This window comes from Pinus tabuliformis, chromosome 3_1 (genome assembly GCF_031772625.1).
Source record: "Pinus tabuliformis cultivar Carrire ecotype Pingquan chromosome 3_1, CPIR1, whole genome shotgun sequence".
Taxonomy (NCBI): Eukaryota; Viridiplantae; Streptophyta; class Pinopsida; order Pinales; family Pinaceae; genus Pinus; species Pinus tabuliformis.
In genome coordinates, this window is record NC_142301.1 from 138504760 (window position 1) to 138576848 (window position 72089).

Genomic DNA, 72089 nt, shown 5'->3' on the forward strand with positions numbered 1-72089 from the left:
AAAATAACAAAAGAAGAAATAGGAGGGTGAGATAGCATATCGACCACTTTATTGCTAGTGGCCTTCTTATACTTTATTACCAGATGAAACTTTTGAAGAAAGCCCATCCACCTGAAATGACGAGATTGATGCAACTTGATTTATGACTGAAGGTACTGCAAGGGTTGATGATCTGTATGGATGATGGTCTCCTTGCTGATCAGGTAGTGTTTCCACTTTTTCACACTCTGCACCAAGGCATAAAGCTCCTTGTCATAGGTGGGATAGTTTATCATAGCTTGAGAAAACTTCTCAGAATGGTAACAAATTGGATTCTTTTGCTGCATCAGTACAGCTCCCATGGCATAACCGCTGGCATTGGTTTCGATCTCAAATGGCTGTTGGAGATCGGGTAAGGCTAAGACTGGTGCAGTGTTGATATTTTCCTTCAATGTCTCGAAGGACTTCTACTGTCTTCCTCCCCATTGGAAGACCTGTTTCACACTTGTCAATGTGTGCAAAGGTGATGTAGTAATAGAGAAATTAGCAATAAATCTCCTCCAATACTGGACTGCACCTAAAAAGCTATGGACCTTTGTTACACTAGCAGGCTTAGGCCAATTTACAATTGATTCAACTTTAGAGGGATCAATTTTTAACTGACCATGACCAACAATATGACCTAGGTAACCCAAAGAGTTTTTCCCAAACTCACACTTTGACAATTTTACAAAGAGTTTTTCCTTTTTCGGCACATCAAGCACTTTCTTTACATGACTCACATGTTCAAACCAACTTTTGCTAAAAACTAATATATCATCTAAATACATGAGAACAAACTCATCAATGAAAGGCTAAAATATATCATTCATAACCTGCATAAAGGTGGTTGGAGCGTTACAAAGCCCGAGTGGCATCACCATCCATTCAAACAACCCCTGCTTGGTTTTGAAAGCAGTTGTCCACACATCCTGCTCCGCAATTTTGACCTGCTGATAGCCACTGCGCAAATCGAAATTTGTGAAATAGACAACACTTTTTAATTGGTCTAATAAGTCATCTATGCGTGGGAGGGGATAGTGATTTTTCACAGTTATCTTGTTGAGCACGCTGTAGTGCACTCACATCCTCCAACTGTTGTCTTTCTTTGGCACTAGAACAATCGGCGAACCACATGGAGAGGAGCTTGGCTTGATTACGCCTTGGTCCAACAATTCTTGCACTTGCCGCTTGATCTCCTCCATTTCAATCACCGACATCCTATACATGTCAATATTTGGCAAAGGGGCATCGTGAAATAGATGGATTTCGTGTTGGATTTCAATCTTTGGAGGTAGTCCCTTCGGCTCCTGAAATAGTTCAGTATAGTTAGAAATTAATTCAATTAATTCCTGCTTATGCTTCCCATCGCAACCCTGGAACGCATCGGTGAATTCAGCCTCTTTCTCCCTTACAACCATAAGCATGCATGTTTTACTCGAATTCACGAGTCGCTTCATCTACCCAGTGCTTACGAGGCTGACATTAATCTTATTTTGATGAGCCCGCACAATGTATTCTACCCCATACTTGGTGATGTGATATTTATTCTCATGGTGGAAAAATATTGCTTTTCTATCATACAGGTATGGGCTCCCTAATACCATGCCACAGATATCCAGTGGTATTACATCCATCTCTACTTCATCTACTAGCTTAGACGCAATCACAAATTTGACGTTGCACTGCAGGGTTACATTCAATTTTTCTTTATCATGTATCCATCCCAGCGGGTAAGGTTTTGGGTGTGGTTTTGTCTCCAAGCCAAGCTTCTTTACCAAGGATTCTGCAATTAAGTTTGCTTGGGACCCAGTATCAAACAGAGTTTCTACTTTGGTGTGATTTACTACAACCCTGATATGAAATAATTCAATTCTTTTTCTATCATTTGAAAGGGACTCATCTACAGAACTGGTGCTTTGATGTGATTTAGAATCAACAAGAGGTGTAAGGGTACCTTTTGTTCCCGCTTCTGTGATCATCGCTTCATCTCTCGAATCTGATCCAAGGTCTTGTTGTGCCGCTGCCACTGCTTTCTACTTCCCTTTCCCTCCATACTTCTTTGGCCGCTTTTTTGGATGCTGCTTCCAACAATGATCGTCATCGTGGCCTTCCTTCTTGCAGTGATTGCAATAAGGCCGCTCTCCCTCTTTGGTTGCTGATTTTTTCTTCTCCTTCCCTTTCCATTTCAACTTGGATTTTCCATTGGGATGTTTGAATGGTGGCTTTCTAGACTGATCCTCTCTTTAATTCTTTCCCCTGTTCTCAATATGAATTTCTTTCACGCTGGTTGAATCAATAGTGGTTGGTTCAAACAATAACAATGAATGCCTAATATAACTATGCAGTGAGCCAATATACTTAGTTACAACTTCAGGTGCATCAAGTGCAATACCCAAATTCAGTGCTTGCTTCCTAAACTCTTCTGTAAAACTCTGAACATCCTACCCTTTGCCTTGCCTTAAATATTGTCAATTCATCAAAGCTTTCTGTTTGTATCCTAAGGGATAAAACTATTCCTTTAACATAGAAGTAAAATCAAACCATGAGGAAAAGAGCTTACCCACATTTTTACTGCTCTGCAATTTGCTCTCCCACCAAATGAGAGCTGTGCTACCCAGCCATAGAGAGGCCAACTAGATTTTCGCCTCATCCTCTATGATTTGCTGAATCCTGCAGTAAACCTCAATCTGCCTGATCCAATTATTAAGCTTCTCTATGTTACTTTCACCATTAAACACAGGAAGATCAAATTTAACATCTAATTTAAAAAAAAGGTTTCTTAGATGCATCCTTTGGATTTCTTTGATTATGGTGGTGAGAGGAAGGGGAGCCTTCACTACCAGAAGGAGAAGGAGGGGGTTCTTCTCCACTATTCCCATGTGCTGAACCTTGTCCTTCTAGATTTATCTCCTCTGCTTTCTCCAGTCTTAAAACCAGTTGACTGATGTTCTCTGCGATTGAATAGAAAGTCTTTATGAAATTACGCTCCTCTTCAATATGAGTTTCATATTCTGCCATGTTTCTCCTTCGAGGTGCATGCCCTGCTTCTGGATTGAAAGGTTCTAGATTCCCTCCGCCTCTTTGAAGCCTGCCTCTTGTTAGCATGCAAACATGTAATTCACATCTAAAAAGCCCTGCTCTGATACCACTTGATCCAAGGATGTTTTTTCTTATAGATGTATAGAAAAGAATCACATGCAAAATTGCAGCGTAACACAAAAATGTGCGCATAAGGAAAGAAGAAGTAAACACATAAAAAAGGCACAAAAGAAGACACCAAGGCTTGATAATGGAGTTCATCCAATTCGGACTATGTCTTCAGGCCCAGCTCAACAATGGGGAGGCCTTTCTTATTAAAATGGCATGAAAGAAAAGGGAATTTACAATCATCAATTGTCCACAGGAGGCATATACCTCCAATCTGCAAGATGTCTGTGAAATGGATGCCTGTTGTGGAGAGGTACGCAGCACCAATGCGTCCACAGGAATGAAAGGTGCTGGAGCTATGTAAAAACCATCTAGACACAGACAAATAGTGCTCCTCCTGCCAACAAAACAACGTGCTGCTCCAAAAATTCCCTTCCCAACTCTTTCCATCGATTTGGTTTTATGAATGGGTTTCGGACAAAATTCCCTTTGAATTGGGGCTTGTCTGGTTCATAATAGAGGCCGGTGTCATGGAATGATAGGCGGGCACAACTGCCTCTTTAAATGACCTTTTTATCGTTGAGGCGATAAGGCCTTAGAAAATCCGAAAAACACTAGAAATCCGCCCCAAAATCAATTACCCGGATTTCAAAAATCATTAAATCAGGCTTATATGACTATCGGGTCCGACCTATGGTCGCAATCGGCGCATCGTTGTTGCCAAGGTCCTGTTCCACGGGGATGACCGACTACCGATTGCCGATATTGGCGTCGGTCGATCGTGTCGGCATCCCACTTTCATATCGCCCCAGTGTCCCGATAATGGTCTCACCGATTGGTGTATCGTCGATCGCTCTGCTTGCTTGCCGATATGTATATACGTAAGGCCCCCAATCCGGTTTCCTCCGATCAGCCAATCCGACTTGATCGAAGATTGGTGATCGGGGGTTCCACTGCTCCTCGCTTAAGTCTACCTCTATGCAACCTCTGATTGTGATTTGGCCTTAAAGGCTTAAGACCCATTTTCATTGGAAAATCCTCATTTTCTAAGGATCAATGAATCCTTCTTTTAGCAATAACTTCATCATCCGAACTCGGATTGAAGGGTCGTTTGCACTGTTGGAATCAGGATGATGAGACCTATGCTCTGATCCTGAGTTGACTTCATTATGATCACCTTGATTTTCTAATTTTTTCAATGCCATTGTACCTAAAGATCCACCTAGATCAGTGTAGGAGGGATTGCATCCTGAATTCATCCAAACCATTGAGCTAGAGAAGCCTCTCTTGTTGTGCCTTTGTAACATCCAAATCCGACTGTGTTGCCATTCTCAAAGTGTTGTACTCAAACTCAATGGATAGCAGAGCTTCTTTCCATAGACCAAGTCATAAAGGGTGAAGCCAATGGTTGTCTTCCAGGTTGTATTATAGGCCCAAGTGGCCTCCACTAATCTATCAGCCCAATATTTTATGTTGATGCTCACAACCTCAATGAGGATGATTTCCAATTATTTGTTAGTAACCTATACTTGTCCATTGGCCTGAAGATGATAAGTAGTTGAATTCCTATGTTTGACCTTATGTTTCCCCGAAAAATTCTCAATCAGGTGTGATGTGAATTGAGCTCCCTGATTAGTGACTAGTCCTCTAGGGTACCCAAACTTATAAAATACAATCTCCCTTAAGAAATAATCCACTTTCTCTTATGTTGATACCTTGAGAGCCTTGGTCTCAACCCACTTTTTCAAATAATCAGTGCATACAATTATGTACTTTTTTCTGCCCTGATGGTGGATCAATGGGCCCAATGAAATCCATGCCCCACTTGTGAAATGGCTCTAGAGTCACCTGAGTTTGCAAAGGATATTCATCGTTGGGAGTAGGTTTCCCCATTCTCTGGCACTGATCACATTGACTGGTGTATATTCTTGCATTTTGGTGGAGAGTGGGCTAGTAGTAGCTAGCATGCACTACCTTGAAGGCTGTCCTCTTGGCTGCAAAGTGACGTCCACAAGGCCCATCATGATAGGCCAGAAGGATGTTAAAGACTTCCTCCTCTCTGACACATTTCCTCAAAATTTGATCTGGGCCCAACTTGAAGAGATTGCCCCCAATCCAAGTGAATGGGGTGCTCTTTTTCTTACATTTTTGCCTTTTTCCTTGGAGGACAGATTTGGAGGGAATTGTGCAGCCAATAGGTAGTTGGCTATGTCAGAAAACCATGGAGAGAGAACTAAAATAGAAAATAAATGTTCATCTGGCAGCTGATCATCAACCATTCCTTCCTCACCTATATGTGAAGCAATTCTAGACAAAAAATCCGCAACTACATTTTCTCTACCAGGCTTATCAATGATAGTTAGATCAAGCTGTTGTAATAAATGCAACCATCTAATGATTCTGACATTCACATGAGTCTTGTTCATCAAATATTTGATAGAAGCATGGTCAGTATGTATAAATTTATGGTAACCAGTGATGTAGTTTTTAAATTTGTTCATGGAATGGACAACAACCAGGAGCTCTTTTTTCAGTCATAGTATAGTTCAATTCAGCCTTGGACATATTTTTGCTAATGAAGTAAATGGCATAAAGAAAATTGTCATCTATATGGCCTAGAGCTTATCCTATAGATTTTTCGGAGGCATCAACATGGATGTGGAAGGGAAGAGCCCAATGGATGGGTGCAGTAGTCAACTTGTCCTTTAAGGTTTCTAGGGCCTCTTCGCAGCTTTCTGACTAACATAATTCAGATTCCTTGGCCAGTAGTCCAAATAATGGTGAGGCTACTTTTCTGAAGTCCTTTATGAATCTCCTACAGTATCCAGCTAAGCCTAAGAAAATTTTGACATCCCTCTGCTTCTGAGGAGTAGGGACCCTCTTTATGATAACAATTTTATTTGGGTCCACTTGTATTCCATCTTGGGATATTGAGTGACCTAAAACAATCCCTACATTCATTAAGAACTCACACTTCTTAGGACTAAGGGATAGGTTCATTTCAATGCACTTATTTAATACTTTCCCCAACTTAGAGAGAGCCTCCAAGAAATCACGCCCATAGGGAGTGAAATCATCCATGTAGATTTCTATAGAGTTGTGGACTAGATCAACAAAGATGCTCAAAACCGCCCTTTGAAAAGTGGAAGGGGAATTACATAATCCAAAAGGATGGACCCTATAAGAAAAGGTACCCCAAGGACAAGTGAATGTGGCTTTATCTTGGTCCTATGGGCCTATCTGGATATGATTGTAACCACTGAATCCATCCAGGAAAGAGAAGAACTTCTTCCCTGCAAGACCATCCAAGACTTGATCAATGAAAGGTAGAGGGAAATGGTATTTTTTAGTGGATTTGTTTAACTCTCTATAGTCCACACAGATCCTCTATTTTCCATTCTTCTTTGGGACTAGAACTAGAGGAGACACCCACTCACTATTTGAGATGGGATAAATGAACCCTACATCCAACAACTTCTGTAGTTCTTCTTTAACTATGTCTTTGAGGGTTGGGTTCATTATCCTCTAAGGTTGGTGCACTGGCTTGCAGCCTTCCTTGATGTAAATGTGGTGAGTACACACTGAAGGGTTCACTCCCTTCATTTCCTTATAACTCCAGGCAAAGGCATCCAGGTGCTCTCTTAACATGTCACATAACTCCTTTTCTTGATGTGTAGAGAGAGGGGTTGATTTTCAATGTTTTAGCTAGACCAAATTATATCATTTTGACATGAGTAGGACTTGATTCAGCTAGGCACAAATCAGTCCAAGAGTTATCTTCAGATTTCTTTACTAACTAATCAAGAGACATGGTGTTAGGGGGTTGATTCTAGAGGATTTGATCAATCAGGTTGTCTTCATCAAGTTGCCCCCATCCTATAATAACATCTAGGGTACATATTGGGTAAGATGTGGCATGGTATACTTCATATTCCTCCTCCTCTTCTAACCATAAGGGTAAGTCATGCTCTACAGATGGTTGAGCAGGAGGGTACAAGACCAATTGTTTGGACAAAAGCCCATTTTTTAATGGTCATATTTTTAGCCCTGCAACTTATGTAAGCATCGACAGTGGCTAGCTATGGCCTTCCAAGGATGAGAGGATAACCATTGAATTTGGTCTTAGGTTGGAGAACTAAGAAGTCAACAGGGTATTCCCAGGAATCAATGGAGACCATCACATCCTCAACAACTCCCTTAGGAGCTACTGTGGATTTGTCTACAAGCTACAAGACTGTTGTGGTCTTCCTTAATGATCCTTGGAGATTTAGTTTAAGCATGGTCTCCTTAGTCATCACATTGATGACAACCCCAAGATCAATCAAGGTATGAGGGACAATGATGCCATTAATGTGCACATCTACCACAAGACTTCTAGGGTCTAGATACTTCGGGAAAATCACTCTCCCCAACATCAAGGTAGAGAACTGTTCAATGAAATTAATGTTGGAAATACTGGGGGGGTGAATCAATATTTCTTTTTCCGACTAGTGTTTTACCAGTTAAAACATTTATATTCAGAACACAAGATGAACAACAAGAATAAATGATTTTATTAATATAATCTTTGCAGTAAAATAGATACAATATATAGATGGTTGCAATCAGTTTCCAAGCACCAACTTGGACTTTGGTGAGGCTCCAACCTCCAAAGCTCCAACTCTATTTCGCTAAGGTACCAATCTTGGACTTAGGAGCACCAACTCCCAAGGACTTTGATCCTTCCATTTCCTGAGACACCAGTCCTAAGGACACCGATCCTTCCTACTTCTGAGGCACCAATCCCAAAGGACTCCTATCCTTCTTACTTCTGAGGCATCAGCCCCAAGGGTTCCAACCCAATCTTGTCAAGGCATGTTTGATAGTAATTTTCTACTCTCAGAACTCTTCTCTATTGAGTTTTGTCTGTTTGTAGCTTCACTGTAGTCTCCATGCTACATCATCAATGACAGCCAATATTCTTATGAAGGAGTCTTTACAACTCTTCATACTATCCACACAGAGTCTCCAATAGCCTTCATGCTCTCTGATAATGTCTTCACACAACTTTTAGTCAGTCTACTTTTAGCTGCACTAAGCTCTGCATAAAGAACAACTTTCTGTTCAAGCATCTGTTCTAATGTCACAGTGAATCCTTCAGAAAGATTGCTTCTCTGCTGGCTACTTCTCCCTTCAAACAATGTTAGACAAAACTTTATTCACTACAGCACAGAGTTAATCTTCACACTCCATTGTATACCTGATTAATTCATCATAGGTTTAAGTCTTTCACAGGGTGATACAATCAGCAGAGATGCTCATCCTCTGAGTGCCTTCTGTCCTGTTAGTCCTTCGGCTCTTTCCTGTTATGCTGGACCCTCTTGCTGCCTATGTTTCCTCCAACTGTATCAACAATTTTCAACCCCACCTTCTGTTCTCCATTTTTTCCTATTTTTATTCATTCCCCATGCCTCTATCTGTCAGTTTCCTTTTTTTCGCTGGCTCTTTTTCTTCCTCCTCGATCTCTGTGGTTTGCTCTACATCACTTGATCCTTCGGCTTCCTTCCTTGGTCGTTGTGGCTTCCTCTGTCTCTTTGTGCTCACCAACACTCCTGAGACACGTTGATTCAACCACAAGAACCGAATAATACACAGAGAATACATATTACAAGTTAAAACCTGTAACATCGCTCCTTTTATCAATAATTATTGACATACACAGGGCTTTATCGTTTAATGGAGTTGCCACATCTCAATCGCAATCGTAATCACCATGATTTAGCCTACTGAACTATCATTCAGGCCTCCTGAACTATCAGGTGCATTTTATAGTGCATTTTCGCATTCAAACCACGCACAAGGCCAATATTCAAATACACAGGAAATATGAGAAAAACCATGAGCGAAGCGCTAAGGGTGGACTTCAAAAAGTATTATACCCACATCTATACTGTATCGGGTCTGCCTTGTAATCGCAATAGGCAGTCGCCAATGGCCGACGGATGCGATAAGACATTAAGCCAAATTTCAATGTTGCATCGGGTCCAGTCTTGCAATCGAAATCGAAAAAACGAGGCTTCCGGGGGTCCTTTATATATCAACCCCATGACGTCGCTGATGGCCGACGGGCCAATCCTCCTGCGGATGCGATATAACATAGGGTTGTTGCTATAACCCATTCGGGTCCATGGGTCCCCATATATATATATATATATATATATATATATATATATATATATATATATATATATATATATATATATCGCAATCGCTTAAGGCCCTCATACATAAAAATATATGCGAAATACTACCTAGACTTCATCTTTTTATATATCCGGACATATATGTCATCGAGTTCGCATATATGTGTTGCAATCGGGGGTTTGGGGTGATGGCGCATAGCTGAACTACCGATTAGCACTGTCGCTGATATATATGTATATATGCGCTTATATACATAACCTTCTCCGCTCAGATAGTGTATTCCACTATACCTAAGTCTTCCACCCCGATAATGTATTTGCCATAGTGTATTTGCCGATAGTGTATTTGCTGGGAGTCCGCACCGATAGTGTATTTGCCATATATGTATAGTTTTTGGCCGCTGATAGTGTTAAATGCATATATATATGGGTTTACGCCTCCGATAGTGTAAATGCATCCTTTGCTCCTCCGATAGCTCCCGATAGTGTAAATGCATCCATTGCTCCTCCAAAGGCTCCCAATAGTGTAATTGCATGCATATATGTGATTTCTGCTCCGATAGTGTTAATGCCTCCTTTGCTCCTCCGATAGCTCCCGATAGTGTAAATGCACGCATATATGTGATTTATACTCCCGATAGCGTATTTGTATGCATACATGTGATTTCTTCTCCCGACAGTGTATTCCGCTTGCATATACACTATATTACTCCCGATAGCTCTGTTTGCTTCCTCCATTGCTCCGATAGCTCTATTTGCTTCTTCCAATGGCTCTGTCCTTCTTTGGCATATATATATATATATATATATATATATATATATATATATATATATATATATATATATATATATATATATATATATATATATATGTGGCTCCTCTTGTTGCTCCTCTTGGTTCTTCTTCGACATGTATTACATCCAATGCTCCTTTAATATGCTCTCCGATAGCTCCAATTTGGCTCCTCTGGCTTGGTAGTGTCTTTCAAAGACCTCCTCTTATACCTTCATACCTTGATGGCTTCTGCCTTTTCCGATATGCCTCTCTTGCTCTGATATTCTGTAATATGCTTTGATATGCCTCCTTTGTTAACTCCTCTTGCTTATGGCTTAGCTATCCTGATGGCCTTGCTCCTGTCTCTTCATGGATCTGTTCTGCTTCCCCTTGGCTCCATATCATCATCTAGTATCTAGAATATTGCCATATTGACATCAATGACAACCTAGGTCAACAATCTCCCCCTTTGTTATTGATGGCAATATTCTTCTTCTCTCCCCCTTTGACATCAATGGGGGACTCCCCCTGTCAAACTGCTTCTACTCTTCATGAATGGTAGATTTTCATGGGTCTATGACTCCCCCTGTCATAGTGCTCTTCCCCTTCCTTTTTACTCAAGATAGAAGGATTGATGCTTTATCATCAATTAGCACATTATTCCCTCTTCATGTCTCATAACTACTTTATCATGGCTTCAACAATGCTTAAATATGCTATACTTCAATGCTTTCAATCAGATTGCAAATAGCCATACACCAAGTGTCCAAGTTCAGGGTTTTATGCTTCAATCCATATTGTTGTCTCCACAGGAAAAATTGAGAGGCCTTCATAGTCCGAATCAAGAGAAAATGTCACTGAGATTGTCTTTCTTGCTATCTTTCTTCAGATCTGAGTTCCTTTGTGTCTCTGTGCTTCTCCTTAAGTCACTACCATCCAGTATTCAATCATCATTGCATTTGGACGAAATTGTGAGGGGTTGTTCCTTACTGATGCTATATTTTCTAAGTGATCTATATCAGCTTAAGTTATACTTGACTACACAACATTCTCCTTTGTATGAGCCATGTTTTTCCTTGTGTTCTTGTACATATCTCTGCATGTTATTTTTGCTAACAGATTTAGATATCCAGTCTATGACTGTCTTTTAAATAAAATTGCTGATTTGCATCTTCATGCAATGCTTCAGTTTTGTTACATGCTTCCAGCTGCTCTTACTTCAAACTCCATTCCAAATGTATTTGTTTGTTTGAAGACTGCCTCTATTAGTGTCCATAACTTATCTGTTCTCACATTAAATCCCTGAGACAAGACATAAACTTCTGTGATAACAACACCATAGTTGTTTTCTCTATTTACTTAGTGTTAGATGCCATTCTCGGTTGTTCCAAATACTACTTAGAGATTAAGTGAAAAGCATCTTTAACAACAGTCCAAAGAATGGTTACAGGATCTTATTCTTCAATGGAGTACTCTTGAGAAATGATCTTCATCAAAGAAATATTGTTAATATAGCTCAACAAGGATTTCATCAAGACCCTTTTCACTAATAGCTTCTGCAATAATGATCAAGTATTACAGGCTCCACCTAATTGTATGCATCATCTCCTTTTGGCAGTCTTCCCATCAAATGCTTAGATTGTCAAAATTCAGGCCAATGAAATATGCTGTTGGCTGGAGAGCTCAAGGGACTTTCGATTGTATTTGCTTTCTTCTCCATACTTGTGTAACTTTATTATTTTGCATGGTTCTAGCTTGTGTAAGAGCCCATGTTAAGTTACAATCACGTGCCATATGACCAATGTTATGACACTTGAATCATTCTACATTGTTCATGAATAAGGATTCATGATTTCTTCCTGCAAAATTGTTTCTTGGAGATTGTTGGGGAATATAATATCTATCTCTATGAGATGGTTGGGGACCATAACATCTATCTTTATGATATGCTTTACAGTCTTTTGCCATGTGACCAAGTTTGTACAATAATAACAATAACCAAAAAATGAACTTTGGTACCTGGGAGATGGAGATTTCCTTGATGTACTTCTGAAGCCTTTCTGCCTTGAGGTCCTTTGATGATAACCATTGCCTCTCACATCTTTTACATCATCTACATTTCTTCTTGGAGTAGGATTTCTTCTTGGAGAAGGATTTCTTCTTGTAGCAGGATTTCTTCTATTTTAGCCTTGATTTTTCTCCTTGCCTTTGCTAGAACTGGGAGCATCACCATTTCTTTCTGGCTTCTTCACATCCCTTTTGTTTGAAGCATTATAATTCTTGTTTGAGGATTTACCTGCATACCCAAGACCTGATTTATCAAATGGCCATCTGTGATAGTTGAGCATGTCATCCAAGGCCTGAGAGCTCTTCAAGCTTTTGTTCATCCCTTCAACCTTTGTTCTGAGGAAGACAATCTCTTCTTCCAATCTTTCACACTCATTATTCTTCTTAGTAAGTTGTTTCTCAGTTTCTTCCTTGATACGAGTAGCTTCATTTGCTTCTATTTTAAGGGAGATGATATCTAACTTCATTTTGAAGATTTCTTCATTCTTTGCTTGACTGCTCTCCATTTCTTCCTTGATCCTTGTAGCTTTACATGTTTTAGCCTTGAGAAGCTTGATGTTAGATTTTAATTTGAATATTTTGTCATCCTTTACTTTTAGTTGACAGATCATGGTGTTTCTTTCCTTTCCTGCTTCATCAACATGTCCTTCTATGACTTCCAATGCTTCCATTGTCTTCTCAGCTCCTTGTGCTTGTTTCTTGGCTTCTTGTAGTTGATATTTGAGAGAGGAGACCTCTACCTTGTACTGACCAATTTCTTCTTCAAGTTTGTTCAAGCTCTTGTGCCTTTGTTCAAGTTGACTTGACAAGGTATCTTCCTGATTCTTTGCTTTATTCAATTGGTTTGTCATGGATATGACTTCTTCATGATGCTTTAATTTGCTTTGATGGAATTCCTTCTTAAGCTTGGCAAGCTCTTCATCCCTTTCTTGTACTTGAAGCTTGACAAGGTCAACTTTCTCCCTTGTTTGATCTTGGTCACCAGCAAGTGCTTTCTTCTTAAGTTCCTCATTTTCCTTTTTCAAATTGTTAATATTTTCCATGACAGCCATAAGTTGAATGAGGAGTTCTTCTACAATTTTTTTTTTCATTCTCTTCATCTTCTAGGCCTGCTTTAGCCTTGATGTCATCATTCTCATTTTCAGCTTCTATGATGGGTTCTGGATTTCCTTCTTGATTTCCATCATCTTCTTGACTGATGGTCATGATCAATGCTCCATTTGAGTGAAGGTCATGAAGTTTGTCCCATATATCCTTTGCTGATGAATATTTTCCTAGATTGTTTTTTACAGAATCAGGTAGCCCATTCAAGATTTCCTTCATTTCTTTTGCATTGTACTCCTTGGATTCTTCATCCATCCCGCTATCAACAATCACTGATTTCCAGATTTCAATGCCTTGAGTCTATAAGAAATTCCTTATTCTTGCTTCCCATATATTAAAGTTCCAATTGAGCCTTGGAGCCTCCTCAAATTGATTGTCTTCTATTTTAGTAGTAGAGGGAGGCACATCCTTAGGAGGATTGGAGACTTTCTTCCTTGACTTCGCCATTTGTGTTCTAAAGATCAACCTTCAGGCTATTAGGCTTTGAATGAAGGTACTGGATTTGATACCAATTGTTGGAAATAATGAGGGGGGGGGGTGAATCAATATTTATTTGTCTGACTAGTGTTTTACCAGTTAAAACATTTATATTCAGAACACAAGATGAACAACAAGAATAAATGCTTTTATTAATATAAACTTTGCAGTAAAATAGATACAATATATAGATGGTTGCAATCAGTTGCCAAGCACCAACTTGGACTTTGGTGAGGCTCCAACCTCCATAGCTCCAACTCTATTTCGCCAAGGTACCAATCTTGGACTTAGGAGCACCAACTCCCAAGGACTTCAATCCTTCCATTTCCTGAGACACCAGTCCCAGGGACACCTATCCTTCCTACTTCTAAGGCACCAATCTCAAAGGACTCCTATCCTTCTTACTTCTAAGGCATCAGGCCCAAGGGTTCCAACCCATTCTTGTTAAGGCATGTTTAATAGTAATTTTCTACTCTTAGAACTCTTCTCTACTGAGTTCTGTCTGTTTATAGCTTCACTGTAGTCTCCATGCTACAACATCAATGACAATCAATATTCTTACGAAGGAGTCTTTACAACTCTTCATACTGTCCATACAGAGTCTCCAATAGCCTTCATGCTCTCTGATAATGTCTTCACACAACTTTTAGTCAGTCTACTTTTAGTTGCACTAAGCTCTGTATAAAGAACAACTTTCTGTTATAATGTCACAGTGAATGCTTCAACAAGACTACTTCTCTACTTGCTACTTCTCCCTTCAAACAATGTTAGACAAAACTTTATTCACTACAACACAAAGTTAATCTTCACACTCCATTGTATACCTGATTGATTCATCATAGGTTTAAATCTTTCAGAGGGTGATGCAATCAGCAGAGATGCTCATCCTCTTAGTGTCTCCTATCCTGTTAGTCCTTCAGCCCTTTCCTGTTCTGCTGGACCCTCTTGTTGCCTATTTTTCCTCCAACTATATCAACAATGTTCAACCCCACCTTCTGTTCTCTGTTTTTTCCTATATTTATTCATTCCCCACGCCTCTATTTGTCAGTTTCCTTTATTTCACTGACTCTTTTTCTTCCTCCTTGGTCTCTGTGGTTTCCTCTACATCACTTGATCCTTCGGCTTCCTTCCTTGGTCACTGTGGCTTCCTTTGTCTCTTTGTGCTCACCAACACTCCTGAGACACATTGATTCAACCGCGAGAACCGAATAATACACAAAGAATACATATTACAAGTTAAAACCTGTAACAACGCTCCTTTTATCAATAACTATTGACATACACAAGGCTTTATCATTTAACGGAGTTGGCACGTCTCAATCACAATCGCAATTTCTATGATTTAGCCTACTGAACTATCGTTTAGGCGTCATGAACTATTAGGTGCATTTTATAGTGCATTTTCGCCTTCAAACCGCGCGTAAGGCCAATATTCAAATACACAGGAAATATGAGAAAAACCACGAGCGAAGCGCTAAGGGCGGACTTCAAAAAGTATTATACCCGCATTTATAATGTACCGGGTCCGCCTTGTAATCGCAATCGGAAGTCGCCGATGGCTGATGGTCGATGGACGTGATAAGACATTAAGCCAAATTTTAATGTTGCATTGTGTCCGGTCTTGCAATCGCAACCGAAAAAATGAGGCTTTTGGGGGTCCTTTATATATCGACCCCATGACATCGTCGATGGCCGATGGGCCAATCCTCCTACGAATGCGATATAATATAGGGTTGTTGCTATAACTCGTTTGGGTCGGTGGGTCGCCATATATATATCGCAATCGCTTAAAGCCCGCATACATAACAATATATGTGAAATACTACCCGTAATTGATTTGTTTATATATTCGGACATATATGTCGTTGGGTCTACATATATGTATTGCAATTAGGGGTTTGGGGTGATTGCGCATAGCCGAATCGCCGATTAGCACCGTCGTCGATATATATATGTATATATGCGACTAGATACATAACCTTCTTCGCTCCGATAGTGTATTCCACTATACCTAAGTCATTCGCCCTGATAGTGTATTTGCCATAGTGTATTTGAGGGGAGTCCGCGCGGATAGTGTATTTTCCATATAAGTCAGCCTTTCTGCCCCTGATAGTGTATTTGCCATACATGGATGGTTTTTGGCCACCGATAGTGTTAAATGCATATATATATGGGTTTTGGCTCCGATAGTGTTAATGCATCCTTTGCTCCTCTGATAGCTCTCGATAGTGTAAATGCATTCATTGCTCCTCCAAAGGCTCCCGATAATGTAATTGCATGCATATATGTGATTTTTGCTCCGATAATGTTAATCCCTCCTTTGCTCCTCCGATAGCTCCTGATAGTGTAAATGCACGCATATATGTGATTTCTGCTCCCGATAGCGTATTTGCATGCATATATGTGATTTTTGCTCCCAATAGTGTATTCCGCCTGCATATACACTATATTACTCCCGATAGCTTTGTTTGCTTCTTCCAATGGCTCTGTCCTTCTTTGGCATATATATATATATATATATATATATATGGCTCCTCCTATAGCTCCTCTTGGTTCTGCTTGGGCATGTATTACATGCAATGCTCCTCCGATATGCTGTCTGATAGCTCCAATGTGGCTCCTCTGGCTTGGCAGTGTCTTTCAAAGACCTCCTCTTATACCTTCATACCTTGATGGTTTCTGCCTTTTCCGATATGCCTCTATTGCTATAATATTCTATAATATGATTTGATATGGCTCCTTTGTTAACTCCTCTTGCTTATGACTTAGCTACCCTGATGGCCTTGCTCCTGTCTCTTCATGGATCTGTTCTGCTTCCCCTTAGCTCCATATCATCATCTAGTATCTAGAATATTGCCATATTGACATCAATGACAACCTAGGTCAACAATTAATGGTAGGGGTGCCTTTATTTCTCCTCCCAGGATGTTTGAAGCACTTCTCCTTGATTAACTTGTTGTAGATGGGGACATCCTTGATAGCTTAGAGGAGTGGGATTTTAACACACAATTTTTTCAGTTCACCCACAAGTTCAGTCTCTTCTGGGGTGTTCTGGCTAGGATGGATTAGTCTCTCAGGAAAAGGAGGTGGATTGGCTTGAGGAACACTCTCTTCCTTTTCCTCTTCAAGGTCCTTAGGTGGAGACGAAGTTTGGTTATCTCGAAGAACTCTTCTAGACCTGAGGTTGATTTCTTGAATTTCCACAACATAGGTAGGGTAGGATGTCTCTCCACTATAGACCTGTTGCACGTGCTTTTTGTTCGGGTTCAAATTTGGCTAAGTAGGCATATGAGGTTGCTTAGGTGGAGCAGGGTGAAGGAGTTTTGGTTGAGATAGAGGTGGAGGCAGTAAGGTTGGAGATTGGTTGAATGGGGGCCTCCACCCCTATGATGGGGTATTCCATATGGCTAAAATGATTGATTAGCAGGTTGGGAATGGTATTGAGGTGCATAAGACCAAGGAGAAGGTGTGGACCATGAAGGATGAGCAGGAGGACACCAAGAGGGAATGGATGCATTCTGATTGGGGTTGTATTATGAATAGGACGCCCCTTGCATGCCCTGCTGGTATTGTTGAGGTCCTTGAGGCCTCCTTTGATTGATATTTAAGAGTTGTTTAGTCACACCTTTAGTGCCTTGATACAAAAATTTCAATCCAGGCAGAGAAGGGCACTTATCTGTGGAGTGGTTTTCCTCACAGATCGAGTAAATCTCTATAAGATTCAATGGAAATTCATTTCTAGGGTGCCTCCTGGTGCATCTAGGGAAAAAGACAGCGAAGGCTCTTTCTGCTTCCTCCTGCTTCCTCTTGATTTTCATGGTGTCCATTTGTAGAGCAAGGGTATGCAACATTTCACTCTTAAAGTCCTCCAACATGTTCCCAAATTCACTTTTGATGGATATGTTGGAGGAGGATGAGCTGGACGAAGCTTGACTAGCCATACACTTATTTCTGGCTACCGTAGAATGATTTTTGAAAACTGTCTTGATATCATCATAAGATAGCTGGTGATTTAGGATCGAGGGTGCATCTGGCCCTTTTGTAGCTGAGTTGGAACCTTTCCTCATAACAGTCCAAGGATTCATCATGTCCCAAGGTCATTATGAATATTTATTCTTTGGTATCCTTGGACCTATAGTAGTCCCTATACTTGTCATTCAAGGATTGCTGCATCTGATCCCAGGTAGTGACGTTGTCCCTAGGTAAACCCATGAACCAACACAAGGTTGCATCCTTAAGGGTGGATGGGAATAATTCCAGCTTGTGGTCATCAGAGCTATAGTCATAGGTTCTGCTGAAGACAACAAACTCAAACAAAAAGGTATCAGGGTCTTCTAAGTTTAAGCCATGGAAGTGAGGAAGGCCAAAGGGGCTTATGTTTTTCATCCTAGCATCTCCATTGATTTCTCTAATGGGAAAGGCACCTTCATTTTTGTTTTCAGCCATGTTTTAAGTGTGTGGAAGGGTTTCTTCTTCTTCTTCCCCAAGAGGCTCTTCAAAGATATATGGTTGTTCACCTAATGGGTCCTCCAACTCCCCTATAGTCAGAGAGGGAAGATGAAAACCACCAAAGAAGAGGGAAGGTTGGGTGTCTAATGGTGTGGGGGTATTTGGATTTATTTATTTATTTTTAATTTTTAATTTATTTTTTATTTATTTTTTATTTTTTTTTCATAATTACTTGCAAAATAGAAAGAAATAAAAAAGTTGCAACTATCTATTGAATGCAAAAATAGAAAGAAAGCAACAGTTGCAACTATTTAATGAATGTCAAATAGAAAGGAAAGCAAAAATTACATCTACCTAGACACCTCCCTGGCAACGATGCCAAAAAGTGATGAGCTTTAGTATTGCAACAAGGATGTTGCAACTTAGGGCTACCAACTTTACTTTATCAACTCGTGGTTTCGTACAAACTTGGAGGTGATAGTGCTATATGCACAACAGATGCAACAATCTACTCATGTCACTTTTCAACTAGGGCAATGGACCTCTAGGGTTTCAAAAAAGCTTTCTATTGACTAGAAGAAGTCTGACTACTAACAGTGAATGTAAAGCTATCTCCAATGCCGGAAAGTTAATGCTTGTCTACTGAGGAAATGAAAGTTACTGAAGGGAAAATGCTATGAAATTCCATGAAATCATCTAGTTAGGAAATGACATAAACTACTTGCAAAAGAGAACTAATCTAACCATGCATTTTATCATCTAGTTATTTGGAATAACTGGACACGGAAAGTTATTCCATCACTCTATGATTTATATATGCATGCACTAACTATCTCATGTTGAAATTGCAGAAAAAAGGGTCTTGTAATTTCTAAATTAGAAATGTAAATGCTTGGTTATGTTATCCGATCTTTGCAGGGGAGAGAGGCACATGAGAGCTAGTCTCAGATGGCATTAAGAGGCATGGAAGTCAAGATGAGGGCCTTCCCTATACTCAGGCTAGAATTTTTGATCAAAACAGGGTCAAATAGGCTGGTACAAGAGATCCAATAGCTGCTACATGATGTCCTAGTTTACTACAAGATGTTCTGGTTTTCTACAGGAAGTTAGCTGGAGGCCATAGGAAGGTAGGGAAGGTAAAATGAAGTGCTGGAAACATGTCTGATGGTGAAACAAGGTGAAGGGAAGGTGCACACTATCCAAGGCTCAACCCAACATTTCAAGATGGTTGGATTTTCCCAAGGTGGTTGTCCACAGTGGCTACAAAAAAGAGATTTGGATTAGGGGCTTGTTGGCCTTGGCAGAAGGTGGAGAAGACTTAGATGAGGCTAGTGGGATGGGTTCCTCACTGCAGATCGACAATCCCTACAACAAAACATGTCTTTCTCTTCATTTATGCATAACTTCATATAAATAGGGAAAATATGAGTTGAATTTGAGAAAATTGATTTATTGATGGATAATGACTGGATCTATGAAATGAAATTCCTTCTTAAACTAAAACAAACTCAATAAATAAAATGAAAACTACAGGTGCTTCCAACAAATCATAAACAATGATCTATTCAATAATGAACCCTAAGCTATACAATGATCAAAAGATAAATATGTTTTTGGGGTTGTGAGAGTGGGGCACTCAAACCATGATCCCATGAGCGAGATGAGAAAGAGGCCACTGTCACAAGATTTTTTGAAGTATTCTTTCTCACTATTGCACCACTGATATACTTTTGGGTGTGGAGCCTGATTATCTTTTGTATTCAAAGGTATTGCCGCATTGGACCCCAGTTCGCAATGGGGTGGCAATGCTGCCCATAAAATATTCGTTGCAGGGGCGGTCTTGGCCATTCATTAGACGAAGATCTGACGGTATAAGTTATGTTTAATTTAGGTTTTTTTGTCCTAGAAGGAAACCCCTCGCTATATATGAGGGAATTGTATTGCATCTATGTGGATTGGTATTATGAGTGAGGAAGAGAGAGGAGATTGAAAGCGAAGAGGGAATAACAACGAATCTACTGTAGGTTGTATCTCTTAAGTTTGTTGGATAATATAAAAGGAAGGACTGACTGTTTCTTCGTGGACGTAGCAAACTGGGTGAACCATGTATATATGTGTCTCTCTTGTTTTATGCATTTTCTGTATTTATATTTCTGCAGTATTTTATGTGTTCCATTGCTCTGTAATTTATAATTTTCTAACAACTGGTATCAGAGCCGAAGGTCTATTTGGCTGATAATCTCACAGGAGAAAAGGGTTCCTGGTTCAAGTGGGAACAATGGCGGAAGATGGTAGGTTTAGGGTCAAAAAATTTAACAGCCAAAACTACCAGCTGTGGAAGATGTAGATGGAAGATTATTTGTACGGGAGAGGTCTGTACCAACCATTGAGCGGAAAGGCAAAGAAGCCAATGAGTATGAAAGACACAAAATGGGATATTCTCAATAGAAAGGCACTTGGAACAATATGGCTATGCCTAGCAGCATCGGTAGCCTTTAATATTTCAAAGGAAATGACAACAGAGGGTTTAATGTCGACATTGGCCAAACTATATGAAAAGCCCTCGGCCTCAAATAAGGTATTTCTTATGAAGTGTTTATTTAATATTAAAATGTTAGAAGGTGGATCTGTTGCTGATCATTTAAATGAATTTAATACAGTTACCAGTAAGTTAAGTTCTGTAGGGGTAAATTTTGATCATGAAGTTAGGGCTTTGTTATTTCTGTGCTCATTGCCAGAAAGTTGGAATGGTTTAGTTATGGCCATTAGTAACTCTGACTTTGGATCTAGTACTTTAAAGTTTGATGATGTTGTCGATGCAATCCTTAGCGAGGAAATGCGACGGAAAAGCTCTGGTGAGACATCATGTAATGCTTTGACTGCAGAGACTAGGGGAAGAAAAATGGAAAGTGGAAGAACCCTGGATATCGCATTAAGTCAAGAAAAGACAGATCCAAGTCCAGATCGGGGATAGTGTTATGGAAATGCGGGAAGAAAGGACACCTGAAGAAAGACTACAAGTCTCAGAAGGGAAAAGAAGGAGACGTGCAACAAGAAAATAATCATGAAGCGAATGTAACAGGTGATGTGTTGCAAGATGCTTTGATTCTTTCTTTAGAAAATATTATTGATGCCTGGGTGGTAGATTCAGGGGCCTCATTCCATGCCACACCTGATAGGAAACATTTTCATGATTATGTTCAAGGAGATTTTGGATAGGTTCGATTGGGTGATGATAAACCCTGTAAAATCATTGGAATGGGTACAATTTTCATAAAACAACAGAATGGAAATCAATGGCTATTGAAGGAGGTAAGGCATGTTCCATATATGAAGAAAAATCTTATTTCAACAGGGTAGTTGGGAGGTGAAGGCTGTGTGACTAGTTTTACAGATAAAACCTGGAAGGTCACTAAAGGATCCTTGGTAATAGAAAAAGGAGAAAAGGTTGGTATATTGTATTTATGCAATGGTATTTCTAATTCTGTTAATGCTTTAACCTCTATAGGAGAAGATACGACATTGTGGCATCATAGGCTCGGGCACATGAGTGAGAAGGGGATGTAGATTCTTCACTCAAGAAATTTGTTGCCAGGTTTGAAGTACGTTGATTTAAAATTCTGTGAGAATTGTGTAAACAGAAGAGAGTCAGATTCCTAAGAGTTGGGAAAGAAAAGAAGAGTGAAAAATTAGAGCTTGTGCATACCTATGTATGGGGACCTGCTCAGGTATCATCTCTTGGTGGCTCTCGTTATTATGTTACTTTTATTGACGATGCAACTAGAAAAACCTAGATTTATTGTTCGAAATAAATCTGATGTATTTGATACTTTCAAGAAATGGAAATCTTTGGTTGAAAATGAGACAGGAAAAAGGTTGAAGTGTCTCAGATCAAACAATGGAGGTGAATATTGCAGCAAAGAGTTTGATAGGTACTATTCAGAGAATGGAAGTCACAGAGAGAAGACAGTTCAAGTAACACCACAAGAAAATGGTGTGTCAGAAAGGATGAACAGGACAATCATGGAGCATGCAAGGTGCATGAGATAGCATGTATGATTGCCTTTACAATTTTGGGTAGATGTTGTGGATACTGCTGTTTATCTAATAAATAGAGGGCCTTCAAGTTCCTTGGATGGTGGTATTCCAGACGAGGCATGGACAGGTAAAAAGGTAAACTACTCTTTTTTAAAGACTTTTGGTTGTGAAGCCATTGTCCACATTAATAAAGAGAATATAACAAAGCTTGAGGCAAAATCAAATAAATGTACCTTTATTGGATATGGTGTTAATGATTTTGGTTATCTCTTTTATGACTATGAAAAACACAAATCATTAGGAGCAGAGATTTCATATTCAATGAAAAGGTTTTGTATAAGGATCAACTACAGGAAAAGAAACAGGAAAAAGAAAACAAAGAATACACAGTGGTTGACAAGATCACAGAGAAAGTGATGGTGCCTGAAAACCATAATGATAAACATCCAGAATAACAACCACAACAGCAACAAGCACCTCAAACACCTGAAAGTGTGTTAGAAGATCTACCAGGATAAGTAGACGCCCTGAACGATACTCTCGTTCATTATATTATGTATTATTGACTGATTATGGTGAACGAGAATGTTATGAAGAGGCAGTACAGGTAGAAACCAGGAAGAAGTGGGAGCAAGCCATGAAAGAAGAGATGGACTCCTTAGCACATAGCCAGACCTAGTAGCAGCTGAAGATTTGCATCTTGAGCAATTAGATGTAAAGACAACCTTTCTCCATGGGGATTTGGAGGAAGAGATATATATGTAGCAGCCACAAGGATATGAGGTAAAAGGGAAGGAGAAACTAGTGTGTAGGTTTAAGAAGAGCTTGTATGGCTTAAAATAGGCTCCAAGGCAGTGGTATCTAAAATTTGAAAGGTTTATGTCTAAACAAGGTTATACTAGATGTCACTCTGATCATTGTGTTTATCTTAAAAGGCAAAATGATGGTAGCTATATTATATTGTTATTGTATGTAGATTACATGCTTGTCGCAGGTTCTAACATGCAGGAAATAAAGGTTCTCAAAAGAAAATTGACGAACTCATTTGCAATGAAGGATTTGGGTGTTGCAAAACAAATCCTTGGTATGAGAATAACTAGAGACAGGAAGAATCGCAAATTAACATTGTCTCAAGTGAGTACATAGAAAAGGTGTTGAAAAGGTTTAATATGCAGAATGCAAAACCAATTAGTATACCTTTTGCTAGCCATTTCAAATTAAGTAAGGAGGAGTGTCCCAAGGCTTAGGAAGAAATGGCTCATATGTCTAAAGTTCCATATGCATCAGTAGTTGGAAGCTTAATGTATGCAATGGTCTGCACAAGGTCTGATATTTCACATGCAGTGGGAGTTGTAAGTAGGTACATGAACAATCCAGGAAAAGAACATTGGATGGTGGTGAAGTGGATTCTCAGGTATTTGAGAGGTACCAAAAATCAAGAATTATTCTTTGGTGGTTCAAACATTGCTCTACAGGGATATGTTGATGCAGATATGGCGGGTGATAGAGATAACATGAGAAGCATAACAAGGTATGTGTTTAATGTAGGTGGAAAAACTGTTAGTTGGGTCTCAAAACTGCAAAGTGTTGTTGCACTCTCAACAACAGAAGTAGAGTATGTTGCTGCTACAATGGCTAGTAAAGAAATGATTTGGTTACAAAGGTTTCTAGATGAATTGGGTAAGAAGCAGGAGTTGGGCAGGTTATACAGTGACAACCAGAGTGCCATACATCTTGCAAAGTGTTAGTGTCAGTCTTTTCAGCCTTCCTACAGTGATCAAATATGCTCTTACAAAGTGATCTCAGAGTGTCAAGGTCAAATTTTGTTATTTCAGTGAGTCTTCAAGCAAAATTTGGTCACTAGGCATTAGGTCTAGGCTTTGCCCAAATGTCAGTCCATGTCATCATTCAGCTGAGCCTATAATCATTCAGAGGGTTGTCATTGTCATGTCAGTATCTAATGAGTCATTTCACACCTTGTTCATGCTTTAGTTGCCACCCAGGCAAGGTCATTTCCCTCTCCTAGGGTTTTGAAGGCAATTTCTCTTGGATGGTCAAATCACCGGCAAAACTTGTTTCCTGATGTTCATACACCTTCCCCTATCCTTAAAGTACCTTATCAAACACTTCCCATCCCTTAGATCCGCCAAATTCCTCATTTTTGCACAAACCCTAGTTTCTAGCTACAACTTGGCAATTTTCTAGGTTTGACCTGTGTTTTGCCCTTTTTGACCCCTTCCCCTCACTCAATCTCTGAGATTCCACTTTCCCCTGCTTCCTAACATCCCTCCCCACTCCCAAAAATTTCCCCAAGAATTTAGAAGCCCCCTATCCCCTTCATTTCGCTCCATTTCGACAGAATCCCTTGTTTCACACATCGGGACAAGTTTCACTCAAAAGCTGTTTCTGAGCAATCAAAGATGAATTTTGCAAAACTGAGAGAGACTTTTGTCCACAACATGCCAAGGAAGAAAAACCTCTTTCACTTTTTACACAGGTGTCATGGTTTGAGAGAAATGTCAAAAATACCGGCGAGAACGAAGGTGCTCCAAGGACGGTTGGCCAAAGCACAAAAACGAAGGAAAACGCCCGATCCACTCCAAACTTTGGCCAAAGCCTCTTTGACTGAGCATGGTACTTGATTGGGGACTCCCAGCCCAAATTTCAAGAAATTTGGAGAAAATTTTGTCATTTGTGAATTTTTTGTGCAATTTACAGGTTTTGGCCATTGGAGTGGTCTCACCCCCCGCGCGACCACTCGGGAGGACTGCTCAGAATCACAAAAAGTTGACATTTTTGGAAAGGGCATGCAAAAACTAGAATTACCTATACTTGGGGTCAACTTGATTTTGAGATTTGGGCCTCCAAAAGCTCAAAATACATCAAAATTTTGACTTTCTGCCCACTTTTTGAGTTGCAGAAAGTGACCTTGGGAGAATTGACTTTTGAGGGGTCAAATCAACTCCAAATCCAGAAATTCCACTTGGGATGGAAAGTAGACACACAGAGCTTTCCAATGAGCCATCTTGCACTTGATTTGGACAACTGGAACCCACTCAAAAAGTGCTGCAAAGGGGCGCGACCACTCGAGCAGGGGGCGCGACCACTCGAGCTAAAATTGCCAGTTTTGACTTTTCAGGCCTGCAAACTCTGTTTTTTACCTTGGTTGATCATTTGTACTTGTAAATGATGGATGTATGGATAATTTTCATGGCACATTGATAGATTTAATCTCTCTTAACCCTTCTAGAAGCTTCCTTGATGTAAATAGTGAATATTTAATGCATGGATGAGTTAGCTAAGTTTTAGAGGCAAGTTGTTTTGATTGCCTATTATCTAGTGCTAAGTTTAGAATTAGTTCAAACTGCTCCTAGGAAGCTGAGCTCGACCCCTAGAGGTGGGGAAAGGAGTTAGATCATCTATATTATGCCTTCTCTTGCTCATTTTCATGGTTGGACTCTTGAGGGAGAAGCTCCTATTGTATATTTTACTTGTATCTCTGCAATTTGAGGAAAAGGAAGGCCAGGGTTTTGCAGACATCATTGTGGATTCTTGTGGATTGTTGTGTTGATGGTGTGTTCTCTACATGTTATTGTAAGTGTGTTTATGTGTTCCATCTCTTTCTTTGCTGCTAATTGAACAGATGAAGTGATAAAGTTTGAATTCATGCATGCCATGCTCAGCTTTTAATTTTGTTCAATATCTATGTTTTCCACTGTCTAAAGAGGATTAAAAGTTGTTGTTTTCCCTCTTTAGCTCCTCTTCTATCATTCTTGATCACCCATTTCAGATTAAGGCATCAACACTCACTCCTACCTTGCCCCAAAGATCCCCCTGCAAAAACTGAGCCCAATCCCCGCACCCTGAATTGCACTCCCTCCAATTGCCACCAAAAACCCCAAAAATCTTTAAATCAACCTCCCTTATCAATTTACTAGCCTAAAATCTTTATTCCTAATTGGTCAGCTTATCATATTGAAAGATCTACCGAATCTGACCCGAGAGAGCCTTCTCATACCTCGTAGGGCTAGCTACGAGGTGAAATGGTTTGATGTTGCCTTGAAGATTTACCTTCCTCAGCCTAGGGTGAAATCTCAAGCGCTAACACAAAGAACTCTGCATTTCATTCCAAGACTAAATATATACAACTCAAGTACCATTTCATACGGTCAGTGTTGGAAGATGGACAGTTGAAGCTGGAAAAGATAAACACTAGCTAGAATCATATAGATATGTTAACAAAAGTTGTAACTAGGGAGAAACTAGGAATCTGCTCAGTTTCAATTGGTCTTCAAGTAACATGAAGAAGATGAAAAATAACCAGGTCCAAAGTGGAGTCATTGTCCAACAAATGAAGGAACAATGGAGTTGCTATAATCAGTCTCCAACCGAGAGATTGTTGGGTGTGGAGCTTGATTATCTTCTGTATTCAAAGGTATTGCCACATTGGACCCAATTTCGTAATGGGGCGGCAACGTTGCTTGTAAAATATTCGCTACAGGGGGGGTCCCGGGGGGGAGGGGGGTGGGGGCGCTGGGAGCCCTCCCCCCTGGCGGGGGGATTGAGGGCAGTGCCCCCGAAGCTAAAAATAGATGTAAAATTGCCTTGTAAAATGTTGTAATTTCGTAGTCAATCTAGGCCATTCATTAGGCGGAGATCTAACGATATAAGTTATGTTTAATTTAGGGTTTTTTGCCCTAGAAGACAACCCCTCGCTATATATGAGGGAATTGTATTGCGTATACGTAGATCGATATTATGAGTGAGGAAGAGAGAGGAGATTGAGAGCGAAAAGGGAATTACAACAGACCTGCTGTAGGTTGTATCTCTTCAGTTTGCTGGATAATATAGAAGGAAGGACTGGCTATTTCTTTGTGGACGTAGCCCAAACTGGGTGAACCACGTATATCTGTGTCTCTCTTGTTTTATGCGTTTTCTGTGTTTATATTTCTGTAATATTTTATGTGTTCCATTGCTCTGTAATATATAATTTTCTAACATATACTTCTTCAACTAATGGAAACAAGACTAAAAAATCATTCAGATACTTGTTCAACTAAACAAAGTAGAAATAACTTCAACAACTAACTATGATTTTAATATAAGAATACATGTACAAAAAGAGGAACCTCTGCTGCTAGGGTTGGGCCCTAAACCAAGAGCTTCATCCCTCTTAGTCAACTCAATGTTGGATCAAGGTAAACCTTCTAATTATCATCAAAATGTCGAATACAACATAAGGTTAATAGTCACAATGTTTTAGCTCTAAATTGCCTCTTGGCTACAACAAAAATTTGAATCCTAATGAGGCCTTTGGCCTTCTTATTTATACAAACTGAAGCTACCAACAAATTCCTAAAAGTTAGGGGGACTTGGCTCCCAAACTTGAGAATGACTTGTCTTCACTTTCACTGGCTTGTCTGCTTGTAACTACAAGCTGATGAGATATGGTGGAGGAATCTTCGAATGATTTTAGGAGTTAAGGAGGGAGACACATATCCTAAAATCCTTCTTGCTTGTCCACTTCGAGTTCTTACACTTAAATTAGCCCAAAACTTCTCCAATTCATGCAAGTAATGCATATTAGGCCACATGACATAACATCTCACCTTTACCCTTCTCACTAATCAAAATATAATAAAATATGTAAGTAAATATGAGAAAAGTTGATTTTAATAAGCTGGAGAGTGGCATTAAGACCCATATAGTTTACCTATTGATGAACCTCATCACTGATGTTGATCAGCCTGCTGTTTCATTCAATTCTTCACAAAAGTGGGGCTATACATTTAAGATTTGGAGAACCTGTTATTGATGTTTGATGTGATCTTCTACTGCTTGAACCTTAGAATTTTCTCTTAAAGATGATGTGATGGATGATAAATGATATCCATAAATTGCAATAAATGGGGTCATTTTTGCTACAATATGGAAGGAAGTGTTATACCACCATTCAACCAAAGGTAACCACTGGACCCGTTGTGTTTATTTATCATATACAAAGCAACGAAGATATCCTTCCAAACATTTGTTCACTAAGTTTTCCCATCAAATTGAGGATGATAAGATGAGCTATGAGCTAATTGAGTACTTAGACAAGAAAATAATTCCGTGGATTTAGAAGAAGCTTGATTACTAATGAGAGAAAGAGAAATCTACTCTAGGAGAAAGCTTGTCTACTGCAATAAGGAAAATGACTGAAATCCTATGCTAAAAACACACCATTCCCTAACTAATTGTTGAGAAACTATGCTTTACAAGAATGCCAAGCTAACATGTATGAAATGCTACTGTCTAAAGCATGGAAGTTCAAAACATCAAACATCACTACTGTGCATGTAAAGGACTGAAATAAATATGTTTTTTCTTTTTATTCTTTTTATGGAAAATCAAGTGTAAACCCTAATCTCTTTTGGTGATGTGGCAGGTGGCTTAGGGATGCTAGTGGATGGTTGGGAGGTTTGGGAGACCCTCAGGTACCCTTGTGTGGCTTCCTAGAGGTTTTCCCTCAATTCAGCCTCAAAACAGGCCACTACAGGAAAACCTACAGGATGTCCTAAAAACCTACAGGATTCCCTGTATTTCTACAGGATACAGCCGAGAGAAAAACAATGGGTGCTGGAGGTGATGGAAGGCTTAGGGAAGGTGGTTGGTAGGTAGAATGGAGTGAGAAATGCCTAGGGTCACTTAGAACTCAAAACCAAGGTTAGGAGATGGTTGGATTTGCTCAACATGCTTGGAGGAGTTTCTATGTAAAATGATGAAATTGGTGAAGGTCTTGGTGAAAGCAAGGAATGATTATGGATGGATGAAGTTGGAAGGTGGTTGCTTGCTATGGGATCTCTCTCTACTTTTGAAACACCTACTCTGCATCAAACATTGATATTTGCCAAAAAATCATGTAAACAAGAAGAATTCTAATAAGCTAGAAAAACAAAGTTTAATGAGCTAGTTGTCTACTTCATGCATGAGGAAAATTGCAGAATAAAATGGAATCATTAATGAGATATATTGTAAGACTGAAGATGGAAGAGATGGTAATTAAATCCTACACTTGCAAACTGATCAAATGCTGGTTCAAGTACAGTAAACTCTAAATTCTATGAGAAAATAGAAATTTGTCTTTTTGGGGCTACATAGGGGTCCTTTCCTCAAGTCATGATCCCTGAAGGAAGAGGTGAGGCCAAGACACCTATTGATAGCTTTTTGATGCTTTTTTCCCTTCTAACTTGCTGTTGAAGTAAAGCACAAATGGAAGCAAACTAATAAACACACTAATCAAATCTACACTACTTGCAATGAAATACTTCTAAGGACAATTTAATCATGAATCAATGAAACTAATCTAAGCATACAAATACAAGAAGAGAAGCCTTTGCTGCTAGGGTTGGGCCCTAACCCAAGAGATTCAACCCTCTGAGTTAACTCAGTAATGGATCATGAAAAATCTCATTCTAATTATCAAAACAGAAAATTACATAGCAATGTCTTCCACAAGTGTGGAGCTAAAAAATAACTAGTGTTTTTTACAACAAAAGTTCGAATCCTAATGAGGCTCTAGGGTTCTTTATTTATAAAACTGAAGTCCCTAACGACTTCCTTAAATCTAGGGAGGCTAGGCTTCCAAACGCGAGATGAAATAACTCTTTGACTATCACTTGCTCAGCTGCCTTTTGATCTTCTTGACTTGGCTGCTTGTACTCCGAGTTGGTGTGATTAATGGAGGAATATTCAAATGAGGGAGGAGTAAATGAGGAGGATTTACCTCCTACAATCTCTCTCCCTTGTCCCATTCAAGTTTCAAACCTTAATCTTTCCAAAATTCCTCGATTTTCTCTTTCAAACCTGCATTCAATGCATATTAGTCCACTAGGCATAATATCTCACTTTAACTCATCTCATTAAACAAAATATAATCAAAACATGTAATAAATTGTGAGAAGAGTTGATTTGACTAAGCTAGGAGGTGACTTAAGGTCCATATAGTTACCCAATGATGAGGCTCATCACTTGTGATAAAATCCATTGAGACCTCCTCCCAATGTTGACTTGGAATGGCTAAAGGTTGTAACAAACCTGAGGTATTAATTGTGTCAACTTTATTTTGTCGGAAAACTAAACATTTTGCCACAAACATTTGAATATGAGATTTAAGGCCATCCCAAAAAAATTCCTTCTTGACCCTGTGGTAAGTTTTTAAAAATCCCGAGTGCCCTCCTAAGGGAGAGGTGTGCAATTCCAAAATAATATTTTGTTTGAGTTGGGAAGTCTTACAAAGATATAAGCCACCTTTGTACCATAATGAATTATTTTTCTAGTTAAACGTATCAGATTTATTGGGATCTTGCTACAAATTTTGAATGAGAGTCCACACTTCTTCATCATTCTTCCATCATCACTTGCTTCATTTATCCAATCTCATTGGATAATAGAAATGGCATAAGGCAATGCTTCCACATCCTCATCCTTTCTTGAGACTACATCTATAACAACATTTTGCTTCCCTTTTTTGGATATAATTTCAAAGTCATGACCCAACATCTTTGTAACCCATTTTTTCTTCTCTTCTGAAGATAATGTTTGTTTGAAAAAATATTTAGGACTATCATGATTTGTTTTTACCTTGAAGTGTCTTCCCATTAGGCAAAGTCTCCATTGCTTTAGTGCATGCAATATTCCCAACATTTCCTTCTGATAAATAGGTTTGTGTAAATAATTTCCTTTGATTTGACGACTTTCAAACGTAATGGGTCTTCCTTCTTGCATTAAAACAACACCAATTCCATTTCTTAAGGCATCGCATTCCACATTAAAGGTTTTTGTGAAGTCTGGCGTAGCTAAGACCAGTGTTTTACGCATTGCCTCTTTAAGATGTTCAAAGGCCTTAGTTTCTTTTGGAGTATAAGAAAATGCATATTTCTTCAATAATGTTGTTAGAGGTGCTCCTATTATCCCATAATTCTTAACAAACTTATGGTAATACCCTGTCAACCCGGGAAATCCTTGAAGATGCTTCATGGTTGTGAAGATTTTCCATTCCTTAATGGCTTTAATTTTGTTAGGGTCTACCTTAAAACCCTCATATGATACAATATGACCTAGATATTCCACCTCCTGTACTCCAAAGAAACATTTGGAGGTTTTTTCATATAATTGTATCTCCTCCAATAGTTTGAGCACCCTATTAAAATTTTAAATATGATCCTTCCAAGACTTACTGTCGATTAGCATATCATCAAAAAATACTAACACAAGTTTTTTAAGGAAGGGTTTGAAAATGGAATTCATCAAACCTTGAAATGTGGAAGGTACATCGGTAAGGCCAAAAGGTCTGACAAAAAATTCATAATGACCCTCATGAGTTATAAATGTTGTTTTTGAAATGTCTTCAATCTTCATTCTAATTTGATGACATCCGAACGAAGATCCAACTTGGTGAAGTAAATTTCTCCATGTAATTCATCCAACAATTCATCAATGGCAAGAATGGGAAATTTATCTTTAGTAGTGAGCTTGTTGAGCTCCCTATAATCCAGAAACATGTGCCATGATCCATCCTTCCCTTTCACTAATACTATTGGAGCAGAGAAAGAACTTTGACTAGGTTTAATTATACCAACCTCTAACATTTCTACAACCATACGTTCAATTTCACTCTTTTGGGCATAGGAATATCTCTAAGGCCTGATGTTTGGAGGAAAACTTCTTGTAATCAAATGAATAACATTATGATCACGAATAGGTGGGATGCATTTTGGAGTCTCAAATACCTTGGAATGATTTTCCAAGACTTTTTGGAGATATGGAGAAATAGATGATTTCAATGTTTGAACCTCTAGTGAGCATAATTGTGCAATTACACCCTGTTGTTCTTTCTTTAGAAGCTTTGTCATGCCATTAGAGCTAATTATATTTCCTAGTTTCCCTGTGATTCCCCTTAGTTAAACTTCCTTTCCTTCCCCAAAAAAATTCAAGAAAAGTTCTTGAAAATTAAAAGTTATTGTACCCAAAGATTGTAACCATTGGACTCCTAGTACAACATAAACACCACCCATTGGAATGGAAAGCATTGGACTATTCAATACATATTTCCCCCATGGTTAGCTTGATATTATGACACTTTCCAGAACAATTTATAGTTCCTACTTGCAACCATCAGTTCACACTATGGTGCTAGATATAGGAAGAAATTCAATTCCTTGGCTATCTTACAATGAATAAAATTATGGGTACTACGCGAATCAATTAGCACTATTAAATTTTTCTTCTTGATTTTTCCTTCTGTATCGAGAGTTTGAGGAGTGGTAATTCCTACCAATGCATTACAAGATATGGTCGGATTCATCTCTTCTTTCTCTGGGGTTGGTTCCTAGTCTATATCCTCTTCTTTTGACGTTTCTTGTTCCTTTTCTTCCTCCTCTTCACGATCTATGTAAAATAATTTATTCGCAACACACTTATGAACTTTAGTGTATTTGCTATCACAACTGTAACAAAGCCATTTTACGCATTTTCTTCCAATTGTTGCAATTTCAACCTTGTAGGTTGTGGAAGGCTAGGAGCAACACTTACATCTTTGTAGTTGTGAATGGTAGACTTCCTTATTGCCATAATTTTGCTTTCAACTTTTCTTTCCACCTTGAATGCCTTCTCCAATGAATTAGGTTCCCAAAGGTGAACCTCATGCTAGATGTTATTTGTTAAATTCCCTACGAATACATCAATCCTATGCTCCTCCAGAATATCATTTACCCTTATATTCAAATTTTGGAAGTCCTCAATGTGTCTGCCATTGAACCCTTTTATTTGACATTTATCAATTGGCTAAAGAAGGTGTTTCTCTTTGTATCCTCATAATGTGCTATCATTTCCTCCGTAAAAATTGACCAAGTGACAAGTGGTTTATGAGGAAAAATCAATCAATACCATACAAATTGATTTTGTTCTAAATATAAATATGTAATGCGTACCTTTTGTGTGTTCGACACATCATGTAGATCAAAGAATTGCTCCATCTGTAGTATCCATGTCATCGGATCCTTGCCATCAAACTTCCTCATATCTATCTTTGGAATGTGGTTAGTCTTAAACCCACTATGTGAGTCCCTAAAATCATAATTTGTATTCCTTTTATCCTCCTCATGATTTTCGTGGAGTACCTTCTCACCACTAGGAAGCATTTCTTGTAGCAATTTTGTCAAACCTTCCAGGTCCCTTTTCAAATAAGTTTTTTAAACCATCCTTCAAACCTTCCACCTTGACATTCATAATTTATTCCATGTCAGATTTCAAACCATCTATCTTAACTTCCAGTCCATTTTTGGTTACTTTTGGTCGGAGTGAAATTTGTTGCAGTTGATCTCGCAATTTTGATATATCATGCTGCATTTCTTCCTCTTCTTCATGTGTCATAAAAGAGATTTCTAGTTGCTTACTAGGTGTATACATTTTTTTTTTCAAGTCATTTTGAAATAAAATAATGATATCTATGCTTCATTATGCCCTTAGAATCACTTCAAATTGATTTTTCAAACAAAATTTATGCAAAATTTAAATAATACACACCTTTTTCTTGCTTTTTAGGAGCTAGATATTGCAGTTGTTGTATCCCTGTAATTGTGAATCTCCAAGATCTAAAATTATGTCATATAGTATCCCTTTGTGTCTTCTTTCCAACCCAACAAGTTAGACTAAGATTGGATTCTTTAAGAAAGAGTTATGCTCAATCTCCCACGATGACCTGATTATAGACTAATTCAATAGAGCGAATTTGTACGGAGTGCCACGTGTCACTATTTTGACATTCGGTCCTGAAATGATATCCAAATAACTGCAGTCCATCCTCTTTCTGTCCATTTTTACAAAATTTAAATCCAATGCTCAGAGAGAAAGTTATGTCGATTTTCCCTAGGTCACCTATTTGAGATGGAATTCCGGAGCTTGCAAAAACCCTAGCTTCCTCAGATCATATCTCCAAAAATATAATGATAAAGATTTGAAATTCATACATGAAGTTCAAAAATATTTAGGCTCCATGTGGTTGCAATTTCAAATTTTGAAGCTTCGTAGAAAATTTTTTGTGGTGAAAATTCCACAACGGTCTGTTTGAAGTAGCGAAACCCTAGAATCCAAAGCTCTGATACCAAATGTTATGCAACCAACTCACAAATAGATAGATCAATGACTTAAAATTTATCTTCCTTGAGGAGGAAACCTCCTTTACATTACATAAATGAACAATTATTGGATGCTACAAATGAAAAAACCTCCTTAATATATATAGGAGTTTAAGGGGTCACAATATAATTAGAGCCTACATAAGAATAATAATGTAAGGGCAAAATAATAACATTAGGGGGCTTCTATGGGGCACAATAATAAAAATATGGGGACTAAATGGGCACAACAATAACAATAAGGGGCTACACTAGTATTATAGGGACCTAACATGTCCTCTCACAAAACTCTCCAAACCATAAATCTCTCTACTAAGCTCACTCAACTATGCTGCATTCCCCCACATTGCACAACTGCAATCCCTGGTTCCGTTCCACTATCACACAATGATCGATGTTATCTCTACAGTCAATGACATTGTCCAAGAATGTACTCAAATGTGTGGCTGTCCATGCTATTGTTACATCAAAATTGCTTGGCGATTGCAACTAAATTAATTCAAGGAATGGGCACCTGAGCATTCCTCCTTGCTGAGAATTAATTCTTAGTCAAAACTGTGAACTTCAATAAGGCTATCAATACTCATTAATTTGATCACAATGCTTAGATTTTACTTTAGGCATGACTCTTCTTGTTTATGATCAAAGTTTCTGTACCTAGCCATATTTTCCATTTAATTATTTATCACGTGCAAGAAAGCTCAAGCATGGTTGTTCTAGAGTCAATTGTTACCTCTGCAAATCATAGTCCTCTTTGTCTCCATCCAAAGCTTCTTGGAAGTCTAACTCTGGCAAACTTATAGGTATGGCATGACTTCCAGTTATAGTGCATTCTAATAGATAGTTGTTGTAACAACCCCGGGTTAAAAATCCATGTAATAAATTTAATAAAGGAAAAATAAGACCAAGGTCATGGGACACTTATTCCAAGATGAATGTTGGGCAAAACATCCTAGTGGGTGTTCATTTGATTTATTATGGCTAAGGCAAATTGGAAAAGACAATGGCAAAGGATTTGGAAAGGCAAAGAGACATTAAGTGACATTTTATTTATGAAAATAAAGGAAAATAGGAGAAAAGGAAGGTGAAGGGTCACAGGTTGCATGTGAGGAGGAAAATGAAGGAAAATAATGGGAATTGAGGAAGATAGAGGCCTCATTAATAAAAAGGCTTTTGAGGATCAGTTCATAACCTTTTTATCAGTTTAGTTTTGGAGCTCTCTCTCTATTCTCTCTACTCTCTCATACTCTTGGACACTTAGAGCATTCTTGGAGCACTCTAGCATTGGAGGAAGGAAGGCAAATGAAGGAAAAGAAAGAAAAGGGAAGCAAATATCAAGCAAGGAAGAGTTGGATCAAGTGGTTGCAACAGGATTACTTGCAGGTATCAAGTTGCATGTGTGATTTCCTTGCTAGTTTTGGCATGCATGGTACATGCATGTGTTTTTTTGGTTCTCTTGTTGTCATTAGCATGGGTTTTTCTAGTTGTGACAACGGTTTCAGCCTTGCCTTGCCATTTGTGGATAACCATAGTGTGACGGGTTCTCTTACTTGATTGAGCTAGATTGTTGGATGGTTTCCAAATTGAGTAGGTGGTCTTAGGGGAGAAACACAAGACCTAAGAATCATTAGACCAGTGAAGGTGGGATTGTAGTAAACCCTGATTGTGTATGCCCTCGTTAGGCCTAGGAATCCTTGAATGGTGAATGACGGGATATACAGTAAATCCTAGAGGGTGGAGCCTCGTTGGGCCTAGGAATCCTTGATCGATGAATGACAACATATATGGTAAATCCTAGAGCTGGAGACAAACGAATTCCACATGGTTTAGGTGGAGAGATCCAGATGCATCCCTGGTTGTATAGGCCTAGTGATCCCTGGACTGGTATATGGTGGGATTGTAGTAAATCCTGATAGTGTATGCTTCTTGTTTGGGCCTAGGAATCCCTTGGCGGGATTGCAGCAAAGCCTGGTTGTATAGATGAGGGCTTGGGCCTAGGAATCCCTTGGCAGGATTGCAGTAAATCCTAAGGAATCCCTGGTCATTTTGTTGTAAGTCCCAAATTGATTCTTGGAATATGGCACAAGGGTGATTGAAAAGATTTGGTTAAGCCCAATCTGTGGTCGGGTGGTATGTGGAAGTCCCTAACTTGGTTGAATTTTGCATATGTTAATAATATCTCTTTTCCTCTTGTGTATTATGTGTAAATGTACTATTAATGTGTGGTTTTAATGGCTATTTTATCATTAATATTATGCTAGTTATAAGGATGGTTTATGATAGACTTGAGTTATGGCTCTCATCTTGTTTTATTTCATAAATGAAATTTTAATGAACGTATGACCTAATAGATGATATTGCAACTATTGTGAGAGGGAACCATATGTTCTTGACGAATCTCATATAAGTATGAAGTCCCTATTTTCAGATATGTTGTTATGACCTGTAGATTGAATGTTCACGATGCGTTTGACGGAATGTCTGTCATGGCTAGGTATTATCAGGTTAGGTCCATGTTCAAGTTTTGCATTAGAGACATTGTCATCATGTTGTTTATCATTTCTAGAAGTTTCATGAAGTTTTGAGCCGAGGCCTGAGTCCTAGCCCTAAAAAAGTGGCTTAGAATCTAGGGTCACTCGTACGGAACTACCTGAAAAAGGCCATAGTTGCAGGGAGCCCTTGTTGTGGGAGCGACTGGTGGATATCAGTCACATGGAAGGCTTTTCATGGGAGTAACTAGGGGTCTAGTTCAACAAAACATCACGTTCTCTCAGGGGATGGACCCCTGGAGGGGTTAGTTGGCTTCTAAAGATCCTGTATCTCCCAAGGAAGGTCATTTTGGTTTTGTTTTGTTGATTCCACTTCCTTAAATGTATTTGGGGAGTTGAATCATATCATAGTAACTGTTCGTCACATGTTTACTTTGGTGGTGTTAGTGCCTAGATTTACCTTAGGCTGAAAAGGTAGGATCCAGGGCCAACATCAAACCACGCTCAGCCTGGTAGCTAGCCCTACCAGGTCAGGAGAGGGCTCTCTCCGGGTCAATCTCAGCAAATAATGATCTATGGGGCTTGAGATGACTAAAATATCTTCTGATTTTAGGCTAGGTATGAAGTGCAAGGATTTGATTTGATTTTTTTGGGGGTTTTGTTGGAATCAAGGGAAAGGCAAATTTGGGTCCGGGGATGAAGGCCAGTTTTGCAAAGTTCTGATTGGGGCAAGAAAGGCAATCGTTTTGATGCTTTGATTTGTAAATATGGAGGGTTCAGACTGGTGAGAAGATGAAGAGGGCAAGAGGGTATCAAGAATCCTGAATTCTACCTTTGTCGCTCATTTGTTTAATTTTAGAAGCAAAAGAGAAAGGAAATGGTACACATAAATATTAGTGAACTTACAAATTACATAGAGAAGAACACCATCAAAACACAGAGCCACAAGGATCCCAAAAATTGCTGCAAACCCTGGTCTTTCCTTTGCCAAAAATGCAGAAATCAAATGTACAATGGAGTGCCAAGCAATCCTAAGTGTCCAACCCTGAAAATGATTGAGAAATTACATGATATAGACAAGCCTAACTCCTTCCCATGCCTCTAGAGGTCGAGTTCATCATTCTAGGAGTTGTTTCAACCATATCTAAACAAGGAACTGAAAAATAGGCAATGAAACAACTTGCCTCTATATAAAAGGAAACTGATTCATTCACTATCTTTTCACCTTTTAGTGAATGAATCTACATGGATGAGTATCAATGTTCCAAAATTACATCAAAGTCATGAATTTACATCAAGATAAGTCAAAAGTTACATGAAAAAGTGAAAATAGTCAAAACTGGGTGAAATTATGAGCTGCTGAGTAAAAAATAGGCCAAATTTCCCTATGCGTCGCGCCTGAAACCTATATGCATATCACAACTTTGAGGCTGATTTTTAAGGTCTTCCCGAAGTCCAAATTGAGTTTAAGATAGCTCGTTGGAAAGCCCTGCTCGTCTATTTTCAAACCCAAGTAGAATTTCTGGATTTGGTATCCATTTGCCCCTCCAAAAATCCAATCTCCCAACACTGCTTCCTGTGGGTGCAAAAAGTGGCAAAGAGGTCATTTTTTGTGTGTTTTTGACCCTTTAGGCAACCTAGAACTTGATGAAATCCTTAGGTAATTCATGAGCATGCATAAATTTCCATAAAAAATCTAGAAATACAAAGTTTTCCTCCAGAGGACCTCCCAATTATAAGCGCGCACCAAGTGGCGCTACGCGTTGGGCAGGAAAATCTGTTTTGAAGCCAAAAAATTCAAAATTGACAAAATTTTCTCCAAATTTGTTGAAATTTGGGCTGAAGGTTCATCATCAAGTATCATGCTCAGCCAAAGAAGCTTTGGCCAAGATTCGGAGCCTATCATGCCTTTTGCGTTGTTTTAGTGCCCTCCTTAGTTTTGCCTTCAGGATTTTGATCCTCGCTTTGCAAACATAAGTTCATGCCCAATAATGGTTTTTCAGGTGCCTGAGCATATCCTTGTCCTTGTTTGCCTTCGAAAACAACTTCTCAAGATGAATGTTGACTCTTTCAAGCCAAAACTCCCAAAGCTTGCTAATGTGTGAGTTTTCTTGATGAGATTTATGGTGATTAGGTTTTTGTTGCCAAAGGTATGTTTGTATGAGGGGTTGTGGAGGGAAAGTGGAAGAACTGTGTATGAGATGTTGTGGAGGGAAAGTGGAAGAACTGTGTATGAGAGGTTGGGTAGATTGTTTGTAGGGATTTTGAGGGAATGAGGGGATTTTAGGAAATAGGAATAGGGGTATATGATTAGTGAATTAAGGGGTATGTAAACTTGGGAAATAAGGGAAGCAAGGGGAGTATGGAATGATTAAGGTGAGGGGATAACTTGGAAGCCACAAAAAATTAACACAAAACCCTAATACTGTTGTTTTTGAGAGAGAGGTAGGGTTTGTTTTCTTTAAACATTCACCATGCAACAAATACCATCAAACAACCATCAAGTTTGGATGAAAAGCTATGAGAGAAGCTCAACCTACTTGTACAAATGATGATCCAAGCATATTGGGCGATTTTGGAGAATTTTTTTGAAGTTTTGGCCTTGCTGGCTATATGCGCTGCGCATCAAACCCAATGTGTCGCACCTTCTCTATGTGCCGCGCCAGTGTAAATTTGAAATGGAAATTGTAGCCCAATGCGCCGCGCCACCTGCCCAATGCATCGCTCTTTTTCCAGGAGACTTTTTGAGGCCTTCCCGATGTCAAAATTTGGCACGGGATAGCTCTTTGGAAAGGTATTTGAGTCTACTTTCTAACCCAACTAGAATTTTTCAATTTGGATTTCATTTTCCCTATCAAAAATCAAATCTCCCAAGACTGGTCAAAATGTGCCAAATGAGGCTGCCTAAAGGCAGAGTGCTGTTGCAGTCAACTTTTGAAGGTCTTCCTCAATTCCAAATTGAGCTCATGATAGCTCATTGGAAAAATATTTGTGTCTAGTTATCATTTGAATCATCAATAAAATAATTTCGCCAACCAATCTAGGAGAAAACTTGATTTTCCCAGGGTCACTTCAGAGGTGCATTAATTCTTCTGAGGCAACTGTACTTTTGAAATTTCTCTAAAACAAAGACACCTGTGTAAAAAGTGAAGGAGGTTTTTATTCCTTGGCCTATTATGGACAAAAACCTCTCTCAGTTTTCAAAAATTCATCTTTTGTTGCTCAGAAACATCATTGGAGTAAAACCTATCCCAATGTGTGGAATAGGGGATTTGTCGAAATGTAGGGGATAAGTGGCTTCTAAATTCTTGAGAAAATTTTGGGAAGTAGGGAGCGATGTTAGGAAGCAGGGAAAAGTTTAATTTCAAAGATTGAGTGAGGGGAAGGGGTCCAAAAGGGAAAAGCACAGGTCTAGCCTAGAAAATTGCCAAGTTGTAGCAAGAAACTAGGGTTTATGCAAAAATGAGGAATTTGATGGATATCAGTGATGGGAAGTGTTTAATAAGGTACATTAAGGATAGGGGAAGGTGTATGAACATTCGGATACAAGTTTTGCTAATGATTTGACCATCCAAGAGAAATTACCTTCAAAGCCCTAGGAGAGGGAAATGAACTTTACCTAGGCACAACTAAAGCATGAACAAGGTGTAAAATGACCCAGTGGAACTTGAAATGATGATGACAACCCTCTGAATGACAGTACACTCAACTAAATGGTGACATGGACCGACATTTGGACAACTTTGAAAGGAGTAAAAGCAAACCCTAGACCTAATAGCTAGTGACCAAATTTTGCTTAAAGACTCATTGAAATGACAAAATTTGACCTTGACACCTTAAAATCACTTTGTAAGAGCATGTTTGATCACTGGAGGAAGGCTGCAAAGACTGACACTAACAAGTGGACCAGTTAGCTTGGGTAAATGCAGGAGGAGGATATTACAGAGTGGTACCAGAGCATGGTTCACCCCTTGGACTGGATGGGCGGAATGTGTTTCTCACGCATACATGTCGGTTGCATACATGTTCTTTGTGATTGCAGTCTATGTGATTCTTTTGTATGCATGGTGGTGGTTATTTTTGCAGTTGTGTTTTCATGAAGAGGATGATGGTGATCGTTGTTGGATGTGGTCGTCATGAGTGCATGTTAGTTAAGAATTTGTTATGCATGTAAATGTCTATATATCATTATACATGCATTGTCATGGTTATGGTATAGTCATGTATGGTAACTGGATAATGGTTGAAATGATGTCTATATACTGATATGATTATGTTTATATATACATGTATTGTGATAGCCTATTTGATCTTACAAACGAGATATCCTGATCTATACTGAGGTATGTTAATTATTTTTATATTTTGTTTTAGCTAATATGGTATACTTGTAGGAAGAAGATCAAATATGACTAACAAGATGGTTGACTATATTTCATGAGATTCTACCTATGGATCCAATGAGAAACATGTTGATAGGTACTCTCCTGACACAACAGACACATTCAAAAGCTTGAAGGTAGAAATAAGAAGTTGCAAAGTAGATAATGACATAATCATTTAGGAAAAGGAGAAACAAGCAGAGTTTAATAAAATTATTATTTAGAGTTTGTCAGATTTGTAGAGATAGGGACCACTTAGGATCAGTCATGGCTAGGAGGATAGGACTAATGGGGCATATGACAGTAAGTCTCATGGTGGGCATAGGTCGGATATGGACGACACAATTAGAGATGGTAGGCTCTTGGACACACACCTAATAGGATAGGTGATGGACACATGTTCTATTCTAGTCTGGTTCCGACAGGTTCCATGGTCATCATCGTTACCATCCTTATAGGAGGAGTGACAGGGGATATTTGCTAAATGATTTCAAGAAAGCAAAGCCACCTACCTTTGATGGAGACTTGAAGAAACTAGAAGATGTAGAGGCATGGTTACTCAGGATGAATAAGTTCATTGAGCTGCATGATTACAAAGAGAATATGGAGGCTAGAATAGCTATCTTCAACCTCAAAGGGAAATCATACATCTAGTGGGAAGATGTGAAGCGAGTTAGAGACATTAGGATAAAAGAGTTGAGTTGGCATGAATTCAAGAGACTTTTCAAGAAGAAATATTTGTCAGAGAGGTACTATGATAGTAAAGCCAAGGAATTCTATGAGCTAAATATGGGATCAATGATAGATGAGGAGTATATGACCAAGTTCTTGGAGTTGTTGAGGTATGTATCGTATCTTAAGGATGAGAAGGACAAATTTTAGAGATTTGTTAGTGGATTACCATTAGCATTTAGAGATTAGATTGAATATGATGAGCCTCAGTCACTTGAAGAAGTCATTGGTAAATTTACACATTGTTATGAGCAATCAAATCACAAGACAGACTCTCAACAAGGTTGGAAAGGGAAAGACAAGGCTAAAGGTAAATGGAATCCAAAGCGAACAAGACCCTAGGATGTAGGTGAGGAAGAAAACATTGTCCCTTACAAGAAGTTTAATAGACTTCAGCCTATAGGGAAACAAAATAAAGGTGATGGTAAGGGGCAGTTGCAGTGTTGGACATGTGGTAAGGAGCATCTCAAGAGGGATTGTCCACAGAATCAGGGTGGTAGGCCTAAGATCTATAGTGCACAGGAAGCAAAAACTATTGGGTATGTTGGGTAGAGCATTCATCGTATCTATGTAGCATTGGATAATAAGAACACAGATCACCGAGAATCTATTATCGAGATGGACGGCAAACTTTGTGACCAAGTTGTTTCTATTTTGATCGAACCTAGATCTAATTATAGTTATGTTAATCTTGAACTGGTGGATAAGTGTGGTTTGAATAAAGAAGTGCATGCAGAATCTTGGTTAGTGCAGTTGGCTACAGGTACAAAGAAGAGAGTTCATCATTGGGTAAGATCTTGTGCATTTGAGTTGAATGGTATGCCTACATCAACGCATTTGAATGTGCTTCCATTGGGATCATATAGTATGCTTTTTGGTATGGACTAGTTGTATCTTCATAGGACCAAGGTGGATTGTTATGACAAGTCTATTGAATGCTTGGATGACAATGGAGAATAAAGAATCTTGCAAGGTAAGAAGAAAGCTACATCAATCAGAATGGTTACAACTATGCAGGCAAAGCGCAATCAGAGGAAAGGGTGTGTGTTATTTGCAATGCATATTTCTAGTGATAAAGGTAAGGATGTTGAAGGTGCAGAAGTATTGAGAAGGTACCCGGTTTTACAATAGTTTCAGGATGTATTTCCCAAAAAGATTTCATATTTTCCACCTCATAGGGAAGTGGACTTTTCTATTGAGTTGGTACCAGGGGAAACACCAACATCAAAGGCACCATACAGGATGAGCACACCAGATTTAGTAGAGTTAAAGTTGTAGTTGAAGGAAATGCTTGACAAGGGATACATCAAGCCAAGTGTGTCACCTTGGGGTGCCCCATTGTTGTTTTTGAAGAATAAGGATGGTACTCTAAGGTTTTGCATTGATTATAGGCAGTTGAACTAGGTGATGATCAAGAACAAGTATCCGTTTCCAAGGATTTATGACTTGTTTGATTAGTTGAAGGGACCAACAATGTTCTCAAAGATTTATATGAGATCGAGATACCATCAGGTACACATCAAAGAAGAGGACATCTAGAAGACTTCTTTTCGAACCAAGTATGAGCATTATGAGTTTGTTGCAGTTCCATTTGGTTTGACTAATTCTCTAGCTACTTTTATGTGCTTGATGAATAATGTGTTGTGTCCTTATCTGGACAAGTTTGTTATTGTATTCATTGATGATATATTGATATATTCTAAGAATGAGGAAGAGCATGCTGAACACTTAGCAACAATATTGAGATTGCTAAGAGAGCATCAGTTGTATGCCAAGCTTAGTAAATGCAATTTATTTCAGACAGAGGTACATTACTTGGGACATGTTGTTTCCAAGGAAGGCATAACAGTGGATCTGGAAAAGATAAAAGCTATTATGGAATGGGAAAATACTAGGAATGTGGATGAGGTAAGGTCATTCATGGTGTTAGAAGGTTACTATAGGAGGTTCATCAAGAACTTCTCACACATTTCATATCCTATATATCATTGCAAAGAAAAGGTAAGAAGCTTAAATGAGAAAAGGAATGTGAAACCAATTTTCAGTAGTTGAAGTAGTTGTTGACAAATGCTCCAGTTCTTAAAATTGGAAATCCAGATAAAGATTTCGTGGTGTGTACAGATGCTTGCAAAAGAAGACTTGGTGGAGTCCTTATGTAGGAGGCACAGATGGTATGTTACAAATCAAGGAAATTGAATGAGAATGAGCATAATTATGTTATGCATGATCTTGAGTTGGAAGCAATCATCCATGCTTTGAAGATGTGGAAGCATTATATTCTTGGCAGGAGCTTTGTATTGATGAGTGATCACAGTGGATTGAGACACTTGTTTGACCAAGTGAATCCAAATTCTAGGCAAGCAAGATGGTTGGCCACGATCAATGATTTTGATTTCAAGATCAAGTACATTAAGGGAAAGGAAAACAGGGTTACAGATGCTCTTAGAAAAAGAGTGCCGGTGAATCATATAGCATCTATGAGTACTTATGGGATAGATATACAAGATAGGATCATATAGGTAGGATAGTAGGATGAAAGGTACATGGATCTTAGGCACATGTTACAACATGGTATAGGTGATCAGGATGTGGATTATCATATTACATTAGATGGTTTGATTAGATTTAGGGACAGGATCTATGTGCCAAACAACAGTGAGCTCAAGAATCTTATCTGGAGAGAATTTCATGCTCAACCATATTCAGGTCATTTAGGATATCAAAAGACATTGACAACAATGAATAAGTTCTATTATTGGAATAATTGGAAGAGTGAAGTGGCAGAGTTTGTGGCAAGATGCTTGGATTGTCAACAGGTAAATTAGAGTGCAAGCATTTAGGTGGATTACTACATCCGATTCCAATTCCATAGTGGAAATGGGAGGTTATTTCCATGGATTTTATTACAGGTTTTCTAAGGATAACTAGGAAACATGATTCCATCATGGTTGTGGTGGACAGGTTGAAAAAGGTAGCACACTTTATTACAGTGAAGGCAACTTATTCAGCTAGTGACATAGCATAGGTCTTCATCATAAATGTAGTGAGTTCGCATGGTGTTCCGAAGAAGATTATGTCAGACAGGGATGCCAAGTTAACTGCTAGGTTATGGAAAGAGTTATTTGCAAGTTTGCATAAAAAATTGTCCTTCAACACAACTTATCATCCGATGACAAATGGACAGATAGAGAGGGTCAACAAGATTTTGGAGGACATATTGAGAATGTATGTCATACATAAACAACGAAAGTAGGAAGAGTTTCTTCCACTGGTAGAGTCTACTTACAACAATGGGTGTCAGGAGTCACTTAGGACAAGTCAGTTTGAGGTACTCTATGGGAAGAGTTGTAATACTACCATCAGTTGGAGTGATCAATGAACAAGGTGTTGATAGGACCGAATATGTCGGTAGAGATGGAACATGAAAGGCAGGTTGTCAAGAAGAATCTAAAGGTAGCACAAGACAGGCAGGTTGTCAAGAAGAATCTAAAGGTAGCACAAGACAGGCAGAAAAGTTATGCAGATCAACAAAGGTTGCTTAAGGAGTTTTAGGTTGGGGAACATGTCTACTTGCACATCAAGCCCAAGAATATATCCTTGAGGATTGGGTCATGTGCAAAGTTAGCACCTCGGTAATGTGTGCCTTTCAAGATCCTTTTGGACCAGTGGCCTAAAAACTTGCATTGCCTCGGACAGTGAGAGTCCATGATGTTTTCCATGTTTCATTGCTTAAAATATATCTAAGGGATGTTGATCATGTTATTGATTGCTCTGTATTACAGGTGGAGCCATAAGAAGAATTCCAGCTAGAACCTTAGTGTATTTTGCAAAGAAAGATGTTCATGTTCTGAAACCGAGCAATCAAACAGGTTAAAGTGCAGTGGAAGCACTTTGGGCCCGAGGAAGCTACATGGGAAATAACTGATCAGATGCAAGCTATGTATCATCCTTGTTTTCCACTTGAGGCAAAGTGATTTGGGTATATTGTATATGGATGTAAATACTGCCATGAGATGTGTTATAAATCTCCAATAAGTGGTAAGGGTGTCATGTTGTTATGTCTTTCATGTTGGTTTGCTTTTCAGTAGGTTGATCATTGTAAATACTGCATCGAGCTAAGTTATAAAACTCCATGGGTAGTATGTTTTGCTTTTTAGCACTCTTGCTGGTTGTAGGTGTCATTGAACACCAAAGATGGTGTTCCCCTAAGGGGGAGGGGTTTGTAACAACCTTGGGTTAAAAATCCATGTAATAAATAAAGGAAAAATAAGACTAAGGTCACAAAACACTTATTCTAAGATGAGTGTTGGGAAAAACATCCTAATGGATGTTCATTTCGCTTACTATGGCTAAGGGAAATTGGAAAAGGCAATGTCAAAGGCTTTGGAAAGGCAAAGAGGCATTAATTGGCATTTTATTTATGAAAATAAAGGAAAATAGGAGAAAAGGAAGGTGAAGGGTCATAGGTTGCATGTGAGGAGGAAAATGAAGGAAAATAATGGAAATTGAAGAAAATAAAGGCCTCATTAATAAAAAGGATTTTGAGGATCAGTTCACAATCTTTTTTCAGTTCAATTTTGGATCTCTTTCTCTATTCTCTCTACTCTCTCATACGCTTGGACACTTAGACCATTATTGGGTCACTATAGAATTGGAGGAAGGAAGGAAAATGAAGGAAAAGAAAGCAAAGGGAAGTAAAGGTCAAGTAAGGAAGAGTTGGATCAAGAGGCTACACCACGATTTCTTCCAAGTATCAAGTTACATGTGTGATTTCCTTGCTAGTTTCGGCATGCATGTGCATTTTTCGTTCTATTGCTATAATTTGCATGGGTTTTAATAGGTGTGATAGTGGTTTCAACCTTGTCTTTCCATTTCTAGATAGCCATGGTGTGATGGGGTTTCTCTTACTTGGTTGAGTTGGATTGCTGGATGGTTTCGAAACTGAATGGGGTGGTCTCAGGGGAGAAACACAAGGCCTAGCAGTCCTTGGACTGATGAAGGTGGGATTGTGGTAAAGCCTGATTGTGTATGTCCTCATTAGGCCTAGGAATCCTCAAATGGTGAATGGTGGGATATACAGTAAATCATAGAAGGTGGAGCCTCGTTGGGCCTAGGAATCCTCAATCGCTGAATGACAGGAGCCTAGAGGTGGAGACAGATGAATTCCTCATGGTTTAGGTGGTGAGATCCAAAGGCATCCATGGTTGTATAGGTCTAGTGATCTCTGGACCAGAATATGGTGGGATTGCGGTAAAGCTTGTTAGTGTATGTTTCTTGTTTGGACCTAGGAATACCTTGGAATATGGCATGAGGGTGATTGGATGAAAGAAATATTTGGTTCAACCCAATCTATGGTCAGGTGGTAGGTGGAAGTCCCTAACTTGATTGCATTTTGCATATGTTAATAAGGTCTCTTTTCCTCTTGTGTATTATGTGTAAATGTACTTGTTAATGTGTGGTTTTAATGGATGTTCTACCATTTCTATTATGTTCGTTATATGTTAGTTATAAGCATGGTTTATGAGAGACTTGAGTTATGGATCTCATCTTTTTTTGTTTCGTAAATTAACATAAAACCTAATAGATGATAATGCAACTATCGTGAGAGGGCATTAGACCTTCTTGACTAATCTCAGATAAGTATGAAGTCCCTGTGTTCAGATATGTTGTTATGACCTGTAGATTACATGTTCATGATGTGTCTGACAGAATATTTATCATAGATAGGCCTTGTCAGATGAGGTCCTTGTTCAATTTTTGCATTAGATGCCTCGTCATCATGTTATTTATCATTCCTATAGGTTTCATGAAGTTCTGGGCAGAGGCCTGAGTCCTAGCCTTGAAAAAGTGGCTTAGAATCTGGGGTCGCTTGCACAAAAATGCCTAAAAAAGGACACAGTCACAGGGAGGCCTTGCTGCGGGAGTGAATGGAGGGTCTCTGTTGGTACAAAATGAAAACAAGTTTAAGATCTTGAGTTTAGGCACAAGGGGCCAACAAGGCTCCGGTGTAGTCTAGCACCACGTCGACATTTTCACGTCACCCAGGAAGGGGAAGGATTCTCACCCGAGGCGTTTCGTGACCAAAGTTAGATGAGGGTATGAATCAGAGATCAAGGAAACCATATCAAAATAAAAGAGAAAAAGGGATTGTAGCTGACATGAAAAATAGCCATATCGCAACAGTCTACTCATGCTACCACAAAAGACTACCAAATAGATGCATATATAGTTTTTTAAAATAACCAGCATAATACATAATGAACACAATATAACTCAAGAAAAATCTTCTTCATTACCATAACATAAACACAGTACATAAGGTTCACGACCTATTCCTCAACATTAGGCTTCACATAGCCAAAATACAGATTCATACAAATATAAGCAGGGAGCTTTTTGCATTGCTCCACAACCTAGGAAGAATGGAAATGCTACAAGCATAATACAACTGATCAATCCTTCTCCACTCTCCCATCTACTTCTTATCTTCTTCTGTTAACCTGAACTTCCAATTCCTTTTCCCTTTGCTCAACTATCTTCATCCTCGGCTACTTCTTCTCTTTCCTCGCTTGGTTGTCCCTACTTCTCCTTACCACACCTCCACAACTACCAGTCCTCCTTCAGTCTCCAATCCCTTGGTTGTCAACTCTGCAACCTCCTAACGACCACTTCTGCCACTCATCCGCAACCTATTTCTCTATAAAATATCAAAATGAAGGCCCCAACAAGCCTCGACCACAGTCCATTGACTCGTCCCCGAGTCAATCATTTTTTGGTGCCATTGGTGTTGTTGACGCTTTTATTGATGCTGCTACTACTTCTTTTGGTGCTTCTGCAACTACTATTGCTGCTGCTTCCTCTGGTGATGTTGCTAATACTGCTGATCGTGCTTCTTTTGGTGTTACTACTTCTTCATGGCCGACTTCTTGAAACAAAGGCCCCAACTCTGGCACAAATGCAATAGTGACCCGATGGAATGTAGGTTTTAACCCTATACAGAAATTACCTGCATACGAATTCTAAAACACAGAAAATAAACAAAGGTGATAGCATAACACATCAAACAAATTTACACAGAGATTTTCCCTTGGATCCCAAAACCGGGACTACCAACTTGATTTTTCATTATGTTCCTTTCATATGTTACAATACATATATATACATGCTGAATCATCCAATACCATGGACTGAAAACCATCGTGCCCAAAACCATGTGCGAAAACCATGCATAAAACCATAGGTAGTTTTGCCCACCTAATATAGGGTCCAAATTTTTTTTCCCTAGGGCACTGCCCCGGACCATGTAGAGGGGGGCTACCTGCCCCCCTCTAACCCCCTCGTTAACTAGGGGGGCTAGTCGTGGAAAGAATATAGCACAACCCCACATTCTCCCACTTGTTGTTTTCTTTCCATAGGGGGCCACACGAGAGCTTCGTCATTTATCCAGCCATGCAACACCCATTGTTTCTCTACACCAAGAGAACATCTCAGAGCTCACAGATTTTGTCAATGCATCTGCAGTATTCTTTAAAATGTCCACCTTTACCAACAACACCTTTTTGTCTTCTATCATATCCCTCACAAAGTGATACTGAACATCAATGTGATTTGTATTTGAATGGTAAGCAAGGTTCTTTGCCAAGAAAATTGCACTTTGGCTGTCATAGTCTATCCTTATAGCTCCCTATGCTAACCCCATACTTGAACACAATATCTGAAACCAAACTGCTTCCTTGCTTGCATGAATGGTTGCCATGTATTATGCCTCTGTAGTTGATAATGCCACTACAAATTGTTTCTTACTCATCCAACTGACTGCACCTCCAAATAGGTTAAACACATACCCACTTTTAGATCTTCTCTGATCCATATCTCCAACCTAGTCTGGATCAACGAAGCCACAAATATCCAAAAATCTGTCCAATAATGGTCTTCCTTGGTAGCACAAACCATAATCACTAGTGCCACGCAAATACTTGAAAACTTGCTTCACTGCTATCTAATGCTCCTTCCCTGGTTTTGATATAAACCTGCTTAGTACTCCCACTACATGTGCAATGTCTGGTCTAGTATAAACCATTGCATACATCAGTGATGGAAATGAAATCTTGGGATAAGCCCAAAATCCATTTTCATTAAAAATCTGGAAGCTGACTTGTGGGTTATGAGCCCACAAGTCCCGATGGAAGTGTATTAAACAACTTTAAACCTTTTTATTTGTTAACGCGGATCTTCATTAACAATTGAGTCATCCCTTTATCTGCGCATGAGCGTTGATCCTTATAAATACCATCTTGAAAATATATCTCATTGGATGGGCTCGAGTCGTCCTTGATGCCACGAATGACTCGAACTTCAACTCCATGATGCATACTTCACTCCAAAGCGAAATTGCTTCTCTCAAGATTTTGATCATCAGTTTGCTTCCTATCTGTCTTATAGTTGTTCCCTCCTTGGCCAGTGTAAATAAGTGTTTTGCCGTCGTCTTCGTCATCTTCGTATCCCCAGAAGAAATAATATTGGTAGCCAAAGGCTCACTCCACTCACTGAATTTTGCATTAATGTAATCTATTCCTGCCATGATAGGCCCATGCAAGCCGATGACACATAACTCCATTCTGAAATAGAAAAGATCGCCTACGTTTACACCAGGAATAGCTCCAATTACCCTTCTGTCTCGATTACCACAGAACCCTCTTTCCATCATGATCGACCCAGTTTTCAGATCAGGCCGTTGGAGTTACTGTCGCCAGGTTCATCTTTATGTGCTTCGTCGTCCTGCACAAGCTTTCGACGTAAAACATTATAAAGCAAAAGGAACTTCTTTATTAGTTTTCTGTTGATACGACAGATACATCTCCATCCGTAGCACGAAAAACCACCGTGCCTTTGGCGCTCCAATCACTTAATCTTCCTTCACGCTGCACGCTGTCTTCAATAAACAATCACATATTACAGAGGTCGAAACCCTTTCAAGCAATGGTTAACACGCCAACCCTCAACACCCGCCTTTCATACATGGCATTAACCAATAATTAGATCGCCATCGATCCTGTGGCTGATCGATGTAGATTGTCAATTTCACAACGCAGGTTTTATTCAAAAGTCAAATACTGGTAATAACATTCCTACACACGTTTACAACAACGCTTTCAACAGAACGTTCACACAGAACAGTTAAACGATATTTCGGATCTCCATCGATCCTATGACTGATCGATGGTCGATCAACAGGCTCACAACATAGGAATTAAATCATAGATTTAAATTACAAAAACCAATGACTCGACATCCAGAAATCGACACAATATAGTTTCGATTATATACAAAAGTCCACTTATCTAAGGCGTTGCAGCCTTAGCCAGTAAATCCACACCGATTACATTGTATATCCCTTTTCCCATCTCACGCATACATACTTGCTTATAAAGTATTTACAAGGTGTGAATCAGTTAAGATCCACAAAATCGCTCCTGAAATCACTCAACAACTTACTTAAATCTCTCATTTTAAATCAATTTAAGAGCAGATCTTCCCTTTGTTCAGTTTCGCTGTCCACATCCTCCTCGCTCAGCTTCGGATTCCTCTTCAATTTACGAGGAGTTAGATGCTCCTGCATCAGACTCCCGAGGTAAATTTTTTTTTTTATGACTTCCAGGTCATATACTTCTCCTGGTCCTTAGCAATTCTACCCACTATATTTCTTCAGTGGAACTGCCTTCATGATCTTCTGTGAGCTGCAACCAACCTCTGCAGTAACAATCTTCTCTGTTACACGATACCTCACCAAGTCCTCCGCACTCAGTCTTTTGGCATCCTTCTGGTTCTCTTCTCTGGAACCAATTGAGCACACCTTGCTCTAGGTTGTTGCAAATCTTCTCACCTTCCGCTCGTGCCGCCATCTGCACGATGCTAAGACCACAAACTCGCCAGTTTTAGCACAACTGTACCTCCTCCTTCTTCTCTCTCTGGAATCCAATTCCTCGCAGGAAACTTTCCCTGCTCTGATACCACTTGATGAAAATGAAATCTTGGGATAAGCCCAAAATCCATTTTCATTAAAAATCTGGAAGCTGACCTGTGGGTTATGGGCCCACAAGTCCCGATGGAAGCATATTAAACAACTTTAAACCTTTTTATTTGTTAACGCGGATCTTCATTAACAATTGAGTCATCCCTTTATCTGCGCATGAGCGTTGATCCTTATAAAGACCATCTTGAAAATATATCTCACTGGATGGGCTCGTGTCGTCCTTGATGCCACGAATGACTCGAACTTCAACTCCATGATGCATACTTCGCTCCAAAGCGAGATTGCTTCTCTCAAGCTTTTGATCATCAGTTTGCTTCCTATCTGTCTTATAGTTGTTCCCTCCTTGGCCAGTGTAAATAAGTGTTTCGCCGTCGTCTTCGTCATCTTCGTATCCCCAGAAGAAATAATACTGGTAGCCACAGGCTCACTCCACTCACTGAATTTTGCATTAATGTAATCTATTCCTGCCATGATAGGCCCATGCAAGCCGATGACACATAGCTCCATTCTGAAATAGAAAAGATCGCCTACGTTTACACCAGGAATAGCTCCAATTACCCTTCTGTCTCGATTACCACAGAACCCTCTTTCCATCATGATCGACTCAGCTTTCAGATCAGGCCGTTGGAGTTACTGTCGCCAGGTTCATATTTATGTGCTTCGTCGTCCTGCACAAGCTTTCGACGTAAAACATTATAAAGAAAAAGGAACTTCTTTATTAGTTTTCTGTTGATACGACAGATACATCTCCATCCGTAGCACGAAAAACCACCGTGCCTTTGGCGCTCCAATCACTTAATCTTCCTTCACGCTGCACGCTGTCTTCAATAAACAATCACATATTACAGAGGTCGAAACCCTTTCAAGCAATGGTTAACACGCCAACCCTCAACACTCGCCTTTCATACATGGCATTAACCAATAATTAGATCGCCATCGATCCTGTGGCTGATCGATGTAGATTGTCAATTTCACAACGCAGGTTTTATTCAAAAGTCAAATACTGGTAATAACATTCCTACACACGTTTACAACATCGCTTTCAACAGAACGTTCATACAGAACAGTTAAACGATATTTCGGATCTCCATCGATCCTATGACTGATCGATGGTCGATCAACAGGCTCACAACAGAGGAATTAACTCATAGATTTAAATTACAAAAACCAATGACTCGACATCCAGAAATCGACACAATATAGTTTTGATTATATACAAAAGTCCACTGATCTAAGGCGTTGCAGCCTTAGCCAGTAAATCCACACCGATTACATTGTATATCCCTTTTCCCATCTCACGCATATATACTTGCTTATAAAGTATTTACAAGGCATGAATCAGTTAAGATCCACAAAATCGCTCCTGAAATCACTCAACAACTTACTTAAATCTCTCATTTTAAATCAATTTAAGAGCAGATCTTCCCTTTGTTCCGTTTCGCTGTCCACGTCCTCCTCGCTCAGCTTCGGATTCCTCTTCAATTTACGAGGAGTTAGATGCTCCTGCATCAATCAGGCTACCGGCTTCACTTGCATATGGAACACGGGACATGTCCTCTTCCTCTTCTTGTGTCTTGGGACACTATTTAGCAGATAATTTTACACCTACAGGAATAGGAACCTTCACCAGTTTACTATCCTGCAAATTAAACATCTGCAATATTGTCTTGACATACTTCCCCTGGTTTAACCAGAGCTTCCTCTTTGCCTGATCTCTTTTAATTTCCATGCCCAAAATATAGTTTGCAGCACCAAGATCTTTCATGTCGAATTTGGAGGGAAATTGGGTCTTCAAATCTTGGATAATTTCTTTATCATTTGCAACCAACAACATGTCATCCACATATAAGACCAGATAAATAACACGGTCACCAATTAATTTAAAATACACACAGTGATCTGCTTTGCTTTTGGTGAAGCGAAGTCCCTGTATAAATGTATCAAATTTCTAATACCACATCCTTGGTGACTGTTTTAACCCATACAGAGACTTCTTTAACTTGCAAACCAATTCTTTCTTACCCTTCACCGAAAAGCCTTCAGGTTGCTTCATGTAGATCTCCTCTTCCAGATCCTTGTGAAGAAATGTTGTCTTCACATCCATTTGTTCTAACTCAAAATCAAAAGCAGCAGCAACAGATAAAAGTAATCTAATAGAAGCTACCTTGGCAATAGGAGAAAAAATATCACCAAAATCAATTCCTGGCACCTGGGAATAACCTTTTGCTACAAACCGAGCTTTGTATTTCTCCACCTTTCCTTCTGCATTTGTCTTCTTCTTGAACACCCATTTGCTGCCAATGGGTTTCCTTCCAACTGGAAACTCCACCAGATCCCAAGCCTCATTTTTGTGCAAAGATGCCATTTCATCAACTAAGGCCTCTTTCCAGAGTTTTCCATCCTCTGAATCTATTGCTTCCTTCACAGTTCTTGGATCATCACCAGTGATAGATAAATCAAAATTTGAACAGAAAACAGATGGACTATACCTTTTTGCCTACCTTCTTTCTCGAACTGATCTTCTCACAACCAGAGTTTGTGGCTTTTCATCTTCTGATTCCTCCTCTGCTGTAGAGTCTGATTCTTCCTCCTTTAGCTCAAAATCTATCTTCTTAGGTTCCTTTGATGGGACTTCATGTTTAATAACATTTTTCACCTTTCTGAACACCACATATCGGCTGTACACAACCTTCCTTGTTACTGGGTTCCAAAGCTTATAACCCTTTAAACCATCCTTATACCCAATAAAGATGCACTTTTCAGATTTACTATCCAACTTTGTTCTTTTCTCCTTTGGAACATGTACATATGCATCACATCTAAATACCCTCAGATGTGAAAGAGAGTGTTTCTTACTAGTCCATACCGCTTGTGGAGTCTTATCCTCCAACAATGATGAAGGTGATTTGTTAACCAGGTAACATGGTGTCTCCACCACCTCTGCCAAGGATTCCTCTCCTAACCCGGCACCACTGAGCATGCTTCTTGCCCTTTCCATCAACGTTTTGTTCATTCTTTCTGCAACTCCATTTTGCTTAGGTGTGTATGGAGTAGTCTTCTGTCGTGCTATACCACACTTCTTACAAAAATTTTCAAATTCCTTGCTGCAAAACTCTCCACCATTATCTGTCCTCAGAACCTTTATCTTCTTCTCTGTCTGGTTTTCCACCAGAGCCTTAAATTGTTTAAACCTGTCAAAGATTTTAGATTTATTCTTGAGGAAATATATCCATATATTCCATGAGAAGTCAGCTATAAATGATACATAGTACACAGACTTACCAAGTGATAGAATCTTCACAGGTCCAAACACATCACTGTGCACAAGCTCTAATATATGTTTTGCCCTCTTACCACCAGAGGGGAAACTCACCTGATTCTGCTTCCCATATACAATTTTAATAGAAATCAAAATCCAGAGAGCTATTAGTCATACCTTCTACCATACCTTTGCCATGAATTATTCGAAGTCCCTTCTCTCCAATATGTCCAAGCCTTTGATGCCATAACATGGTCTTTTCTCCAGAGACCACTAGATTTTCTGCTCCACTTTCAGGAACCATAGAACTGTTGCACCCATAAATAATAGTGCTACCTTTCAACTTGTGCAAAGTTCCAATTTGAACTCCCCGCATCAATACCAATGCTCCCCGAACCATATTGTAGGTATCTTTCTCGAACACTGTTTTTACACCTACATCATCCAACTTGCTTACAAAAATCAAATTTCTGGCCAATGCAGGAATATGCAGAACACCCAAAAGTGTTCTAGCCCTTCCACCTTGCAACTTCAACTTTACTTTTCCATGACCAAAAATTCTAGCCTTCCTATCATCCCTTAAGAAGACATCACCACCATCATATTTCTCATACTCACAGAACCACTCTCTATGGGGAGTGAAGTGAAAGGATGCACGCGAGTCAATCAACCATGCCTCATGATCTACATGTGTACTTGAAGAAGCCAAGTATACACCCCCACCTTCATCTGAGGTGGTTTTCTCCTCTACAGAAGGAGCATCATCGGATCCATTTCCTTTGTAAAGACCTTTAGATTTATAGTCCCTTTTGTAGTGCCCTTCCTTTCCGCATTTCCAGCATACCACCTTTACAAGTTTTCCTAGAGATTTAGATCTCCCTCTATATTTATATCTCCCACTCAATGACTTATTTCTGTTCTGTTCTGGGACCATCCTTGTACATACAAGGCATCACCATTTTGGCTCTCCATATTTTCCGTCTCATTTCCTCCATTAGCAAGGATGAGACTATTTCATCAAACTACAAGGCAGTTGCATTGCTACCTATTGCAATAACCAGACTATCCCACAAATCTGGTAGAGAACACAACAAGATAATGCACTTATCTTCATCTGAAATTTTAATACCAACAGATAATAACTGACTTACCACAGTATTAAGTGCATTCATATGCTCTATCACTGAGTCTCTATCTTTCATTCTCAGGTTATACAGCTTTTTCGGTAGGAAAAATTTATTCACCAGAGACTTAGATTGGTACAAAGTCCCTAACTTGTCCCACAAGGCCTTTATCATAGCTTCCCCTGATACATTTAGCAATACTGAATCTGAGACACACAATCGTATTGTGCTCTTTGACTTCCGATCCAACTTCTTCCATTCTTCATCGGACACTCCCATTGGTTTAGTACCCAGATCTACCGCGATCCACTGATATTTGTCCACCAATAGATCCTCCATCTTGAGTTTCCACAACTCAAAACTCTAACCATTAAATTTCTCGATCTCTATCTTTCCACTGCTCGCCATCTTCTTTCACCACTAGAATCGATCCCACAAATCTCCCACTGAACAGGGTCTACCACAGGCCTGAGTGAAACCCCTCAGCAATAAAGGCGTCCCCTTGAAGCCAAAACAACTCTGATACCAAATGTAGGTTTTAACCCTATACATAAATTACCTGCATATGAATTCTAAAACATAGAAAATAAACAAAGCCGATAGCATAACACATAAAAAAAATATACACAAAGATTTTCTTTTGGATCCCAAAATGGGACTAGTAGCTTGATTTTTCATTATGTTCCTTTTATATGTTACAATACATATATATACATGCCGAAGCATCCAATACCATGGACTGAAAACCATAGCGCCCAAAACAATGTGCGAAAACCATGCACAAAACCATAGGTAGGTTCGCCCACCTAATATAGGGTCGAAAAAAAATTCCCTGAGGTGGTGCCCTGGACCTCGTATAGGGGGGATACCCTCCCCCCTCAAACCCCCTGTGACCCCCTTATTGTGCAATCGATGCAACGAAGGGGGGGCTCCACCCCCCTCTAAACCCCTAGTTAACTAGGGGGGATAGTCGTGGAAAGAATATAACACAACCCAACATGGAATTGATTGTAGTTGTTCAGTACCAATTGCCAAGGTCCTATGATTGCATCGTCTTGCTTGAGGAACTCGACCATTGTGCTGGACATTGTTTTAGCGGGTTGTGTCATCAGTAAGGATGCCCATTTTTCTTCCATCTCTTCACTAAGTTCTTGAAGTGTGTCCACATGAATTTGGACTGGGGTTTATCTACTTTGTCTTGGCCAACTTGTCTTCGATCAACTGGACATGGATTTCCAGAGTGGTGACATCTATGTAAAACTACTTCTGCAACTCCTTGTCCTTAGTCATCTTAATAACAATAAGGTGTTGATGAATTCGTTGTCAGAGTGGGTGTAACAATTGATTTTTCTTCGCTAGGTTGTTAGACCAATCATGAACCTGTTGTAGTAGGGTGTACCCATCATTCAGGGCCTCGATGATGGTGTTATCACCAAAATAAGAGTTTACATTTTTCCTAATCATGGTCTTAGATGAGTGTCAAGTCATCCTATGTTTTAGTGGGTAGGTGATAGGTTAGGAGTCTCATAGGTCTCATTTTCATATCCAAATAAAATCTAACAACCTTATTCCATGTCTCATAAGTCTCACTTTCGGTTTAGAAACTCATAGCTTAAGCCATTTTGAAAATTTTGGAATTAGCCCCGAAACCACGTTTTCGTAGCACAGACAGTGTAAAATGTTTGTTTTGCGCTACGAAAACGCTGCTCTTTTCGTAGCGCACTATGAGGCAAAAACCCTGTTTTTCTGTTTTTAGTAGTCAACTTCCAAGGGGGTTCCTGAGTAATTGAAAACTCATTTTTGAAAAATGAAAGAGGTTTTTCTTATAAACATTCTTACCTACAAAAACATCCTCCATTTTTGTAACAAATATCAAGGATCAAGAGATAGGAGCTCAGGAGTGCAACCTTCTTTTTCAGGAAAAGCAGAGTTATTGGTTGATGAAGTGGCTGTTGTTTTCCACTCCCTCATTTTGTCACCTTTCTCTTCACATTCAAATATTATTCCTTAAACACGTTACCCAAGCTCCTCTCTATCATTTAATTTTCATCCTTTTCATGTATCAGTCAGCTATCACATTTGAAAAGTTAACTTTGTGACAAACAGCTTGCTGTCCAAAAAGTTCTTTACAGTTGTCATATTTTTAAGAGGGAAGCTTTGGTTATAAAGGGAAATTGCCATGAAAATGAAAGCATAAAAAGAAGGCTATGTGTTTGGATAGGATCCTATTGAGCTTTAATAGATCATGGAAAACCTCAACTTCACACAAGCTTTCATCCAGACAGGTTACATGTATTTCTACCAGGAGCTGCAAGGGGATTTGTGTGTTTCTTGGACTGTTTTGAGCTGTTAGTTTCAAAAGGAATTTTCAGGAAAATGAAGATGAGTTTCAAAAATCTGAAGGAGGTTTTTTCTAAGAACATAACAAGGAACAAAAACCTCTTTCAAATTTCTCCCAGGTGCTACCGATTTGGAGATTCGAAGTTTACTTGGAGACCTATTTTCATAATTCAGAATTTTCCTATTTTATACATGATTTTATAATGCAGATTCCAGACAACTGAAGCTGGTTTTAAAAAAAATGAGAGAGGTTTTTCTTATAAACATTCTTATCTACAAAAAACTCCTCCATTTTTGTAACAGATATCAGGGATCAAAAGATATAAGCTCTGTCTCAACACCTATTTTTCAGATAAAAACGGTGTAGAAAATGATAAATTTATAGGTCCGTGTTTCATTAAGGTGAAGACCAAATTTGTGAAGAAGAACGTCTTATAAGGTTAATTTGTTTTGATTTTTGTGATTAGATCAGTCTTCGTGGAATTTTGAAAAAACTCCCAAACTACAGATGTTTAAAGGCTATGTTAAAAAAAAGCATACACAGCAGTTTCGTAGCACGCTACGAAACTGCTGAAGATGATCATTTAGCACTTATGGATGCTTTCCGGAAGTAAGGTCTAATTAATTTCAAGTTTTGAAGTTGCTGGTAGCCATGGGATCATATGTGAAGTTTCAGATGGCAGTGGTGTAGATAGCAAAGTTTCAAGGAGTATTTCATAAGTAATATGAAGGTTGTGCTACGAAAACAGAGTATTTACGTAGCACAATCATGTTTCATCCTTTCCACCATATGTTCGAATTTCCTTTTTGCACAGGTGGAAAATGGTGTTTCAATGGACTATTAATGCATGCCACATATACACCAGCAAAACTGCTCGAAGATAAGCATAAAGGATTAAGGGCCTTAAAAGGAGGAATTTTGTCTCCTAGTTTTCAGGACAGTTAGGTCATGACTCAACAGGTTTTGCAACAGCACTGTGGACATCATCAAGCTCGAAGACATGGATTGGCAGCTGATTAAAGAATGCATTGAAGTCATAGATAAGGTTGTTAAAAGCATGTTTTAGGAGTTTCACTCCTATTTGTATTAGGACTCTTAAAGACAGCTAGCTGTCAAGTTGTAATTAAGTAGTTTGTTTTATGAATAGATAGGTGTCTAAGTTAGGAATTCGAATTCCTCTAAAGATGGATCACAGTATCCAAGGTTGTAAAACTATATATAAAGCTTGAGAATCAAATTCCTCAAGGGTTGGAAATTTCATTAGCAAAAGAAAGTTGGTTTTTGTAAGAAACTGTGGTTTTTCATACCTAATACAGAGATCAGTTTGACTACTCAAGATTCACAAGGAGTTTATGCGTCTAATGTTCTTATGGCCTTGTTCAATTGCTTATTTGCAGTGGTATGAGCTTGTGATACTTAGAATTCATTGGAAAATGCTCTAACTTCCTTCACATGCTTGTAAACTGTGTTGTTTCTTTGTGTTACTGTTTTATTTATAAACCTAAACTCTAAGTGCCTTGACTTCCATGTTTGCTGATCATGTTGTTTTGTTGAAAACCATCTTGACTCCATAGCCCAATAGATGTTTTCTAGTCTTTGATTCAACCAGTCAACCAATTATACATTTGTCCTTTTTGTTCCTAGAGTTAGCCATCTAATCATTAATCAAAATCTTAAACCTATTGAGAGAGCCCTCTCAGGTTGAGGAGGCTAAGCCTCAGCCAAAAGATTGGTTTGAAAGAGTTACTCAGAGTCTACTTGATCAACAACCTATCAAGGTCAGATTTTGTGATAACAGATGGAATCCTCCAGAGCGGATGCAATGGTAGCCTTTTCCTCAATCTCATCGGCATACATCAAGGAAGGGTATGGCAGTGCATTTGTCACAGCCTCAAGGTTCTACTTGAGCTCTCGGTTGGTCAAGATTAGACCATGGCACGCAGTATGGATATGGTTGCAACATTTGACCAAGGTGCAGGCGGAGAAATCTTCTGGTGCATCAGTTACTACTTTAGAAATGCATAAGGGGAATTTTGAGGTCTGAAATGGGCCTTCTAAGGAAATTACAAATAGTGGAAATAATACAATAAGATTAGATTACATCATCAAGTTTAAGTGGGACAAAAGAAAAACTATTTTTTCAACTCATATTTTCAACTTATCTCCCTATGGGTTTACTCAAATTTCGAGAAGAAACACTTGTTGGATGCAAAATTTGATTCCTCATCCAAGGAGTACCCATGTTGCATACTTTTGATGGACCCTACTACACGAAAAATAGAAATTCATGAAAAACGTGATTTCAATCACGTTTTTTCATGTATTTCTCATTTTTCATGTAGCAAGGTCCATTGAAAGTATGCCACATGGGTACTCGTTGGATGAGGAACTAATTTTTTCATCCAATGAGTACTCCCACTTGAAATTTGAGAACAACCTTAGGGAGATAAGTTGAAAATACGAGTTGAAAAAATAGTTTTATATTTTATTATTTTTTAATCTTTTTTTTTTTACTCCAAAAATGGTGAATCATCCCCCACGGTTGACATCACCATCTTGAATCCTATTGGTTCTTATAGAGTTTATTTTTGTTGTACATTTTTCTTAGGAGGCCCATTTTAGACCTCAAAATTCCCCTAGTGGTAGACCATAATGCATGGAATCGTGAGGTGATCTAGTCGACCTGCTCCTGGAGTTGTTGCTTGTCTTGGTAGAGCTGGTCCTGTTCAGCTGTGAATGCATCAATCTATTGCTGTTGCTCATGCTCGACAGTGAGGTCATTGTGTAACTGCGCGATCCTCTGTGCGACTTATTGAACGCAACTGAACAACTAAGTTGAGGACCAACTTTAATGGTCTCCTTCAATGACCTCTATTAGGGAATCGACTGTACAGGGGATTCCCACTAGTGACAAACTTGTCTGAGTGCCTGTGAGGTGAGGTAGCTTGCTGTGAGAGCTCTGCAAATTAGGAAGTTGACGATATGGAAATGAGATTTGATACAATAGGGGGATTCAAACGAAATGGGAGCGCGAAGGGCTCGAAAGTGGTAATAAGCGACTGTGGGATGATGGGCCTTGGGTTCAATAGTGGACCCAACTCTAGTAATAATGAAATCATGGAGGCAGTAAATATTCCTCTGCTGGGGATTGTCATGGTGGAATGAATGACTAAATCAGCCTCCATGTCCTCTATGGCAATCAGTGTCCCAGAGGGTATGGTGTCTGAGAGTATGGCGGAGGTCGATGCAGTATCAGGTGGTGTGTTGCGTGAGTTTGGTGATGCAAGAGATGTGGATGGAATAGATATTCTATGATTGGTAAGGTTGTGGTGGACTGAGGTTCTTTTATGGTGAGGTCAACAATTTGTGTTGCACGGTTCAATTTTTTCTTCTTGGTTCCGGCTAGAGGCTTGGTGATTTTTGGTTTACGTGGTTTGGGGATGGTAGGATTTGTTTGTGAATGGGGGGATACAACTGGTATTGCAACAACAAGAGGGTTGGTAACCAAAAGGTTTTGTGGTATTAAAATTTGAGACTCAGCAGAGTTGGGCACCAAACCTGATGAAATGTCGATATTTTTAATGGTATCCTTCAATGAGCTCATCTGCTTCTTTAAGTTTTTGAGGACTGACTACAAATCATGTTCAACGAGTCACTTATTGATCTATGCAGTTGTTTCCCCTAGTAGTGGTGGCGGCACCATCCTGTCAAATAAATACAGGGACTTTCCTTCTCTGATTTCCCCCATGACCCCATCCATGACCCAACCTCTACGTGAAAAGCTTCGGTTGAGAGCACAAATTTCTTAGCCCACATCTTCAAAGTGTGTGGGTGAACACAATGTGGCCTTAGAAAGGTGTTCCCATGAGTAGCCCCGAACCAAATTGACGTCAAGTATTCGTCAAGCAGTTCCCTAGGGATCCCTTCTGTATCTCTAATCACCTCAAGCATCTTGCCATACCAATCACCAAATGAAGCCTCATTTATCTCTTTGTTGTTCGGGTCTCCTCAGGTTATACAAGGCACATATTGGAGGGCCAACGACTGGCCTTCTGTGGTTGGTGCTAAGTTCCTGCCCTCCGGTGGTCACCACTTCCACACTGCCAAAGAAACGACAAGGTAGTCGTAAATTAAATTTGTGGCCTGCTTGTAGACGTCTTCACAGGCTTCAAACAATTAATTGAGGAAAAAAGCACACCATTTTAGTTGGGCATCCTCAGTGCAATGATCAACGACTGAAATAGTATATAAGGTGCACTTGTTCTTGGAGAAATTCCGCATCAACTCCCTTGCAATGATGTAGCAAGAGAACTTAATTTTGTCCTTGTTGATAAGGTTGATGCATGCTCCCTTTCCTCCTCTCTTGGTGTTATACTTGGTATAGTAATCTGCATCACCCTTCTTCTTCGCCCTCTTTCAATTTGTCTGAAATACGGTTGAAACTGCATTGCCCGACATCGATATGCATGTAAGTATTCAAATTTCAACTGTGTGAATTGGGTACTCCTTATCGAGCCAGAGCGACCTGTCGTGCATTCTTCTAATCAACAACTTGGTGCATTGCATCGCCGTGAGAGCTATGTCAAACACCGACAAACTTCTCAAATTTAACAGGATAGACCGCCAAATTCCTATGAAGTCACTCTTGACCTTGACCATTGGTGTCCCATCTTCTTTTAATGTTGATTTTGTATATACTTCATGCTTTAAGGCTGGGAATTGGAATGAGTCTAACAAATCATTATCCACGAGTGTGGCCTTGTCATATTTCCCATAGAGCGGTTCTACTACTTAAATTCTTTTGTCTAGCCCACCCTTAAGAATATAAAGGATTGCCTTCATCATGTTGGAGTGCCGCTGATAAACGAAAATGACCAAGGCCAATAGCTAATCCTTGCTTGACAACACATAGAACTAGACTACAACTGGGACAACTCTACCACCTTGGCTTCAAACTTAGGGAAATTCGGCATGGCCATGCAAAATAAGTAGACCAGCTCGACACGACGTTTCTAACTTTACCCCCTAACTAATTACTATGACAACTTTCTCTATACAGACTTGAACGTGTTAATCCGCCATCAGTCGAGTTAGACTTGACTTAGCTGATGCACTTCTAAAAAAGGAAAGGTGGAGTTGATGGGTAATGATGCTATCGTAATGGAAGACATTTAGGAATTAATTATTTCTATAATGGGAAATATTTTATGGGAATCCGGGCTGACACCATAATTATTGTCTAATTATTATGGAAATGACTCTTAAGAGATGTAACTTAAGCCCCCCGATCACAAACAGTTGCGGTGTTGTGGAATGAAAGCCACAACTGGACTGATGTCACAGATCCTTATTGGGAAAAACTTTAAATACACACTGATCAGTGCAAAGCTAAAGACGGAGAAGGAAAGAAAAATTGATTGATGCAAATAATGACACAAATGAAAATGCAACTAACTGACTCCTACTAATTTTTCCTAACCCTACCTATGATCCCCTTTTGGATATTCGATAAATTTTGAGTAGCAATATTTGATGTGTGGAAGGGTGTCAGGCATGTGTTATTCACCCAACCTGGTAATTATGCCTCGTTCAGTTGCGCCAGCTTCACAACTCCCGACTCCCTTATCTTCGCAACAATGAACAGGCCTAACCAGTGCATCTGTCATTAGGGGATTTTTGAGGTCTAAAATGGGCCTCCTAAGGAAATTATAAAATAATAGAGGAAATAATAAAATAAGATTAGATGACATCATCAAATTTTAGAGGGAAAAAAATAAAATAAAATTTGCAACTCATATTTTCAACTTATCTCCCTATGGGTTTACTCAAATTTTGAGTGGAAACACTTGTTGTAGGCATAATTTGATTCCTCATCCAAGGAGTACCCATGTTGCATACTTTCGATGGACCATGCTACACGAAAACTGATAAATACATGAAAAGTTTGATTGCAATCACGTTTTTTCATGTATTTCTCATTTTTCGTGTAGCAGGGTCCATTAAAAGTATGTAACATAGGATATATTTGGATGAGGAATTAAATTTTGCATCCAACGAGTACTCCCACTCAAAATTTGAGTAAAACTTTAGAGAGATAAGTTGAAAATACGAGTTGAAAAAGTAGTTTTATTATTTTATTATTTTTTAATATTTTTACTTTTTTACTCCAAAAATGGTGAATCATCCCCCATGGTTGACATCATCATCTTGAATCCTATTGGTTCTCATAAAGCTCATTTTGGTTGTACATTTTTCTTAGGAGGCCCATTTTAGACCTCAAAAGTCCCCTAATGAGCTTTCCAAGAAACTTCAGGAACTTACTATCATATAATGGAACATGCCCATTGATTGTGAATGACTTTTTCTTGATATGTCAGTTATGCCACAATTTCTGCCTTTGCTACTCAACCGTCTTCATCAAGATCCAAGAGTTTATCTAATCACTTTGAAGTGATTCCTCCTCTGTCATCTTAGTGGTCTGGGTGATAAAAATGCTTGAAATAGCGAATTCAGTTGACACCACTGCCTCTTGTCCCTACGCAAGTTGGAAAGGTGTCTATCTGTGTAGTCACTTGACCATTGTGTGGTATGCCCATAGTGTCGCTAGCACCCTCTCGTCCCAATCATCTCTATTGGCCGAACATACCTTGGTTAAACCCTTTTCCAATATCTTGTTGAATGCTTCTACGGTTCCATTGGTCTACGGGTGATATGGATGGCTCTTGTAATGACGTATCATGAAGTTTTGAAGCAGGGAAGCAACTGTCTCATTGATGAAATGAGTTCCTTGGTGTCAGGCGGAAAGAGTCAATTGTGCGGACACAACCAACCTCCCTAGGAGCCTAAGACTCTCTAGTGACAAACAAGACAAACAAGAGCAATCCTTCTCTAAACATGCATTTACTATATGGGAAATCAAGTGTTTAGATCCTACCTGTAATCCAACGCTGTTGTAGCAGTCCAGCTCCGCTGATCCGGATGAGCTCCTCCTTCACTTTGAAACCTGCATACACTAACAATCAAACGATTAAATAACACTTGATAATCTCATAGAATAAAACATATTTAACACATAGACCAAGGAGTACATGAAACAACTCATAAATAACAAGTTATTGAGAAGAATGGACTCATTTGCATTAATAGGTAACAAAAGGAACAAATACAACCTGAGCTTTGGTGTTGTGCAAGTCCCTCCCAGGGTCCATCAAGAGTTCTCCTTTACTTTGACAAAGCTCACCCACTTCCAAATAGAACAAGCAAAGATGGCAATCTCTCCTCACAAGCTTCTAAATGGGAGTCCTAATTGCTGCAGCATTTACCCTTAGAAATGTATAGCTTTCAACCTCTCCTCCTTCTGGCCCAATGCCTGTATTTATAGTGCTCAAGAGGAAGTTAATCAGGTCCACCATCAATGGGATAATCCCCTCTTTGGATGAGATAGCTCCCCTATTGATGGGATAAGTTCCTCTTTGGTAGGAGTGCATGAACCATCTGGAGTCGCTCAATACACGTCGAACAATCTTCTAGAATGCTCTAGAAATGACCACAAGTGACTTTTTAAAGATGAAACTTGCGCATTTTAACCTTTACAGGGGGACACACCTGCCCCTTTACATACAGAGCGTCCAAAGACGCAGCTTTTGTGAACATTGGGTGCGTACCCGCAGGTAAGGTTGAGAGAACCTGCGTCCCCAGAGATAAATACATTTAGAAAGACTTTCTCTCTTTTTTGGAGTTTGACATGGAGAGCAGAGGCATAAGACTTGCCTAAGAGGGTAGCATGACTGTTGATAGAGCCATACTAACTGTAAATAGTCATGGTGACATTTTTTAGTGTAACAGATTGCCCCCTAAAGTGCGAAGCCTGAAATAGATTAGGGTTTTGTATTATCTAGGAAGGGTGAAGCGCTTTATCATTTCAAGGATTATCTCGTGGAGAGCCTGGTCAGAACCTGCAATTTTCAACACAAAATACATGTATAAGATTATATCATCACTGAGGTAGGCATTCCCATACTCAGATTAAAACTTTAACTAACAGACTAACTACTCTGATACAGGAATGATTTTGCTAAACATCATAATCATAGACTTTTGTAGACACAGTATGGGCGCAACCATCTGTTTATGATTAGTCTACTTAGATAATGAATACAAAACTCCTCGCAGCCTGGATGGTGGAAACTAGATCCAGGGTCTTCATTTCTACTTCTCGAATTGGTACGATTCTAGCCATGCGAATAAATGAGTTGATGTCGAACATGGTAGAAACCACTTGATTACCAGTCGATGATGTAAACTGTTAACAAGTGTGAGAGAGACCACCAGTAATGTCAATGGTTCTCAAAGTACCCAGTACAATCCATGAGATGTGAATGAATGAGTTGATGTCGAACATTTCACGGAATCTTTTGATCGAAAGTCAATGATGTAAACTGACGTCAAAGGCGAGAAACCTGCCATTGATGCATGCAGACTTCAAGGTACTGACGATTTCTAAGTCATCTCTCTAGATAATGTGCTGATGTCGATAGAAAGCGACCCGTTGCAGGCAAGCCCGCAACACGAAATCATTGTTCAAGTTGAAGAAATGTTGCTGTAAGGACTGACTCAGGGATGGTCAAATGGATGACAAGTATTTTGCAGATGAAAGTTTTGCTTGCAGACCTCTTGAACACATAACGACACGACAGATGGCTTGGTGCTGAATAACTCAAAGTTAATCCCCAGAACCCGGCTGAAGACTTTCAAAGTGGTTTGATCAACTGTGAGGTAAAGGATTTCCCAACCCAGGTGAATAAAAAGTGTCGTGTTCAAGAGTGGTAATAAAGTTTCTTCTGAGACAAAAGGTAACAAATAGGCTCATTCTTCTCTCTTTTCCCCCACCATTTCTGGCAAGTACCTCTTTATTTTTAACAAGCTTGAGGAGGATAACATATGCTTGATTATAAGCTCATCCTTCGGATGAGTCCAACCTAGTTTTGATTCGAACCCTAGGAAGGAGTGGTTCGTTCCTGTTTGTAATTGAACAGGTCCTTTACTGTGAAATGTTTAACGAGCCCAGTATAGGAGAAACTCGGCGTTTTTCAATTTTAGAGAGTCTGAAAAACTTAAGAAGACTCCAAGTTGAACTTTTTCGTAGATTTGTGTCCCTCAAGCCCGAAAAAGTATAAAATAATACCTGGGGGAACCGCTTGATCTTGCGACCAAGGAGTACTTTCATAATTAGTGTCACTGACCTGAAAAGTAAAAAGCGATCAAGGACACGTCGTTTTATTTCCGTATCGAGTTTGAAACGACAAAAACCCGGCAATCTTTTCCTGATTTTACGGTCAGAAAAGAGCTATAAGGGGACCGTCTTTTAATTCCGTTTTAACGAGTGTAAAAGAAACGCTCGGCAATCTTTTCATTTTTTAGGAGTCAGAAAAGGGCTTAAAAGATGACTCTGATATTTTGGTTCGTGAAAAATGACAATTTTCCCTCTAAGTCCCTTTGTCCTGCACAAAAACAACACATTACTCATACCTGTTTAAGATAGGAAAAAATACATCGAAAAACATCCTTCCATGGTGAAAAATGAACAAATTCATCCAAAAAACCTATAAAAAGACTTTTTACCATGTCATTTTTACCATTTTACTGTTGAGGTTGAAAAAAGGTCTTTTGGCAAGAAACTTCCCGTGGTCGCTGCGGAAAATCCGACCGTCAGAATCGAACGCCGTCTCTTCCAGGTATTTTACAACATCCTACTCTTCAATTTCATCCGATTAAAATTGTATTTTAGGTTTTAGTTTTGTTTTTTGGGGGGTTTTAGGTTTCAAAATGCGCTCTGCGGTGGACGCAGGTGCCCTTCGGGTGACCTGCGTCCCCCGACTTTTTCCTATACAGGAAAACGGTCGGGGGACGCAGCCCACCTTCAGGCCAGCTGCGTCCCGACGCCCTGTGTTCTAAACGCGGGGTGCGTCCTCCGTGAAATGCGGAATTTGAAACCCCAATCTTCACAAATAACCATTCAAATTTCCCCAAATTAATTCTAATCATTGTTTCTTGGTGTGTAGGGCACTCACCATGTTGGATTGGAGAGAAAGAGAGCACGAGGACGTTGATTTAGCTGCAATTGAACATCAACCTTCCATTGATGCCCTAAAAGCATGCGGGCTATATAAATACTGGGCCATACCTGGCATGAGGGCTCAGGTGAGATTCTTAGAATGGCTGGTTGAGAGATGGAACATTCAAGAGCAATGCTTTTACATAGGAGGGCACCAGCTCGAGATAGAGCCCTCTGATGTATACTTTCTCACTGGCTTGCCAAATAGAGGCGAGCAACTCAATCTAGCCGGGACTAGGCCGGGTGGCCAATCCCTTGCTAGTCTCCGGGCAGATTGGTGCACACCCAATGCACACCATGCGAAAGGCGTGGAAATCAAACACATCTCTCTGTGTGAACTCAAAGTTATAGCTTTCACGGTTACCAGAATTTGCGGCGCAGCCGCTTTACATATTGCCTCCGGGTCCCAAATGCGGATGGCGATTGACTGTTACCAAGGCACCATTTTCAACTGGTGTGATGCTGTGTCGGCTAATATGAAGAGCCAACTGACTAAGGCAAAGAACGGACGACTGAAGACCTTTGGATATGGGCCTCTAGTCGTGAGCTTTGCCTTAGAGAGAGTTCCGATGCTGATCCCTCAGCAACTCACTGTTGATATCTTGGGTCCTCGGGAGCCAAAGCTGGTACGATGGGTTGTGGTGATGGCCCGACATCCTGACGAGGGCGCGGCGGTTGTTCGATTCACTGATAGTTATTTTCACTGGTTAGAGGACCAGGTTTTTTCGATCCAGGACTTTCCGTATGCCGGAGTAGATTTTCGAGGTGATCCGGACATGGTTCTTCCACAGGGAGAACAATGGGACGACAGAGGTACTTTATTTTTCACAAGTTTTCAAATTATGTATTTTTTTTGTTTTTTATATATATCGTCTCAAAACTGACAGTAAAAATTTTCAAAATGCAGATGTTGGTCCACAGCGCCCAGCCAACCTCCGGCCTTTTGAGAGGAGACATCCAGTTGCACCGGTACCGGCCCCACAGGACGCGGCTGCAGAGACACTAGCTGAGTTGGAGCAGGATCTAGAGCGTCTGACGACGGATATGCCTGAGACTACCATGGATGATATTCCTATCAGACTTCAGCGCTATGTAGTCGCAGTCCCTGGACCGTTTAGGAGATTTTTGCGTAAGGTAGCCCGTGCAGTGGTGTCGTATAGGGAGCACCACCAGTGATTGGCTAGTCACTTTGTAGACACATGTGACATTTTTGACTTTTTGTACTTTATCATTTTTGCCGATCATAAGGTGTTTTTCAACCTATGATCGAAGACGATGTATATTTTTTGACACACTCCTATCTATATATATATCACTATTACCGGCTTATCTTGTTTAACATATGTGATGAAATGTTTTTAAATTTACTTGCATGATTATCGTAAATGTCTGTCCAACACTCGAGAAGCAATTGCATCTGCTAATGTATTTAAAGACCTTGGAATATGCTGATATTCAATGTAATCAAATTCACGTTCCAAGAGACGCACTCTCAAAAACAACCTTAATAACACAGGATTTCTAATGGCATAAACTCTATTAAGCTGTAATACAACAAGTTCAGAATCTAACCTCACTATCAAACGTCGAATTCCAAATGAAATAGATTCGGATAATAATTCAACCACTGCACTGTATTCTGCAATGTTGTTCGTTGTTTGACCGAGGCTTACCCCATGCATAGAAACTAACTCGTCAGAGGGTGAATAGATAACCCAAGCTGCGGAAGAGATATTCCGTGTACTACGACAAGCACCATCAGCAAATCCAATGTATGTTTGGAGAGGCGTCGACATCTGCAATATCAAGAGTAAAACCAAGATAAGCCAGAATAACGACGAAAAACACACTCTCTAAGCTAAGCACACTGACTAACTAACAAACATACTAGCTAGAAAGAAAACCTAACCTAACTAAAAATTCTCCATACCCACCATTTAAGCATAATACCTCTTTAGGTAAAGTCCATTTCTGGGTTTACCCAAAGAGTCCCCATCAAAATCTACCAGCTCATAAGCCCCTTTTGCTAGCTTTCGCTTTACAATGTAGGGTCCATGCCACATAGGAACGAATTTTCCAGCACCTAGCTTATCGTTAGCTTGATCATATAATAGCACTAGGTCTCCCTCCGAAAAACTTCGAGGGGTCACATTTCTATCATACTGAGCTTTCATTCGCTTCGCGTGAGTCTCGATTGCCAATGCAGCGTCACGTCGAGTCTCATCTAATTTAGCTAAGTACAATAAACGTTTCTCCTCTTCGGAAGTAGCTGGGAGTAATTCGACAGCCATTTGAAGTGATGGGATTTCGCATTCAATGGGTAACACAGCTTCCAAGCCATAAACTAGCTGGAAAGGAGTGAACCCTGTTGAAGTTTTCACTGAGGTTCGGTATGCCCATAGCGCCGAAAATAACATGTTGTGCCAATTCGACCGATGAATACCAATGGTTCGTCGGATCATGATAACCAGAACTTTGTTGATAGACTCAACCAAACCGTTGGCTTGCGGATAATAAGGAGTAGAGCTATCGTGGCGCAAACCAAGCTGGCTTGTAAGCTCAGTCATCATGATGTTTCGAAAATGGCTCCCATGGTCAGTAATGATTGCTTGTGGGACACCAAACCTAGTTATGATATGATTGAATACGAAAACTGCAGCTGTTTTGCCGCTTGCGTCGAATGTAGGCATCGCCTCGGCCCATTTAGTAAAATAATCAACCGCGAGGATGATATACGCATGCCCCCCGGCCGAGTGAGGGTTACAAGTAATAAAGTCGATACCCCATTTGGCGAATGGACCAACGACAATTATAGGGTGGAGAGGAGCAGGTGGTGCGCGCATCTTTCGATCAAACACTTGGCAGTTGTGGCACTTCCGGACTGCAATGATACAATCTTTAAACATAGATGGCCAGAAGTAACCAGCGCGCAACACCTTCTGAGCTGTGGCATACCCAGACATATGACCGCCACATGCTCCAGAGTGACAATCATTCAAAACCCTCTCAGCCTCTTCGTGAGTTAAACAACGTCGAAAAACTAAGTCTGCCCCCCGGCGATAAAGTGTATCTCCAATAATTTTGTATTGCTGGGATTGAAACCGAATTTTTCGACGTTCCGCCTTTGAAGCTTCAGGCCGAAAGGTTTGGGTTTGGAGATAGATGATTATATCCCCGTA